Raw genomic sequence first — 56,449 nt, 5'->3', positions numbered from 1 at the left:
TTATCACGGCACCCGTTACGTAGTTTACGTCCCATTCAGCGTAGTATGGTACTTGTGTAGTTTCACGGCGGCACTGAGATCGCATCGCATGCAATTTGCATGCGATGGTACTTGTGCAGTTTCACGGCACCCCTGCCTGCAAATCGCATTGCACGCAAATCGCATTCGATGCAATGCGATTTAGCACACCCCCACTATCCACGTCATCCCGAAGCGTGGCAAGTGTACGCATCCTGCCAACCTGTTCATACCCCTACTATCCACGTCAGTGTGGAGTTGATTTTATAAAGTGTGGCGAGGACAGTGGGTGTATGAACCTGTCAGGAGGACGTGTAATGCTTCAACTCGCGGGGCTTGCCGCACTTTGGATTGACGTGGATAGTGGGGGTGTCCTAAATGTGGATAGTGGGGGTGTGCTAATTCTCATTGCATCGCATTGCACACAATCAAATCACATGTGATGTGATCTGCAGGCAGGGGTGCCGTGAAACTGCACAAGTACCATCGCATCGCGCGCAAATCGCATACGATGCAATCCCAGTGCCGCCATGAAACTGCACAAGTACCATACTACACTGAATAGGACAAGTACCAAATATTTAATAGTCCAAGTGGGGTAAGACATTGGGCAATGATGTCCCTCAGTTTCTCTAAAAGTTTCTCAGCTTTCTTATCTTACTGAAACCGGTCATACCCAGCATAGCGTGCCTAGGAATGAGTTGTTGTTTGTGAGAAGCTGCTGCTGTTGGTGGTGAGCCATCACAGTGATTTAGTTCTTACTTTGTCCTGTTCCACTTGTCCACATGTCGTTGATTAAGTGGACAGTGGGTACAACGGCATTTCTGAGTGAGGACACTAATGACACTTTTTTTTTTTAAATGTCCCTTGTACAGTCTGGGTATTGCTTGTCTAGTGAAGTGCAATCTAGAGCAGGGACACAGTACGTCAATCAACTGTGTAAATCTTACTGCACTGATGGTGGATATTGGATGCATGTCTAACACCAGCATAGTTGCTGTGGCCTCAGTAATCTGCTTTGACTGCTGTCATACTTCCTCTTCCTTGTTCCTTGTAAATAGTACAATTGTAAAGATAGGTTGAATTCGATGGACTGACGTCTTTTTCAACCTCACAAATAATGTCAGTATGAGTCTTTCATACCTACAGCACTACTTCCGCTCCTGATTGAGGAGGCAATGAACGATAAGTGTTCGTGGTGTGGATTGCCGACGCTTGGATATCTAACAACAGAAAAAAGGGAGCTAGGTGTTGCTGGACTGATTGCACACTAAGCCAAAGTTTCTGAATTTAGCAATAACTTTTTAGTTTTGATGAATGTGGTGCAAGTGAGGTATAAGGGAGAATGTTACTTTTTAGGTTTTTAATGTCCTTACCCCTTCTTACGATGGCTTTACAAAGGCTACATATGGCTTGACAGTTGTAGTCTGGATTTGGGTAGAAATTAAATAATTAATTCCAGACAGAATAGGTGGATTTTTGGGCTTTTTGATCCCATGGGCAACAACTGTCTCCAATGTTGCCTTATTTAAACATACCTCATCCTCTCTACTTTACTCTACACTGCAATCATCCCATGCTGTGTCATTTCTTCTAGGGTTAGCCTATTCTACCCAAAGTAATTCTAAACAGTGCGCCAAGATGACTACCTCACCTGGGGCCTTATTTTGGTTCATTCTTTCTGACAAAATCCTTCTTAGATGGACAAAACCATGGTGGCATATGTAAAATGTGCAGAGAGAATTAGATTTGGGTGAGTTATTTTGTTTCTGTGCAGGGTAAATACATACTGCTTTATTTTTACACTGCAATATAGATCTCACTTTGAAGGAAAAACCCCACCCAAATCTAATTCTCTCTGCACAAGTAACATCTGCCCCGCCTGCAGTGCACATGGTTTTGTCCATCTAAGAAGGATTTTGTCAGAAAGAGTGAACCAAAATAAGGCCCCAGGTGAGGTAGTCATCTTGGCGCACTGTTTAGAATTACTTTGGGTAGACACCTTGAAAAAGGACCTGTTTGGTCCAAAACGCGTCGGTGCTGTGGAGGAGTCCTTGTGTTCCAGTGCCTGATACACCTCTTCACCTATATCCCTTTTTTACCAACTTTTGGGAAACCTTCATCCGCATTTGTACCCGGGCAAGTGGGTGCAGGTTTAGGTCTGGAGGTAGATCGGCACACAGAACCATCTGCTATCTTTTTTATCTTTTTGTGTTTTTACTGCCTTGGATGTACACTGGAATAAAAAACTGTTATTACTTGTGGAAACGGTTTGGAGTGGATTCTTCAGACGACCAAGGAGGAAAAGAAACCTTTGTATGCACATAGGGCATTGCCAGAAGGTGAGCATACATCTCATGGGAAAGGTGTTGTCGGGTGCATAACAAAGATACCTTTATGGGCACATAGGGCCTGTTATACAGGTCAGTAAAAGCTGAAGATCAATAATATTGAGAGTCTATGATGGATTGGATGTTCTAACACCTTCATCTTTTCTACATTTTATGGTGTGAGCCCATATCCTTGGAATAACGCCGGTCCAAGAAAGGAGAACTTTCCATCCTTGTGTACTGACAGCGCATCATTGTGCACCCCCGCTTTTTGTTCTTTTACAAGTAACATCTGCCCCGCCTGCAGTGCACATGGTTTTGTCCATCTAAGAAGGATTTTGTCAGAAAGAGTGAACCAAAATAAGGCCCCTGGTACCTTGTTAGTGTGGAATACACAACTGGTGGAAGTTAATAAAAATGCCTGCACCAACACCAATCCTACAGTTATCTTATTCTCAAGGTTTTCGAATGTATTTGTGTGCATTGTTTTCTATGTCTGTAAAGTGCCTTGAGTCCTGTTGGAGAAAATGCGCTATATAAATAATCTTACATCTCCATTATCAGAATCCTCATTGTCAACATTTGCTTAGTGCCATCTGCACCCATATCCTCCTCATCTTGGTGTACTTCTACAGCAACATCCTCAATCTCAATGTTAGCATGGGGACTGGCGCTACTCCTCACAACAATCGCAGAGGATGTGCAAAATCTACCAGTATTGCTCTGTGTAGCTTAATGCCTTTCTGCCATTTAATCTTGAATGTGATCTACCACCTCAAACTCAAGATTGCCAAAACAGAATTATTTTCCTACCAGCCAAGTGTAGTTACTGTACAGTATTGGTAGGGTCAGGCCTAGACATCGCAAACTGTGGGCACATTTGAACTCTGCTTTGGGATTTGCGATATCTGAATGTACAGTTAGTTCCTTTGCTTTAACAAGCTTTATTTTTGTAATTTATAGAGAGGGAGGAGCAGGCAATATACCTGTAGAGCAGTAGCGCACGCAGGGGGGGTTTCTGAGTACCCAGAAACCCCCTCAGGAGTCTAAGGGACCTAGACTGAAAGCTGAGGGTCCCCTCTTTCCATGGGTACAATAATTAAAAAAATCGGCCCTTGGGAACCGGAGATATCTGACTTCAAAGCAGTGGTCCCCATCCAAGCCTGTTAATTGCTCTTCCCAGTCAGATATTTCAGGTTCTGTCTTTTTTTTTGTGGGGCCCCAAACTAATTATTTTAATCACAGTTGTGGCAGTCCCTGCTGAAATGGTTTGTTAAACTGTGCATGTCCTGTTTATATAGGACAATTACATTTTGCACCTCTTTTTTTTGGTGGAGGTTCAAACAAACCAATCATTTCAGCTACAGTTGTGGCAGATTATGTCGCTGAAATTATTGGTTTTTTAAACTGTGCATGTCCTGTCAATACAACATAAGGGTGGGAGGACCCAAGGACAATTCCATCTTGCACCTCTTCATCCTGTCTGCCACTGCAGTGCCACTCCTAGATGGGCCACGTGTTTGTGCCGCCCACTTGTGTCACCTTGCATAGTCATTCAGCTACCTCGGTGCAACCTATTGGCCTAAGAACAATATTGTGAGGTGTTCAGGATAGACTGGAAATTAGTGGAAATTAAAGTTATTGAGGTAAATAATAGCGTCAGAAATAAAACAAAAAAACACACAAGTTCTGCTTTTAGCTGTTTTTATGTTTAAAAAAAAAAAAAAAACACAGATCCAAAACTAAAACATGAATGGGTGGTTTTGCCATAACTGATGCGTTTCACTTCCAATGGAGCTTTATTTAAGAATCTGTCACAATCTGAGTATTAAAGCAGACTCTCTTACCGGCTAAGTGTCTGCGCAGGCTGAGCTTGCGATTCAAGTTCGGATGCAGCCGGCGTCCTGTGTGCTGTGTGGCTGTTCTGCGGTCATCTCCCAGTGCAGCAAGCCGCTCCCCCCACGCTGAGTGACAGTTCCCAGTGTCCGGCATTCTCCCAGTCCACCGCCATTGCTCCTGGCCACAAGCATGGTGGATACAAACAGACTTTCCCGCCTTGGCCTGACATGGGAGCTGCCATGCTCCTTTCAGTCACATGTCAGGCTGAACAATCATGTGCAGTCTAAGCTCCCTGTCATACCTGCCTGGCCAGTCATGGCTTCCCAGTGGGTATAAGTATGCTGGGAGATCACAGACTGATGCTAGTGCTTCAATTGTCTCCTGTTGGTGCAGTTGTCTCTCTCTCTCTCTCTCTCTCTCTCTCTCTCTCTCTCTCTCTCTCTCTCTCTCTCTCTCTCTCTCTCTCTCTCCCCCTGCTGCAGTGTGCTTCATACCAGGTATTCCAGCTCCTGTGATGTGGTGTCCAGTATAGGATACTTTCCTCAGCAGTTCCCAGCCTAGCTCCATTGATGTTCTAACCATCGTCCAGCATTTGATGTTCCAGCCTTCATTCAGTCAGCATTCGATGTTCCAGCCATCGTTCGATGTTCCAGCCATCGTTCAGCATTCCTTCAATGTTCTAACCATCGTTCAGTCAGCATTCGATGTTCCAGCCATCGTGCAGCATTCCTTCGATGTTCTAATCATCGTTCAGTCAGCATTCAATGTTCCAGCCATCGTTCTGTCAGCATTCGATGTTCCAGCCATCATTCTGCATTCCGTCGATGTTCTAATCATCGTTTAGTATTCAATGTTCCAGTCATCGTTCCACAGCTCATTCTAAGGCAACACAAAGTAAAGTATTGCTTCTGCATTGGTGTTGGCTGTTTGACACTTAAATGACTTCACCGGTGCTCTGTTCTGCACCTATACTAACTGTCCTCCATTGTCATATTTGCCATTCTGCTTACTGCTTACTTACTTACTGGAAAGTATTGCATGTATTAAGTTTTAAAAGTATAACTGCATGAGAGAGAGGTGGATCCATAAGAGGGTCCAAATGGTGGAAACAAGCATTCTGTCACGCCAGCGGTCTGAGTCACTGTGACGAAGTCTTACTTACTTCTTGCTTATTGCCAAGTACAACCTTCCTGTTACCATCTACCTCAATACATCTGGTTGTACTTTTACTCCGTCTTCTTCAAATCGGTGCAAGTAAATGCACAAGGGTCTTCTGAAGCCTCCCCGATTTGTGTATCGGTCCGAGTTCCCACCAGAGGTCTTCGTCACAGTGACTCAGACCCCTGGCGTGACAGAATGCTTGTTTCCACCATTTGGACCCTCTTATGGATCCACCTCTCTCTCATGCAGTTATACTTTTAAAACTTAATACATGCAATACTTTCCAGAAACTTCCAAAATAAGTTAAAAAACTAATCTAATTCTATACCTCAATGTCGGTCATTATTTAATACCTAAATCAGTTAGCTTTCCAAATGTTTTTTTTTAATAAAGCTGTGTGTTTAAAATATTTTTGTGATATGTGATCAGGCATTTGAAATGTTCATTATTTCTCAACAATACAAAACTCATTCATCTTTTTAAAAAAAATGTTTAAAAAGCTAATATAAAAACAAAAATAATATAAAAAGCACAATTTTCTGGATTGGAATCCATGACGTAATATATCATAGGGAATGAATCTACACCATCAACTGGTTAGTCCAGTCAAATTAGCATAAAAAAGGGCTGTGCCTTCCAAAAATTGGGGGAAAGCTGGAAGTTTTTTTAATTCACTTGGGTCATCCCACATAAAAGTAAACTGAGTTTGCACCATTTTCTGAGTGGAGATTCAGACGCTAGGGACAAAAAACTGCAACATTTTGGCTGTTTTTTTTTTCAGTTTTTCGAAAATAACTCGAAAACAAAGCATTTTTGGGCAGAAGCCTACAAGTTTCTGGAGGCCCCAGGCAGTTGCCTAATGGTAAAGCTGGCCACTGAGGCCCACGGGTGGGACAGTGTCCAAAAAGCGCGACTGTCCTGGCGTAATCTCATATGTATGAAGGTTTTTCCTGAATGTCCATCTCTTTCCAGCATTAGCTGAATTCTTTCCCCCGTTTCCCTCATCTTACTAGTTGAATATTGTGAGATGTGAGTAACATTCATCCTATCTGACCCCAGGAAGAGGGAGGGCTCGATATTTGTTAAAACAAAGGAAACTGGATTGCAGACAGACCGCTTTTCCAGGATTCGAACAGTAGGGAAGAGAAATTCTTATTTGAAGGTCTTGGGAACCAGAAGCGCTTTCACTGCGACTACAAATAAATGCGATCTATAGCTAACTGCAGGCTGAGATTCCTTCTGTTTCACGTCCAGCAACAATTTGTTTTCCCTGCAGCTTATCTTTATTACGTTACCTGGACACTTTATTTTTATCTGTTAACTGTCAAAATGCACACCTGACCAGCATCGTACCTGCGGCTTGTCTTAGTCTGGTACATGAGGATGGTTGTACTGAGTCTGACCCTTGCATTCTGGATCCAGGAATAAGATGAGAAACTGCTGCTGAGGTGACATTCTGAACGGAAGAGGGAAATCGCTGCAACAGCGCAGTCCGACAGCGCCTTCCCCTGCACCCACACCAGGTAACTATAGTGTTGCTGATTATACATTAGCTTCATTTTTATTTATTTATTTTGGTTCCAATCATTTTGTGCGATTTCTATACAAGTCTAAATGTAGTTTGGTGTTTTGGTTCTCAGCTCTGCCAGTTTGCTATGCAATTTACTGTGGATGGATTCTGGAACTGATTACTATTCACGTGTGTATCTTTGGTCGACATGCATTGGGTTGACCACTGAAAGTCTACATGGCTTAAGTGACACATAAAATAGGTCAACATGGCTAAGTTCGACAGAGTTTGAAGGTCGACACAAGCATTAGGGTTCACAATGGAAGGTCGACAGTCAAAAGGGTTTTTCACATTTTTTACCCAAATGTCGACACAGTCGACATGGTTACATCTGTGTACCATGTCCCCTCGAATGGCTCACTGTGCTGGCCTTCTTCAGGCACACTATTTTATTCTTCCACCATGCCCTAGTGGATGGTAGGGCATAAAATACCTCCTGTCGGCACATGTCGGCTTAAAAAAAAACGTGAAAAACTTACTTTGACCTTATAAATGCTTGTGTTGACCTTTCGACTCTGTGGACCTTAGCCATGTCAACCTATTTCATGTGTCAACCTAAGCCATGTCAACATAATGACCGTATCCCCTTGGGTCTCCTACGAGAGAGTAGTGCACCGCTTAGCGTAAATTGCTCTGAGCGCATCTGGATAAATACCTACGCCATATTGTATGATCATTATCCCGTCATTAGGTCAACTACTGGTGGACGAAAGGCAAAAGGTCGAGATGGATAAAGATCGACAAGTGTTTTTCACAATTAAACTTTAAAATTTGTTTTGAACCGACTTGTTCATACTTTGCAATCCCAGTGGGCATTGAAGAAGAACATAGTAGTGTGCCAAGTGTTCATGTTGATCTATGTCGACATTATGGATGCCAATCCCGGGGCATTTTTTCAATCCCAGAATTCGGGATTGAAAAATGCCCAATCCCGTGATTACTAGGATGAGACTTTATTTCTTGCATTCAAAGTCATATTCTCAAATCAAAGTGTAAAAATGCCAATATAAAGTCCTATGCATCCTAGACGATATATTGTTAATGCTGTGAATGATATCGTTAACGATATATCGTTCACGGAGCCCTTTGGCTTTTGTGTACGGGGCTTAAGTATCTATCTGCTTATTCTGCATTGTCATATTGTACTTAAATGTTTTATTCTTAGATTTCATATAAGTGGAAGGGGCGGGAAACTTAATTCCGTAAGTGGAAGGGGCGAGGAAAACCGATTGGCGTCCATGATTTTTTGGCTACATGCATCCTCGAGAATCATAGTGCCCAAACATTTCTAACTTTCCTATACAGCTCTATGGAGTGCAAGGAGATGTTGGTGATGTTGGTGTTCATGGGAGTGCCGTGATTGCAAACGTCCTCATGGCATTGAATTCCTATTTTAAAACACTGAAATGTTTAACTAGGAAGCAGTATATAATCAGTACATTTTGACTGCATGGTTTTTATTCACATCCATTGGAAATGTTATTGTTTCTTCTCTCCAGTTCTGAAACGGTTATACAATGTTCCACGAAGAGAAAAAGGAAGGAAGTCCCAGATTCGGGAAGCTGCACTTTCCTGTGGGCCTCTGGATTAATTCTCCAAAGAAGCACTTTGCCAAGCTAGGCAGACGGTGGCCTAGTGTGGGCTCCATCAAGTAAGATGCCACCTCTCTTCCTCGTCAGTCTGTGTTATACGTGTTACGTTGTATGACATCCGTGCAGACCTACAGTTCCTGTCAGTTACAAAGTGTGGTCAAGGTTTATGCAAATCTCTTAGTAAATTCAAAGATCCCCATATTTTATGTTTACATTAGTTTTACATCAGCAAGCATGCAAATAATTATATTTTAAGTTTTTTCAAAGACACGTAATTTGTTAAGGCTCGCTTTGCCGAAATGATGAAACAGCCTTAAATTCACCTATGAATCATCAAGTTTCCATCGCTGTGAAAAGTTGATACAAATCCCTTAAAAAAACGAAAAAAAAATCACTGATGGTATTGATTTAAAGGTTCAAAAATGTAGAATCAGTTCAAAATTCGATTCGATTTTACTGATTCAATGACGTTGGCTATTTAGGTTTGCGTTTTGAAATATACCAAGCATGTTAAAATTAGTATTTTAAAAAATTTTCATTTTAAACTTTAATGAAATATATTTCTACCGATTAGATAAACTGGTTAGAGAAATGATACACCACAGGTTCAAGCAGCTCTTTTGATAACTAGAAGAGTTGAATTTGCCAAATATTAGTTTACTAGATTGATCTAGAAAATTGCCAAGACATGTTTAACTGGTTTCTGAAATTCAAGCTATGTTGACTTTAGTGGTGTTTCCATAAGTAAACTTGGAAACCCCACTGAAATGAATGTGTGTGTTCAAATGAATGTTAATGACAACAGTGATATTTGAAAAATCATGTTGTAGGAATCAGATCTATTGACAAAAATAAAACGCAAAGTAATTTCATATATACCAAACACCTTGAGCTTTATTTTCTTAAATAGATCATATGGCTCATAACGGAAAGTTTCGTAGATGGTGCTTTTACCTTTCTTTTCAACCTGTCCATTCATTTCAGTGGGGTTTATACATGTAACAAATGCTAATGATTTCACTGACATGAATAGGAATGTTGAAATTAATCAGACAAGCTCTAAGGCCAGTATTCAATGAGAAAAATTTGCCTTGTTTTATGGCGAGTTTGTGCTGTTTTCGCGTTGGAAGGAGCATTTTGCTCTCCAAAAGTGAACCACCCTATTCAATGTGATATTTTTGCAGTCTTTTTAAGTGATTTTCGCCGTGTCTCTCCATGTAGCAATTCTCCATCTTTTCATGGAGAACTGGAATGTGAACTTTTAAACTAAAAGGTTTTTTTTTTTTTATTTCAGTGTAAAAAAATCAGGATTTTTTTTCTGTGTAGGGGCATGTTATTTTTATTCATGTGCTTATAGCACATGAATATATATTTAATTAAAAAAAAATATATTTTTTTTATTTTTTTACACAGAGCAGCCAGCAGGGGGCCGGAGCTCTCAAGCCGCTCATTAGATATTCATATATTCACTGCATCCGATCATTACATATGCACGATCGGGTGCAGTGAATACTGGGTCCCCCGCTGGCTATAGGGGGGGGAGGGCAGCTTGTGCTGCCTGGGTCCCGGGGAGCCCACCTCCCCTCCACATATGTTCTGGGGCAGCCAGGGAGACTTTAATCTCCCTGGCTGCCACCGTCCCCCGGCTCCCTGCCAGCTCCCTGCCGCGGACGCTCGTCCGCTGCAGAGGTAAAGACTCGCCGCGAGTGGCGGCGAGTCTTAACCACATTGAATAGTGGGAGCAGGAGTGGCAGCAAACCCTCCGGAACAGGGCGAGTGCATGGCGAGAGAAAAAATCTCTCGCCATGCACGGAGAATATTTCACATTGAATACTGCCCTAAGATATTTGCTGGTGAATGAAATCTTTTAATATCAACAGAAATCATTGAAATTTGATGCTTTATATCAGGCATGTCAAAACTGTGGCCACCCAGCTGTTGTGAAACTACACATCCTAGCATGCCTTACCATAGTTTAAGCCTTCTCTAATAGCAAAACTGTGGCAAGGCATGATGGGGCTTGTAGTTTCACAACAGCTGGAGGGCCATAGTTTGGAGATGCCTGCTATATATATTATTAGATGTACAAAGAAATCCTATTTCTGCCCACGTCTATCAATTAATGATAAAAATTGCAATTTAGTTGGTCCCTTATTAGCCTGCTAATTGTTACCAGGCCAATCTGATTCCAATAAATAGCTCGATCTAGAATGTGATATAGGATTATACAAAAGTAGTCCAGTGTACCTATAAATGTATACACCCATGCTTCACCCTTACTCAATGTCTGTCATTAATTTTTTTATTCTGTCATGAAACACATATCAAACTGTTAGGTCCATAGTACAGTAAAATGTTCCTTTAACAAAATGACTCTAATGACTTATGTTAACCGTCTCTCTGATTCTCTATGCTCGGCATAATCATAACTTTGTGGGCCAATAGCAACATTTTTAAGGACGTTTCTGTCCCAATGATTCTACAGCGACACCTCTGTGCAGCAGTTGTTAATTTTATGCCCCATAAAAAATATTGCCCCATTACACATTATGCCACACTATAAGGAATCCACTTCATATTGTGCCACATTACCGTGCTCCAGCTCATATGATGTAACATTATAATGGCCTTCAGTTCTTTTTATACATTGAGCAGGTCCAGTGTGTAACTAAATATATTGTAGACTCCAAGGCAAATGTTTGTAAGGGCCTCAATGTATCGCCCAATAGTGAAAAATGTATATACAGTAATACATGTCATTATGCTGGAAGGTGTACTCTCTGGGCCCCATTTCAGCTGTACTTCCTGCATCTATGGTAGCTATGCCCCTGTACATGTATTTTTGGGAGGGAAGGTGGTCCCGCTCCGCTCTGGGCCCCAAAGCAGATGCTCTCTCTGCACCGATGGTAGCTACACCTTTGTCTGTACTACATACCTGTTACAACTCTGAAAGGACCACAATAATCTACTTTAGGCAGCATACCTCCTGGTCTTTTTTACTGCTAATAACCCGCTAATAAAAACAAATATCGGTACTTGTGAGTTATCTGGGCTGCCGATTTATTGATTGTATGCCTTAAGTTAAGGCATACAATCAGATGCGATGCGATGCGATATCGCATCGCATCGCATCGCATCGCATCGCATGCGACCATCGGATGCGATGACCCGATTTTTCCATAGGAATCAATGTTAAAATGGACTGAGTCCATTTTAACATGGAATTCAATGGGAAAAAGGGGTCCTTTTCATACCCCTACTATCCAAGTGGGCATGGAGTTGGATATAAACCTGTGGCGAGCGTAGCGAGCCACCGAGCCCGAAGCGTGGCGAGCGAAGCGAGCCCCGCGAGGGGACGGTATTCTGTGTCCCCTCGCGGGGCTCGCTACGCTCGCCACGCTTCGGGCTCGGTGGCTCGCTACGCTCGCCACAGGTTTATATCCAACTCCATGCCCACTTGGATAGTAGGGGTATGAAAAGGACCCCTTTTTCCCATTGAATTCCATGTTAAAATGGACTCAGTCCATTTTAACATTGATTCCTATGGAAAAATCGGGTCATCGCATCGCATCGCATCCGATGGTCGCATGCAACGCGATGCGATGCGATGTACCCGATCCGACCCGATTTAGAAATCGGCAGCCTGGATAACTCACAAGTACCCAAATATCACATGCATTTATGTTTCACGTACAGTCTCTAATGGTTGGCCAAACCTCTGTGGCGACTGGCCACACCCCATCTGGAGACTGACCACACCTCTACACATGGGCCCTCCCAATACATTTCCCAGGTGGGCAGGGCAGCCGAGAGGGGGGGGAGCGGGAACGAATTACCTGGGCCCGGGCTTGCTGGAGGGGCCTGGCAGGGCCCTGGTCCAACCCCATCCCCCACTGTTCCTCACGGGCAGCAGCAGCATGTGCTGTGCTGACAACAGGCTCAGCATGAGCGTCTCACTGACAATGTCTGCACAGCACATGGTGTAGGTGTGTGCTGCTGCTGTTGAGGGGCAATTACATCCCCCTCGACTTTAGAGTTTTTTCACCCCTCAAAACATTTTGGGGGCTTGGCCTAAGCGTGGAAGGTGGCCACACCTCCCGTGCTTAGGCCGCGCCTCAAAATTTTTACCGGGGCCCGGCATACCTCTCGGCTGCCCTGCAGGTGGGCCCTTAATGTCACAGTCCAATACTCCACACAGTTATACTGTACTGCCCTTTTTTGTTGTTGCTATAGTTAAAAGCTCACTGTGGGCATTCTCCAAAGGTAACAGTCTTTCTGAAAAAATATTTTAAAGACAATACACATAAAAAACATATTAAGAGCAATCATTTCTAGTGTCATTAACTGTACAAATATAAAATGCAAATGCATGGCTACAGTAGTATAAACCTTTTGCTCCGTAGTGTCAGTAAATACAGGGCCTGATTCAGTAACGATCCATCTCCGATGTTTTTGTTCCATGCATGCGTATATGCTAATATACACATGTGCAGGGCCGCCGTTCGGACTTCTTCGGCAACTTGCACAGTCGCTGAGGTGTTTGCATAGTGGGGCGGGATGGAGGCAGTCAGGGGAATGGTGCATGGGAAAGTCCAATGTTTTATGGGCGACCGCATGAAAGCACTGGGAATGAGGGGGCGGGGTGGGCGGCTGACGTTCTCATAGCCGGACGCTGCAAATATAGGTCAGTTATACTTGCGGAAAGGGAAAAAAATTATTTAATGGTCGCGACCATCAAATGATTTCACCCCCATACGCTCCGGTGCAAATGGATGTTTATGCTAAACATTCATTCACAGTGCGGCAGGGATGTTCACCCGGCGGCAGCGGCAGCCATTCCCTCGCTCGCCCGGCGGGCAGCGTTAGATGACTCGCTAATCAGTGAATTTACGCTGCTTAAGCGAGTCAACTTGAATCAGTCCCATGTGTAGTAATGATTAGAAGCAATTCCTTCAGCGAGCATTCATGTGTGTAATACCTTTCCTTAGATAGTGGCTGGGATTTGGAATCCCCCCCCTCCCCCTGCTTCCTTCCTGTAGCCAGTCATATGACAGATAATGAAATGAAAGAATGGAGTGACAGGAAGTGAAAGGGTGGAGTATGGTGGAGTTTGCGCTGTATCATTTCCGTAAGGCCTTGAAGTTGGGAACACAGCAGAAGGCTGTAGAGGGCTTCTGGCTGACACTGTGGTGAAATCACTATTCTAGAGCACCACCCTCAAAAAGTGCAAAGGTCCAATATAAATAGAGAAGTCAGCTGTAGCTTCTGAGTGGATTTGGCTTCGCCCTCGCATACTTCCTATCCCGAAAGATTCATTAAAGTTAGGCCTAATAAGCTGGGGGTTAAATTCCTGACTCGGAAAGTACAATATAGGATATTTGCGGAATTAGTCAGTTCTGTGATTTGGCCAAGCCTAGTCTTTATGTGCAGCTTCAGGGTCAGAGTGTGTCCAAGCTGATAGTCGGGTGTCCTTGTTTCCCTGGCTATGAAATAACGTTTCAGCTGAAATATCTTTTGTCAGCTGGTCAGCTATAAACACTGCTATGTGCACTTCGGCTGCGAGGGGACAGTTACCACCAGCGTGCAAGACTACACCAGGTGTAGCAACAGGAGCATTCCAAAGGACAAACAATCTTCTCCCACAGAATCTCCTCAGACAAATGGCTGGGTGCGAACCAGCCACGTTATCCCGGAGGTCTGCGTAATTCACAATGCAAGAAATGCAGACTATGCAGGGTATTATTTGGAAGGTGGAATTGTGTGTCCTTTGGTATTTGTGATAAGTGTTTGTCTAGCTGTCATATGAGTGACATAATAATAATAATAATAATAATAATAATTGTACTACAACACATAATACTAATAAGAAATAGGTTAAAGTTGAGGTGCTAAAGTTTGAACCATTTTACATGACAGAAATGTAGCGCAGTAGTGTACGGGCTGTCCAACCCACTTGAGCCGCCCAGGACCTTGTATCACATGCTGTCCTTTCCTGCCAGGAGGGGGGCCAAGTTAGAGGTCGGACGGGCATCAGGTCCGACTTCCGGTTCAGGAGAACATCAAACACATCCGATTTGGGCCGGTTTCTCGGCCCGGCCCGTCAGGATCAGGTGAAATCGGCCCAAAATGTAAATTTAGTAAAGCTTCTAAAAATTAATTAGGCGATGTTGCCCGTAGCAACCAGATTGTGTCTATCATTTTCCAGGATGCAATAGAGTAATTATGGACAGAATCTGATTTGATCTGTTCAGTCCAAATGTGCAGGCTCTGTGCAGGCACTTGCGAACGGATGTTTACTGTACACATCCGTTTGCAGCCAAGCAAAGGGCTTTGGCCGGCTGGGGTGGCGTGTGCGTTCACCAGGGCAGTGTTAACCTGCTCCCTAGGCTCCGAACACACGCAGCCTAGTGAGCTGGTGTGAATTGGGCCCAATGTCCTCCCCTAATAGATTGTAGACACCCTGCGCACACACACTACCTATGGCTGATCATGGTCTGATGTTCCTGCTATTTGCTGCCCCCACAGCAACAGCAGCAGGTCCTGCATGAATGAGGGGGAGGGGCCATGCACCCCAACACATGAGGGAGGGGCCATGCACTCCAGGTTGGCACAGAGCCTCACTGCACTCGCCATGCTACGGGCACTATTATAATCTAACTCTTTGCCCACTTGGATTATGAAGAAAGACAAGTAAAACAAGACGGTTTAAAAAAAATCACTAAAAACATATTTGTGTCGACCATTTCCACGATGATATTTTGCTTGTGTCATAATTTAATGTTGACCTAAACCATGTTGACCTTTTCCATGCGTCAACCTTTTTTCTGTCGACCAATGGTGGTTTACCTAATTACTGTTGACCTATTAAACGGATACCCTTACAGATATGTCCTAATACAACATTGCTGCAGTTGCAACAGCCCCTCTTTGTGCACCAGGTCCCATTATAATCTGCTGGCATTGGGCATCGTTTTTTGTGGCTTTGTTTTTTTTTACCAAAATGCATCAGTCATGACTAAGATGCGTCAGGAGACATTGCTGATTAATTTAATAAAGTCGGCAACACTTATATATTTTTGTGTGACTGAGTCTTTGAATCTGTGTACAAGGTCTTATGATGTAGTATCCGCGTTGTGCATAGTACTGTATACAGACTCAGTCACACACAAATATACAAGGGTTACATATCAGAGTACAGTAATCAGCACATTGCTCTGGTGCGTCCTAGTAGCAATGATTTATAACTAAGATGCACTTTCGACAAAACAGGACCTGGCAGCTGACTCGCACAACGCTTCGCCCGTTTCATGGTGTCTTTAGGCCGGATGTTGGAGAACACATCTGTATAGTGTCTTCTTTAAACATGTTTATCGTGGCTTAACTATTTTATCTTCTAACACTCTTCGTCTAATTTTCAGGTCCACCTCTTCAGACACAACCAGTCGCAACAATGAACCGGTGGAGCTTCGTCAACCAACGAAGAATAAAAACAATCGTCACAAACGTCTATCGAATATCTTCCACCGTAGTACTATTCTTATGACTGGTAGCATCAGTGCTGGCAGTGCCGCGGGTCGCTGGGCTAGTGAGAAGAAGTTGTCCGAAATCATTGATTCCTTGCCTGAGGACTTGGTGGAGCTGTCCAGCCAGAAGAATTTGCCCGGTATTCTCAAAATATTTGGAGATGACATTTCTACTGGCACCAACTACAAGAGTGTTCTAGCTACACCGCGGTCCACAGCGCGGGAGCTGGTGAAAGAGGCACTGGAAAGGTATGCTGTGGCGGATCCGGACACAGAAGCCTTTGTCCTTTGCGATGTGGTGGGGCATTTTGTTGGGCATGAGGGAGAATGGAAGATGGAGTATCTGCGCATAGTAGGGGACCATGAACGTCCCCTTGTCTTACAGGAAATGTGGAAGCCTAAAGCTGGATTCTCTCGACGGTTTGAAATCAGGAGAAAGCTAGAGGTGGAGAAAATGACTACGGCGGAAGATAGCGAGACTGCAGGTGGGCATGGTGTGTACACAGATCTTATTCAGACTTTTATTGCAATAGTATTTATCTTTTATTAGATTGTTTTACGTTATCAAGATTTAGTGTAAGATGATATTATTATAGCGCAGGATAATATTTTATTCTGGAAATTAAAGAGCCCAGTTCTCTCTGTAAATGTTGCTCCAGATTTATTTGTAGTAATATCTCAGAAGAAACACCTTGTAGCTTCCTGAAAAACTATATTTTTAACTACAGTTTGCTTACACCCAAAAAGACACAGGGGGAGATTCTCTAAGCTAAAAATGCGGTAAAAACCCCGTTATCTGGGTTTTTCCCGCATTTTTGGGATGCACTAAGCATCCCTCGCCGGGTTACCGCGGTGGGTTGGCATCGCCAGAAAAATCTCAGCCGCCCCGCACCGACCCACCGCCGCCCCGCACCGACCCACCGCAGTGCTGTGCTGCCCGTACCTGTGACCTCCTCCCTGCACTGATCCTCTTCAGGGTGCAGGGAGGAGGAGAGCCCGGCGCAGCAGCAGCAGCAGCGTCGGGTAAGGGAGGGGGGGGAGAGCAGCCGGGTCCCCATGGGACCCGCTGACTCTCATCGCAAAGGACAGCTCTTATGCAAGAGCTGTCCTTTGCCATAAATATTGCATATGTTAGTGCATATGCGATAATTATGAATGCGATGTGCGGCGATAGGGGGTGGAGCTGGGGTGCGGATGTTAGAACCTTAACCCTCCCCCCCAAATCAATTAAAGCATTAATTTTTTAAACCGTAAAAGCTTTTACCACAGAAGGTAAACAGGCCCATCAGGAACTAATATAGAAGGGGTACAGCTGGCAAGGGGGAATACACGTGAGCGTATTCGGGTAAGTAAGGTGTACTGTCCCACTGGGAGCTGTTTAACTGTTTGAGTGCGAATATCTCTGTGATATATGTGCAAAATATCCATTCAGTGTCGCTCACATTTGTTGTATAAATTCAAATAAAAAATATTGCATAAAAAAAGATTATATTTCCTATATAAGGTAAATATTACAGGTCATTATGAGGACTACAAATGTTTTTGTGTCAATGTTCACACCTATTTTGACAAATTCACTCTCACGTAACTATCGTCCCGCAGCCCCCGCCGTGGCGGGGAGGCGCTGAGGGTATGTGGGCGCCGGGGGGGCTGCGGGACGACAGTCACTGTCTGGCTGCCTGTGTGCACCGTCCGGGTCCCAGCTCTCCCGGCTATTGCCGCAGCGCTGCTCTCACTGATACAAAAAGTGACACTTGGAAAATGGCTGCCCCCATACCGCAGACAGTTTTTCGTCTGCTGTATGGGGCCACCATTTTCCAAGTGTCACTTTCGTTAGCAGCAGTAGCTGGGAGAGCCGGGACCCGGCGCGGACGGATGCGGCCCCAAGGTACAGTAAAATACACACGCACACAAACAAACACATACACACACACACGCTCTCTCCCCTCAATCCCCCCCGCGCGCGCGCCACGGCTCCCCGCTGCTTGTTGTTTTTTTTTTAGGGGGGGGGGGGGCGCCCCCCTGCATTTTCGGCAGGGGGGCGCACAATTATTAGTTACGCCTCTGATTCACTTATCCCCTTATCATATGTGTGAGAATACTGGAAAATCAGTGTCCCTGGCAGCAGTTAAAGCAAAGTAAAGATAAATACATTAAAAAAGGTGAAACCAGTGGTTGGTAGGGTACAAAGTGCCCAAAAACTCACCTGAAGTCCTTTATACGTTTTGATGTGAAGCCACCTTGTCATTCTGTGTGCCACTGCCTCATTTAACAAAGTAACTTGTTTCGGTTGGATAGATGTAATTCAATTACAAGGATATCAAATTTATTCCTGGCTGCTTTAGTATATTATGATGTTACAGTAAAGGTGCGCACACGCTGGGCGATATATTGAACAATATCTCCCATTTTGTACCTTCTGAGGGATATCGTTGAGCATATCGTCCAGTGTGTACGCAATGAACAACGAACGATTCGCACTCCCGCTGGGTCTGTACATACAAGGTAAATTTTACCTATATCATCAATGCCTGCATGTACAGAGTGAGGACCCGGTGACCTCGCTGAACGATATAGTTAATTATATCATTCAGGGAGTACGCTCGCTACATACCTCCCAACTGTCTTTTCATGGGACCATCCCGTTTTTATTGGGACAGTCCCGCGTACCACCCAGGGCCGGCGCAGCATCTATTCCCAGAGACAGAGGGCTCCACACACTGGACGATGTGATCAACGATATCCATCAGAAGGTACAAAATGGGCATGGCCAGCAGCTCACACAGCGCTGGCCATGCCCCCAGAGTGGCAGGAAAGGGGCATGGCCTCAAATTCCGGTCCCTCCTGCAGCTATCACAATGTTGGGAGGTATGCTAACTGTCGTTGGTGATGGTGACTTGGTGATGTCACTCATGGAGCAAATGATCAAGTGCGTGTGGTGCTTTATTCTGATGCTACTACATGTGCAGATGATGTGTGGGAGTGTTAATCATATGATTGACATTTATTTACAGTGTATATTTACTCAGTATATGTTGGCTTTTATCCTAATTACAGCATTGTGCTGGATTAATGTCTGACAACTGAATAATGAGAACAAAAACAGAAGTTAGGCATTATGGATGGTATAATACAGGGGCAGCCAACTCCAGTCCACGAGAGCTACCAACAGGTCACGTTTTCCAGCTCACCCGGCAGGTGCACAGCTGCACTCGTTACTGACTGACACATTATAAAAGATCCACAGGTGGAGCTAATTACTTCACTTGTGATTCTGTGAGGAGACCTGGAAAACGTGAACTGTTGGTAGCTCTCGGGGACTGGAGTCGATAATGGCTTAGGACGAAATAGGCCGACAGGGTTGGAAGGTCGACACAAGCATTAGGTTGCCAATGGGAAGGTAGACAATCAAACGGTCAACACGAGTTTTTTGAGCCGACTTGTGCTGACAGGTGGTAATTCATACCCTACTATCCACAAGGGTATGAATGGAGAATATAATAGTGCCCGACGCATGGCGAGGGGACTCAGTATACTAATTCGGTGCCCATTTTCGACTTACGTCAAAATTCTGGACAAAAAAAAAGTGAAAAACTCTTGACCTTTCCATTGTCAACCTAATGCTAGCCATGTCGACCTATTTTATGTGTCAATCTAAGCCCTCTCGACCTAATGTATGTTGTCCTTCATGGTGTCGACCCTATGACCATAAACCACAGTCCTGGTCCTCATTTATCGCTAAGAGACAATCCAGTTCAAGGGGCAGCAGTGGCAAACGCAGGATTTTCAGAAGGGGGTTTCCAGAGGGGCGGAGCAAAGCACGGAGATGGACACTTAGGTGACCCAGTATATGCCGGGTCAGTTAAAGTATTATAGATAGACCAAATGTATAGAAATAATAATAATAATATACACACACACACACACACACACACACACACACACACACACACACATATATATACACATACATACATACATACATACATACATACATACATAACAGCAGTGTAGACCCCTGGGCATAGCAATGTATTGGGGCCCCTACCGATCCTCCAGCAGTAGGGGTGGGGGAAGTTTTGATGTCCCGCGACTGGTAGGGGGTATTATATCAACCGCTCAGCATGTAGGGCCTGGATCAGTAATTTCCACTAATTGCCCCTTTACTGCACAGATGGTGAGAGATGGGGTGGGAGAAGGGGGCATTGGGCTGAATGAAGGGGCCCTAATACATTACTTCCAGGGTGGTAGAGAATGTTTAATACGCAGAGGAGGAATGTATAGTGGAGTGGGCTTATTTTTCATAATTTTCTGGTGGGAGGACAGCTTGCTTGACTGCAGATATCTCCAGTTTCCAGAAATAGATATCTAAAGGTGCGTACACACGGGGGCGATTTTGTCCAAAATCGCGGGAAATATGGTCGCTAAGCGACCATATTGCCCACAATGGGAGTGTGCACTGGCGATATATCGCCGGGTGCGCGCTCCCGTTTTTGCCCCTGTGGTGATCGCTGGTCGCAGGAACATGCTCCTGCGTCCAGCTGATTACCACTGCCGGGCTCCCCCCGGCAGTTTCTTTTTCATCAGCGACCATCTCTGGTCGCTGATGAACAGGAGAAACTGAGCAATATATTGCTCAGCCATATATTGCTCAGCCATATATGGCTGAGCAATATATCTCCCCCGTGTGTACACAGCATTAGATTTTAATGGAATTAAAAACTAGAGAATCCCACCTACCAAATGGTGTTGGGGACTAGGGGATCAGAGTTCAGGAGGCAAAACAATCTGCCAACAAGAATATAAAACTACATACCAGGTGTGTGGAGCTGGAGCAGTAACCAGCTGCTGGAAGGCTGATATCTCTGGTTCTGGGAAGAGTAGAGACAAGCTACTAGTGTCCATCAAAGGGGGAGAGTCTCAGCTTTTGGAATATATCCTCAGAAAAACTCTAAGTCAGACAAAATCTGAAATATCTGACTGGGAAGAGCAATTAACAGGCTTGGATGGGGACCACTGCTTTGAAGTCAGATATCTCCGGTTCCCAAGGGCCGATTTTTTAAATTCTTGTACCCATGGAAAGAGGAGACCCTCAGCTTTCAGACACCTGGGGGGTTTCTGGGTACTCAGAAACCCCCCCTGCGTGCGCTACTGGGCTGGCGCAGAATTGCTCACAGCGCCACAATGCATGGATTATCAGCACTGTGCACTGGGCATTGGGGGGGGGGGGTGGTTGTACATTCAGATGGAGCCTTCTTCAACTAGCCATGGTGAGCTTATTCAGGTCTGTTCGCAGTGGCGGCTCGTTCGCACGGAGACCAGTGTTTTCTTATTGCTCATGTGCATTTCTGCCAATTAGCATATGGGAACGCCCAGTGTTTCATGGGCGTTCTCATGAGTACGCTGGGCGTACCCATGCTAATAGCCGATGACGCGGGGGGGCAGGCAGCTGACATCGCTGGATGTCAGCTGCCCCGCCCACTTCCTCCCGAGCGTCCACACATATATTAAGTGACTTAAGAGTCACTTTTATATTGCGTGCGCCTTTGCCATCATTGGATGGTTGCCGACCATCCAATGAAGGGGTGCACACCACAAGGATGCAAATGGATGCCCTGCGTTCAAATCCACCATGCACAAGGTCGGCCACCATTCCCAAGGCAGGGTTTGGTTGACAAGGTGCAAATTCGCATCAAGTGCAACAGCTCTGGCTCACATAATCCTGTTAAAGAGCTAGATGAGGATGGCTCTATCTGTGGGTTAAGCTGAGTGAGGGTGTGTCCTAGGTGACTTGTAGGATATGTAGAGTTCTGCGGGCTATGAGATACCAATGATTTTGGATGGATCTCTTGCACCAGGTATAGGATTGGAGCTACTGTAGTATGTGCTGGTAGTGATGTTGTATATTTATAATGGGTTCAATGTGCATGATGCACTTGGGCCCCTAAGTCCCACAAGGGCCCACACCGCACAAACTGCACCTAATTTTTTAATACATATTGGAGTCCTATGATGGAGTTCTGTACGGAATTGCCAGAAAAATGTCAGCTGCAACATTTTTCCGGAGGTCTGCATGTGTGGTGTGTATGGGGCTATATATCAAACTGGGAACATTTTTTTTATACTGCAGTTAAAGCTGGGTACATACTGAGCGATAGGACGATCCGATCTGCTGGTTCGGACTACATATCGCTCAATATGACGCATATAGGGAAGGGTGTATGCCCAATATGCGCGTGCCAGTGGTCATTAACGATGTCGTCAGGTTAATGTGCTGCACATCAAACTTGACAATATCGCTAGAGTCCTAATTCATTCTAATGAATGATGGAACGCCAATCGTTCCTTCTTTCAGTAACATTCCTCAATGTGTACCCAGCCAATATGTCTGCCCGCACTGGGAGCAATGTTTTTCATTTGCACATGCGCACTTCTGCATCCCTTTGTATTGCACTCTGTTAAAGGGGTGGGGTCTCACAGACAGTGGTATAGTTGTGATCCACGCCTCGTTTTCATCATTATGGGGGCATGCAAAGTGATCTATGAGCTGCTGGCATGCTCCTTGTAAATCTCCTCCGTGAATAGACTCTGGGAACATTCACTGAGCTCCGGGCAGTGAGTGAAAGGGAGACTTCCAACTGCCCCCCCCCCTCCCCCTCTCCAACACACACACACACACACACTCACACACACTGCAGAATTCTGCTGCCCACAGCTGGGACTACAGGATAGTCCAAAAAAAACAGGATTCTCCCATGAAAATCAGGACAGTTGATAGGTATGGGTAGGGACACTCTCCCTCCCTCACCCCCTTACCTTGTATTATTACCACCCACATCCTCTCCTACATGCTGTTTTGCACTTCACTTCCTACTCAGAGAGAAAGGAAGCACCAAAGTCACAACTTTGGCATCCCAGAATTCTAGCTACACAAAGGGCCTTATTCTAGTTCACTCTTTCTGCCAAAATCCTTCTTAGATGGAAAAAAACATGTGCACTGCAGGGGGGCAGATGTAAAATGTGCAGAGAGAATTAGATTTGGGTGAGTTATTTTGTTTCTGTGCAGGGTAAATACTGGCTGCTTTATTTTTACACTGCAATATAGATCTCACTTTGAAGTAAAACTCCACACAAATCTAACTCTCTCTGCACAGGTAACATCTGCCCCACCTGCAGTGCACACAGTTTTGTCCATCTAAGAAGGATTTTGTCAGAAAGAGTGAACTAGAATAAGGCCCATAGTATTCAAACACCACTTTCAGACATGCCCCTTGGCCATTACCCGTCATTTTAAGTGGTGATTTAGATAGTCATAGATTTTATATTTTAGCAAATATGCTCCCAATATGTTAATGACATTTAAACATAAATGCATGTTTATTTCTGATAATTATTAGTGTTCTTTTAAATGTACTAGCAATCTGAATATTTTTTTTAATATCATCCATATGTAGGTATTAATGCACAAGCTCGTAGACTACAGAAGAGTCGCTCCCGTGCAGCATCTGGGGGAAATGCCCCATTAAGGGAGAGGGAGGACAGCACTTCTCTTCGTCGGAGTATAAGTGATATCAACCTAAACAGCAAGAAGCGTAGAGAAAGGAAAAGCATAAAGAGCATGGTGGCCAATGACACTGACCCGAGTCAAGATGGAGATCAAAGTAAAAAAGATGGCAGCATGCAGAACTCGGCAGAACGTAACACCGGTGTTGACTGTGCAGATGATGCTACTGATCAGGTTGACCTAGACTTTGAACGTCTCTCTCAATGCTTAATTCGGCCACCATCAGAGCACCCATACTTCCTTCTTCTACAAGGCTACAACAAAGATGTGGTAAGAACCCATTTTAGCTGAACAGACATGATGATTGTTCACCCAATTTCTAGATTATTGTATAATAGGTTATCTAATTATTTCCTGTTGGTATTTACGGGATGGAGATAAAGTGGTTGAAGATAAAAAAAACAGCCAATTAGCTCACAGCTGTCATTTTTCAAACCCAGCCTGTTACATGGCAGTTGGGAGCTGATTGGCTGGTAATTTCCCTCCATCCAAGGCTCAATAAATGAACCCGCTATATTTCTTATAATTATTTCACTATGATATGGGTTTTTAATTTTTTTTTTTTTTGTGCTTTGTGGAGCAGGATTTTGTAATATATGTGATGACTCACAAGAAGCATCTGTTTGGAAGAGCAGAGAAATCGTCAAGAGACAAGGGACCCTACGTTGACACTTTTCTATCAGCTCCAGACATTCTTCCCCGCCATTGTTGTGTATGGCGCTTGGATTCTTCTACTCAAAAGAATATCATCCGTGTAAGACCTTATCGGGGGGCTCTTGTTACCCACAATGGAGGAGTGCTCCAAAGAGAGGCTGAACTCCACACTGGGGATTTGTTGGGGCTTGGAGATCACTTTCTCTTCATGTTCAAAGACCCTAGAGTAGCCCAGTCACGACCTGCTTGGCTTCCACAGTCTTGGTCTTCACCTGGGTTGAGCGGGGCTTTTTCATGTCAAATGTGTGGGAGGTCTCTTCAGGAGCGACAAGAGGCTGTCCAGGCCTACATAGAAAGCAAAGATTTAATACTGCAATACCGCTCTCAAGAAGAGGATGCTGTGTTGAAAGAGATTATCGAGAAAAACGGTAACCCGGACACTGAATTTAAGCTGGCCCCCGCTTACCTTTTTAGTCTCTGCATTGAACATTCAACTCGAGCTCTTGATCCTGGACACTTTCCTAAGCTGGTCATGAAGATTGCCACCATGATAAAGGAAGTCGTTTGGGTAATGCTTTACATTTTCTTATTTTTTATTTTATTGTTCTTATTATTTTCTAATTATATTATTTGTGTAATGGTTGTATTACTGTTTCTCATATGTATTTTACAAATATATGTTTTCTATATTTTCCATACCTTATTATATAAGGCTTAAGTAGATAATAGGTACAGTAAACTCATTATTAAAAAAAAAACATTAATAACCCAATTGAAAAATGTGAAAAATACTTTTATCTCAAGATAAAGTGCATGAAAGGTGTGAAATATATATTTGTTTTAATATTTTATCTTCAATAATAACCCTTACAATAATTACTCCTTTCACTCACTGTTTTTCCCTGTCATACTCCACCTCCCCATCCCTCTCCCTGTCACCCTCTTCCTCTCCCTGTCATACTCCTCCTCCCCATGCCTCTCCCTGTCATACTCCTTCTCCCCATGCCCATCCCTGTCATACTCCTCCTCTCCATGCCACTCCTTGTCACCCTCTTCCTCTCCCTGTCACCCTCTGCTTTTTTGCATATTGTGAACTTGGGTTGAGGTGGAGGAGGGGGGCCAAATTATATTTTTGCACCAGGGCTCAATACCCAAAAGTTCCACCACTGCCTCTCTCCCAGGGCCTACTCACCGCTAAGCAGAGCAGCGAGGGACAGTGGGTCTCCCAAATGCCATTGGGGTTATTCTGGTTCATTCTGTGGACCAATGTTGTGCATCTGCGCGTGCGCAGGCACATTTCTGCGCATGTGCAGATGCAGGGTGCGTGCACCCACGGCAAACAATCTGTTCGCACCCTACACGGAGAACACCAAGCGTTTCATGTTTGTGACGTGGGGGCAGGCAGCTGGCATCCCCGGATGACAGCTGACCGCCCATTTCCGTCCCAGCGTGTACACTTATGTAAGTGACTTGAAAATGACTTTTATATGCGTGCACCTTCCACATTTTTCGATGGTCGGTGACCATTAAAAGATGTGAGTGTTCCCCGCAGCATATGAATGGATGTTTATGTTAGCCATCCATTCGAAGCCTGTGCGTGGGGACACACGCACGATGGGGGGCAGCCGGCCGGGCATTCGCTGGGTGGGGTTTGGTGGACTTGCAAGGCTGCGAATTCTCAGCCTTGCGAGTCAACCAGAATAAGGGCCATAGTGTATTAATTACTTTTGAGCAAATTGGTGGGAGTGAATCCGCTAGGGTGATGGGTGCACATCAGGCTGGTCCTTGCTGACAACTCGCACCTTGCTGGCACAATTACACATGATATATATTCAATTTTTGCATACATGTAGATATTTAACCAAAACATGTTAGGGATACAGATGTCATGTGACAGTGTAACATGTCACCGCAGCACTACTGCTCAGCACTGTAATATGCCGCATCAGCCCAATTCTCTGCAAATCATTGAGAGTGCATTAGAGCTTAGAGTCATTATAGAGAATATTTTCGCAACGGTTCTAGATCTGTCTGTATTCACATACTGGCAGTATATGATTAGTTAAATGTCAGTTCTAATAACCAAGAGACCTGATATTGTAGCTGCTATGTGTCCTGGTTTCCCTGGGACGGTTCTGATTTTTGTAGCTATAATCTCCAGATTTCAGAGACTTGCTATAAAGTACCTTAATAAACACAATTCCTAATAATAAGACTTTTCATACTATATTCCTGCATTATGTAACCTGACCTACATACATCTCACTTTCATGTCATAAGATTGTGAAGTCAAATACGCTCATTGTATAAGTAACGGACAGCAAATGTTTTAACTTACTTGCTCTAATTAATATCTTTTTTTTTTAATTGTAAGATAAATGCCAGTATCTTTACAGTAGGGATCGCCATTGTTGCCATTGCCATCGATGGTTGCCATCGATGCCAATAGTGTAACTGGCTATCGATGGTGGTATACTATACAATAGAGGACCATTGATGGTTTTACCTATCATCCATTTTCTTTGACTGAGTGGCCTGTGGGCCAATTAGAACCTGGTGGCGGGGCTCCATGAGTGCCAGGGGCGGAGCTATACTCCGTGTCCCAGCCCCTTGGGAGAGAAAAAAAGAACTATTAGTGTATGCTTGCCATCGATAGAGGGAAACCACCTGGTTCTCCCCCATCAATGTCAAAACCATTCTACATTGGCCATAAAACATCGATGATTTAGAATCGTCGATGGCCATCCCTACTTTTAATAAGTGTCTCTCACATAATAAATAAAATAATGATTCTCTCCTTTGTCTATACAGGAGAAGATTAAAGACATCGGAGACAAACAACCAGAAAAGTGAGTGGCGACCATTTCTTGACGTGTATTATTATTATTATTCTTATTATAATTATTATTAGTAGTTAAAAGCCTATCAAAATTATGGCTTCTGCAATGTACTTTAGCTTTAAACTGTCGGAATCGGCTGCAAATTTGACACTTAGCGTCCATTTACGACAGTTCACAGTCGGAAACGGCAGCATTAAATAGGTGAGTGCTGCTGTTCCACCGGCAGAAATAGTGACACAGATTGAATACAACCCAAATTACTACTTTGTGTGCTAAAACAGTCATAACAGAAAATGAAAGCAATTTTTGCAGGGAAACTGGTCTGTTTCAAACTTGGATAAGGAGAGAGGGATCTGTGAAGACAGAGATTGGAGGTATTAACAGATAGGGACTGGGGGTGGGGTGGAGAGTTTGTGGACTAAAAACTGTAAAAGTAAAAACTGTCACAGCTCAAAGTGAAAGTACTGTACATGGCAGAAGCCGTCATTTAATTAGTCATTGTATAAATGCGCCATTTGACTTGGCAATAGAGTGATCATTGCCTCCAGTGGCGTAACTATATAATTTGCGCCCCCCCGCCAAAAAATTTCGGCGCCCCCCCCCCTCCCCATAAACATACCTGACAGAGCCGCATCCAGTCTCCCTCAGCTCCGCTGCGCTGCTCCAGTCTCCGCTGCGCTGATGCCCGGCCGCATCTGTGATCACTGTCCCGTCACTCGCTCCCGGCGCCGGCTCCTGCTGATAATGAAAAGTGACTCTTAGAAAATGGCTGCCAAAACTATCTGCAATACGGGGGCAGCCATTTTCTAAGTGTCACTTTTCATTATCAGCAGGAGCCGGCGCCGGGAGCGAGTGACGGGACAGTGACCGAAGATGCGGCCGGGCAGCAACGCAGCGGGTAACTATAGCACCGCAGCCCCCTCGGCGCCCATAGTTACTCTGCGCCTCCCCGCCATGGCGGGGGCTGCGGAGGCCTAGTTACGCCACTGATTGCCTCGTATGTTTTAAGCCCCATACACACGGGGCGATTTCAACTGAAATCGACTGGGATATCGACTGAGTGACCATATCCCCGTGCGTACAGGGTGACGGTCACTGGGAGCGCGCTCCCGCACCCAGCCCTGCAGCGGCTTCCCTAGCAGAGTATCTCATTTTCATCAGTGACCATCGCAGGTCGCTGATGAAAATCGGACACTCAGCAATTTGGTTGCTGAGCGATATATATTGCTGAGTGACCAATTGCTCTGTGTGTACGGAGCTTCACAGTGTTTTTGAGCATAGACAGAATACAGCTCCTAAATAAAACATGTTACATCTATACTCGTTAGTTCTATAGTATAGGGAATCCCACTGTGATCTGATACATTTACAGAAGTATGATCTAACTAAAAGACATATTGTGCATTTCACAATGCAATGTGATACAGTAACCTATATGCCTATGCCTACAATGAGTGCAGGAATTCTTAGCAGGAACCTAGACCACAAAATAGGATGTTGGTACTTGGTTTATATACAGCCTGGTGTTTTCCCTTGATATTCAATGTGACTATGTATTATGTTTCAATGTTTTATTCATTGTACTTTAAACAAATTTTTAGCTGCTTAGCCCATCCTGTTTATCATTCCCCCAGTGTGCGCCAAGTTCACACCATTTTTGATCCCAAACTGTATTTATTTTTGGTTGCATTGACCTTACTCATATTTCATTTGATCATCCATTCTGTAAAACGTTTAGTACAAGTTGAAACGTTTGATTTTTTTTAGATGTACTGTTCTGTCCATAAAATATGCTGATTTGTTCTCAACTAGCTCCATATCCGGGTGGATGGTAAAATGACTCCCATTCCCTGCATTCTCATCGGATTTATTGCTAGACTTAAAGTCGCAACACATTGTTGGCATGAAATCAGCAATGACTATCCATACAGTATTTATATGTTACATATACATTATATTCACAGTTCTCGCTTTCAAATGGGACCACCATACAGTGTCATCGGAAGGTTCAACTATACAGCATTAAGGGATGCAGTTACCATCCCGGCGGTCGGGATCCCGGCGTTCAGAATCCCGACGCCGGAATCCCGACCGCCGAAATGCCGACACTTTCTCCCTCCGTGGGTGTCCACGACACCCCTGGAGGGAGAATAAATTAGTGTGCCGAGCGTAGCGAGGCACCGGGCCCGCTGCGTGGCGAGCGCAGCGAGCCCGCAAGGGGGGGGGCAATCCACGTCCATCCCTTGTCGGCATTTCGGCTGTCGGGATTCCGGCGTCGGGATTCTGAACGCCGGGATCCTGACCGCCGGGATTCAATACTGAATCCAGCATTAATTAGCATTTCATGAGGTTTTTCCATTGCAATTCTTCTTGTACTCTTATACTTTTACTTCGACACTTCTTACAAACTTCTTCTTTCTCTTCTTCTTTCTCTTCTTCTCCTCCTCCTCTTCTTCTTCTTCTCTTCTTCTCCTCGTCTTCTTCTCCTTCTACAACACCTCTTCTTCTTCCTCTACACTTCTTCTGCTACACTTCTTGTACATCTTATTCTATCTTTCTCCCCTTCCCCTCTCTTTCCTCTTCGAACTGTGTGCAAATCTTGGCATCAGGTCCCCGTTGGACCAATTATCGTAGTGCCCCCCACATACAACATCAGTTTTACAGCTTGTGCTCTTAAGTGGGTGGTTGATAAGGTGTGTGGGGGAAACTTTTACCAGCTTTCTGGGGACAGGAGGGCCGCCCAATTTTCAGGAGAGTCTCGGTCATTGCTGGAGAGCAGGAGAGTCTCGGTCATTGCTGGAGAGTAGGCAATTACAGTGGCGTCGAAAGGGTGGGGGGGTACATTTTACTCCCCCTCAGCCATGTGCCATGTCCCCCCTGGGCAACTATGGCATATTTACATGTGCACCCACACTCCAACAAAGGTGAGCGCTTGTCGGATGGAGCAAGTAATTCTAAAGCGGAATATGAAAGTAAAACTGATAAAGTGCTTGCCGTGTTAATAGGCACATTTGTGCAAAACACATAGGCCCTTATTCTGGTTCACTCGCAAAGGCAAAATCCTTCTAAAATGGACAGATGACAGATGTGCAGAGAGTGTTAGATTTGGGTGGGTTATTTTGTTTCTGTGCAGGGTAAATACGGGCTGCTTTATTTTTACACTGCAATATACAGTAGATCTCACTTTAAAGTAAACCCCCACCCAAATCTAATTCTCTCTGCACAATGTACATCTGCCCCACCTGCAGTGCACATGGTTTTGTCCATTTGAGAAGGAATTTGCCTTTGCGAATGAACCAGAATAAGGGACATAGTGCATTGGAATCTTTTGGCATGAGTAACCTATTTTCTTTATGCAGATAAGAATTCCAAAACACACGTTTGGAGAATAAGCATCAACAAAGTTTATGATGATCAGCTTTTACCTGTTAAATGTATATGTTTAAACGAAATGAATCATATTTTAAAACTTGCTTCAGTGACCCGAGCAAAAGGGTCGACGTTTTAAATAATCTCAGGTTGTTGTTAATGATGTTTTAAATATAAAGGTACTTACAAACTTACAGCATGCTGATGGAAAACATCTCCTGTCCTGAAATTGTGTTCTTGCTGTTATATTTTGTATTTGTTATTAATAGTTGCTAAATAGTCAAAATTCTTTCTAAAAACATCTGTCTCTTTTAGTCAGCAGGACAAAAATTTTCCGAGCACACTAGGGATAGAAGAGGTGGCCTCTGACCTCCGACCCTTAATGTTGTGGATGGCAAACTCTATGGAGCTTCTCAACTTTGTCCAGCAAAAAATCCTAGACATGGAAAAGGAATGGGAGTCAGAAGGTAAGGCCAAAATAATTACTATTACATCATCATCTTATCATCATCATCATCATCATAATAATAATTTTATTTATGTTGCGTTCTTTCTCCAGTAGGACTCAAGACACTTAACAGATAGAATGAATATAACACAGTACAGGAACAATTGAGTACAGAAAAGCTTTTCATAAACAATACTTAAGGGAATTACGGAAATGCTTGAGTAAACAGGAAAGTCTTGATTCTGTTTCTGAAGGATTCTAGAGTGCAATGTATGAATACATGCAGTGGCGCACGCATGTATTCATACATTAACCTATTGGTGTCAGGCACTGAAAAGCATGCAAGATACAGATGGGGCTGGTGTCATCTTTGCAAGACTGGCATTTCTAACGCCAGCCCCACCATCACGCCAGCCCCACTAGGGGGCGCGCGTGCGCATGAGACGCTCGCTCGCCCCCTGGCAACGGATCCTGCCTCCGGTCCCCGCCACCTCCCCCGCCGTCGCCGCCCATCGATACAGGTAACCTTCGCCGCCCCAAGCGCCCCCTAACCCTGCCCGTCTCCCTGAAGCAGAGATGGGCAGGGACACGCAGCGTCCCCGCCGAGAGACTGGGACGCACGTACGTGTGAGACGCACGTGCGTCCCAGTTCAGTTTAGCCCCTGTCTGCCGGCGCTCGCCAACGGGAAGGGTCTGGTGAGCCCCGGCCAAGGATGGCCGGGGCTCCATCTGTATGCTCTGCAAATTGGTGGACATTTATCTTTGCTAAACCACCATGTCACCATTGTTGTCCAGAAACTCCAAGCCTGGTGCACACAGGCAAGCCACCGTTAGCTCCTTGATACCATTCTTTACCCATTGACTAAGTCCTAATAATTATTACCCCTTTAAGTGCCAATTGAATTTGTATGAAAAAATTGGTGTGAAAATTGTCAAGCAAACCTTTTTATTCATCATAATGTCCTGTAATGTTTACTTTATATTGGAAATATAATCTTTTTTTGGTACTTGTGAGTTATCTGGGCGTCCGATTTTTTGATTGTATGCCTTAAGTTAAGGCATACAATCAGATGCGATGCGATGCGATATCGCATCGCATCGCATCGCATGCGACCATCGGATGCGATGACCCGATTTTTCCATAGGAATCAATGTTAAAATGGACTGAGTCCATTTTAACATGGAATTCAATGGGAAAAAGGGGTCCTTTTCATACCCCTACTATCCAAGTGGGCATGGAGTTGGATATAAACCTGTGGCGAGCGTAGCGAGCCACCGAGCCCGAAGCGTGGCGAGCGAAGCGAGCCCCGCGAGGGGACGGTATTCCGTGTCCCCTCGCGGGGCTCGCCACGCTTCGGGCTCGGTGGCTCGCTACGCTCGCCACAGGTTTATATCCAACTCCATGCCCACTTGGATAGTAGGGGTATGAAAAGGACCCCTTTTTCCCATTGAATTCCATGTTAAAATGGACTCAGTCCATTTTAACATTGATTCCTATGGAAAAATCGGGTCATCGCATCGCATCGCATCGCATCCGATGGTCGCATGCGATGCGATGCGATGTCCCGATCCGACCCGATTTAAAAATCGGACGCCCGGATAACTCACAAGTACCCTTTTTTTTTACCCAACATTATTTTATTTGAATTTATATAACAAATGTGAGCGATGCTGGTGATGTTGGCATTTTTACTGGTTATTCTGAACATCTATCATGGTAATGTTAAGGGTTAATTCCATCATAGACATTACACATAGGTCAGTACGTCCATCATAAGCTACTGTACCAGTAGGAGAGTGTATGGTCAGTCTTTGCATACTCATCTGACTGCCACCGCATATCCAGCCAATGCCAACTGTCTTCCTTCTCCAAGGGGAGAAGTCGCATACGATCCCCCTTGAACCACCCGGCAGCTTTCCGGAGAGCAGGATTGCGTATGATACATGGTACAGATGGGGCAGGTCCCATCCTTGCTGGCGGGTCGCCAGAACGTACGCGCTGGCGACCCGCCAGCAGCCACGCCAGCGAGGAGACTGAGACGCGCGTGCGTCTCACGCGCACGCGCGTGCGTCTCACGCGCACGTGCGTCTCAGTCTCCGTCGCTAGCGCGACGGAAACCCTGTCCGTCTCCGCCTCAGGGAGACGGACAGGGTTAGGGGGGGGGGGTGCGGGCAGGCGGCGGGGACCCCGGGTTACCGCCGGCAAGCCGGCGGGGACCCGGGGGAACAGATGGAAGCGCCGTCGGAAGGGGACGCGCGCGCCGCTCGTGCGCGCGCGTCCCCTTCTCACCATCGCCATGGCGCTGGCGGGGGATGGCGGCTGGCGACGCCAGCGCCATCCCCTGCCAAGATGGGAGAAGACCCATCTGTATGTGATCCTTTTGCATGCGATGCATCAAATGTGATCCCAGCAAGGGCTGTGCAACCCAATAAATCTATAGTGCAGTCCTTGTGATCTCCGGCTTTGATCCGATGCGCATGAGACCACCAATTGGATCGGAAGGGAATCGAAGCTGAAACACATACGATTTGACACACTTCATCCGAATTCTTGGCCCGATCCGTCAGAATCGGAGGAACAGGGCCCAAATGACACTACTGTATGGCCAGCTTTAGACACATCCCCTAGTTTAGTCAAGGGGTCAGTGCAGCCTCTCCAGACAGCTCACTGCAATCACTGCCTGGCTCCAGTGGCCGTCAGATCTACTTTAAGTCTAACAGCAATGATTCCCTCCTGGATTGTCTTGTGCTCTCAGCCTTGGCAGGTTCCTCTAAAGCAGTGGTTTTCGACCCCAGTCCTCAGGACCCCCAGACAGTTCATGTTTTCCAGGTCACCTGTGCATTTTTAAAATGTGACGGTTAGTGATACAGAGGGCAGCTGATGGTGACCTGGAAAACGTGCACTGTGTGGGGGTACTGAGGACCGAGGTTGAGAACCACTGCTCTAAAGGGTCTTCACAAGCGGGTGAGGGACTAAAATGTCTTGACTGTCCTGTAGTCTTCTCCTCTCAGCGCCATCACTTTGTGGTTTGGACCTCTGATCAGTTTCCTTCCACCCTCCTTAACGTCAGACAGGTTATTTTTTTCAAATCTCTAGTGCCATAGCTTGTGTTGATGACCTTGGCACTTGCAAAATGCCATCTAAAAATACTCCAGTCCAACTCACTTCCTACTAGTACTTTCATATTGTTATATATATTTAACCTCAAATTTCCAATTGTAAAAAAGTTCTCATATAAATAACTTCTTTTAAACCAACTGCTCTTTTCTTTTGCACCCGGTCACCTCAGTTTTGTATATAACTTGAACAAACTATGGCCCTTATTCTGATTGAGTCGGATGGCTCCGAATGCGGACGGACAGCCGATGGTTGGTGTTTGCACATGTGTAGAGGCGTATCTGCGCCTGTGCGAACGCCTCACACGTACGAACGCAGCGTGAGATCCGTACAGAAAATGATCGTATGGAACCATCCGAGCAGGGGGGGGAGAGGGGCGTCAAGGGCTGTTTGGGCTCTCTATTATATGTGCACGTCCCGCGTTTCATTGGTGTTCCCATGAAAACGCTGGGCGCACGTATGATAATCCGGCCATGACGCACGTATGGGGGGGGCGGACATATGACATAGCTGGATGCCAGCTGCCCGTCCATATCCCTGCTTTTGCACGGAGAAATGCCCGAGTGGTCTGGAGCACTCGGTGCTGCCTGACCACTCGGTCCATCGAATGATGGGGGAGGTTCCCACAGATGGAGGAGGTGTTCACATGAAAAATCCACTCGCGGTCCGTTCAGTCGGCGTCTTACCACATTCGGATGTTGTGAGCGATCCGTATGGAAGGCTGGGCTAAGAACACTTGGTTCCTGTCCGAAAATACGCATCCGTCCGATTCAACTAGAATAAGGGCCTACTGTATATGTTGATTATTTACCCATAGATATTTCATGGCAATCTACATACCCTCCAACATGACCCATTCCATTAGGTACAAAATGCTCTGTTCCTGGACTTCCCTGCCAGTGGCAGTTACAGAGGTGGGACTGAACCACTGTCCAATATTCAAAGAGGGGGGGTCACATCAACTGTGAGTGAGTCTAGGACAGTGATGTTTGGGGTGGCAGCTGGTGTGGCTCCCCTTTTTGAATATTGGACTGTGCTGCAGGCTCACATCTGTAACTGCCACTGGCAGGGAAGTCCAGGAATGGAATGAATCTAATATAAGAGAATGGCATGCTGGGTGTTGTGGTGTGACTACAGGATTATTTAGCTGTCAGTCCTGGATAACAGTGTGTCAGTTGGAAATGGCACCTATAATGCCAATGTGTCTTGTGTGGTATGTTGAAAAAGCTACAGTCCAAGTGGGCAATGGGCACGGGGGCATTAAACCACAATGGGGTGCCAGGAACAATACCAGCCCAGCCTGAGAATGGTACAAAGAGGCTATTAGAGAACATATCCAAACAGAGGGCAAAACAAGTTTCTAATAAACGATGGAGGGGATTCAGTTGCGGGATGAAATAAAAGTAAAAATTTCACTCGTCATCTGCGATTAAAACAGGGATATCCGGCCTGGAGCAGATATGATACAGATTCCCATGTCATCTTCAAAGCAGTTTAGATTTTATACTTTATGTCGATTTTGTCAAAGGTACTCTTTCCACGTATCCTCCTCATGTGTATATTCCGAGATAAAAGGGTATTTGGAAGTATTAATGGTCTCTGAGGACATGAAAGAGCTGTTCGGCCAATCAGGAGCTGTAAAATCAGACACATTGAAACGTAATCCTCTTCATTGTCCCTTTCCCTATACAAGCTAAAGGGGGATGTGTAGAGGAAGGACGTCTTAGAAGACAAAAGGTTTTACCAATCATGTATAATCAGGGCCAATCCATTTATTATCAGTTATTTGTATAGCGCACACATATTCCGCAGCGCTTTGCGGGGAATATTTGAACATTCACATCAGTCCCTGCCCCAGTGGAGCTTGCAATCTATATTCCCTACCACACATACACGCACACACAGACATTCTAGGGTTAATTTAGTTTGGTTTAACCTACCAGTATATTTTTTGGGATTGTGGGAGGAAACCCAGAGTACCCGGAGGAAAGGCACGCAAGAACGGGGAGAATATACAAACTCCACACAGTTACGGCCATGGTGGGAATGGAACCCATGACCTCAGCGCTGTGAGGCAGTAATGCTAACCATTACACCGTTCTATATGTGCTAAACCGAGCGCACAGGGATCACCAGCACTGAAAGCATCATCAGAGAATCAGCATCAGACATTTGGGGTTATTCAAGTTCTGCGCAGGCGCGTTTCTGCGCATGTGCAGATGTAGGGTTTGCCCCATGATGGCGTGCGTGGGGGGTAGGGGAGGGCAGGGGCCGCCAGGCTGCCCCATTACCATATGGTCGTTCCCATGAGAACGCTGGGTGTTCTCATGGTAATGAGGGGATGATGAGGGAGTGGGGGGCTGGCAGCTGACATAACCGGATGTCAGCTGCCCGCCCATATCCGTGCCAGTGTGCACGCATATGTAAGTGATTTAAAAGTCACTTTTATATGCGTGCACCTTCCACATCTTTCAATGGTTCAATGGTCGCCATGTGGGCGGTTACCCGAGGCATAAGAATGGATGTTTATGCTAAACATCCATTTGCAGCCTGTGCGGGCGAACCCGCGCTGTGAGGGGGTGGGGGGTGGGTGGTCATTCAATCGCCGGGAGTGGTTTGGTGGACTCGCAAGGCTGTGAATATGCAGCCTTGCGAATCAACCAGAATAACCCCCATTATACACTGTTAATCCCGGACTCCTGTGAAATTCGGCAGTTGGAATGTAGTGGGCTTAACAGTGTGTAACATCTTATGCTGATTCCCTGATGATGCTCTCAGCACTGGGGATTCCTGAGGGCAGGGACATTGGAAGCCCGTCATCAAGTGATGGTTGGGATTCCGCCATCTAATTTTTGGGCGCCCTGGTTTTCTACGTACGGCACCGTAATGAAATCGGATCGCATCGCATCGGATTCGGTACTCGATGATGTACGATGGCATACGATGCTATCCGATCCGATTTAAAATCGGATCGCATCGCATGCGGTGACGCGATCAACCCGATTTTTACATTGGAATCAATGTTAAATGGTCCCTGAGACCCGATTTTACATTGATTTCAATGTAATAACCCCGCAAACCCACGATTTGTATAGGAAACCCCCCCTGATGGTTTAAAATGCGCCTCCATTGTTAACGCCACCCCAGTATTGACGTCAACCCGAAGCGTGGCGAGGGGCGGCGTTACGCGTCCTCCGACTTTTTCATACCCCCACTATCCACGTCGGCGTGGAGTTGAGAATAGAATAGTGTGGCGAGCGCAGCGAGCCACCGAGCCCGAAGCGTGGCGAGCGCAGCGGATACCTGTGAAGCCCGCGAGGGGACACGGATACCTGTGAAGCCCGCGAGGGGACACGGATACCTGTGAAGCCCGCGAGGGGACACGGATACCTGTGAAGCCCGCGAGGGGACGCGGATACCTGTGAAGCCCGCGAGGGGACACGGATACCTGTGAAGTATCCACGTCCCCTCGCGGGGCTCGCTGCGCTCGCCATGCTTCGGGCTCGGTGGCTTGCTGCGCTCGCCACACTTTCTATTCTCAACTCCACGCCGACGTGGATAGTGGGGGTATGAAAAAGTCGGAGGACGCGGGGCTCGCTACGCTCGCCACGCTTCGGGTTGACGTCAATACTGTGTTTCTGTGCAGATGTGACAAGGGGAGGGCTTTGAAGGGTAAATAAATACAGTAGTGTTACAGATGGGCCATCCTATGGGCCAACCATAAAAGCGGGAACGAAATCGGATCGCATCGCATCGTTCAATATCGTGTATGTGCATTTGTGGTATCCGATGCGATGCGATCCGATTTTGATACGGAGAATAGCATGGTGCGCAATTAACGTAGCGGGCGCCCAGATAGGAAACAAGTACCAATTTTTCAATGCAATGGTAAATAACCATCACATCAAAAAAATGTGATAGAAAAAAACTATTCATTAGATTTGCACATGTGCAAAATCTCTGCAGCATGGTCACTTGCAGATCGTACTGGGGACGGGGCCAGTGCAAGTAACGGAACACCATTAAATGTTTACCATTCAATGGCAGCAAACATTGGAATGCCACCATCAAATGGTAAAACCATTACCATTGTATTAAAAACACTGATTGTTATTTATTTATTGTTAACCGTTTCTTATATAGCGCACACAGATTCCGCAGCGCTTTACAGAGAATATTTGAACACTCACATCAGTCCCTGCCCCAGTGGAGCTTACAATCTATATTCCCTACCACATGTACACACACACACACACACAGATATTCTAGGGTTAATTTTGGAGTAAACCCACGCAAGCACAGGGAGAATATACAAACTCCACACAATTAAGGCCATGGTTGGAATGGAACCCATGACCTCAGTGCTGTGAGGCAGTAATGCTAACCATTACACCACCCCATTCAATGTTGCCGTTAATGACAGCGCTGAAGGGCATTAGATCCGACTTTTTTTTAGTTGGACCTGTTTTGTCAGAAACGGCCATTTTCTTGGACAGCAATAAAATTCCTGACAGCAATAAAGAGACAGATCCTCATAGCAAACACGACTTTAAAAGCTGCCGTGTCCGTTTTTCCGAGAACAGCTGTGGATTGTTGATCCCGACAATCCACGTCCGTTTATGTGGCCACACCCCCTTTTCAACAATAGGCAATCAGGACATTATTTATTTATTTAGTTTCATATTTAGCGCAGAATATTCCGTTGCACTTTACATTAGATCCAACCTGCCGATAAACAGGCGAGCGGGCCGAGAACGGGCCAGGGTCACGCCTGCCGGGACATCCCGACAAAGGCCCTTATTCTGATCGGTGCGGCCGGATCCGAATATGCGGCCAGGACCGTGCGTGCGAAACCCCGCCTTCCATACGGATACCGTACGCGGTAAGAAGCTGGCCGAACGGACCGCACGTGTATTTTTCACAGAATACGACTCCTCCATCTCAGGGAACCTCCCCCATCATTCGAGTGGTCCACCAGCTCCCGCAACCTCAGACTACACGGACATTTTTCCGTGCAAAAGCAGGGATTTGGGCAGGCAGCTGACATCCGGCGATGTCATATGTCCGCCCCCTACACGTGCGTCACGGCCGCATTACCATACGTACGCCCAGCGTTTGCATAGGAACGCCCATGAAACGCGGGGCGTATGCATATGGTAATGAGCCCAAATAGCCCTTCACGCCCCTCTCCACCCCCTGTTCGGAGTGTTCACATTTCATGCGGGATTTGGCCGTACGCCCCGCTCGCACATGCGCAGAGACGCCTCTGCACATGCGCAGACACAAAACATCGGCGGCACGAACGCACGCGGATATTACCGCACCGATCAGAATAAGGGCCAGAGACATGACCCGGGATTGAATACCCCCCTATATTTGAAATGAAATACCAATTTAATTAATTAATTAGTAATTGCTCGGGATTATGTTTTTATCTGTTGTTTGTTTTACTATGAGACTTTTTAGCACTATTAAATTGTTTCTCTTTTAATGATTTAACATTGTTTCAATATGACTGAGCACTGGTTTTATTATTGCATCAGCTACTCGCAGCTTCATTTATTGCCCATACCTCATGTCATCTTCCAGACTGGAGTTTTAGGGTTGAAACTAAGGCAAGCTGTATTTTAATCTGTTTTCTTATTTTTAAGAATCCAAATGGTTCTGAAGGATCTGTTCAGTGCTTTACATGGACCCAAACATAAAATAAGTTCTTTAAAAAAAATGATACTACTACTGCAAAAAGTTTGGTGCTTCTCATCGGGTATGGATCATTGGGTAGACAGCAACTAGGTCGACATGCATTAAGGTCGACATGACTGAAGGTCGACATGGGTTAGGTCGACAGCTCATTAGGTTGACACAAGCATTAGGTCGACATGGGGAAGCTCGACAGTCAAACATATGGTTTTCCACTTTTTTTCGTCCAGAATTTCGACACAGTCGACATGGACACTGAAACGTAGCACCACGTCCCACACTATTTTATTCTCCCACCACACCCTAGTGGATGGTAGGGCTTGAAATGCCACCTGTTGGCTCATGTCGGCTAAAAAAAAAAAAAGTGAAAAAACCCCCCATGTCGACCTTCCCCATGTCAACCTAATGCTTGTGTTGACCTAATGACCTGTCGACCTAACCCATGTCGACCATCAGTCATGTCAACCTTCCTGCATGTTGACCTTCAGTCATGTCGACATTCAGTCATTTCAACCATAATGCATGTCGACCTAGTGGTGTCGACCTGATGCTTGTAGACCTAGGGTCTGTATCCCATCTCATGCCATCTCCTGCTTGCTGCCTACTCTGCATTCTTGGAAACGTGTGTTTGTTATTCAGTTCTTTTGTCACGGGTATGGGTCATTGGGTTGACCCAATTTAGGCTGACATGCATTGGGTTGACCACTAAAATATGACGACATGGCTAAGGCTGACGGGGTTTGAAGGTTGACACAAGCATTAGGTCGACATTCGAAAGGTCGACATGAGTTTTTCACATGTTTTTGTCCCGAATGTCGACGGGTACCACATCTCCTCGCATGGCTCTCTACAGCCACCATGCTTTAGGCACATTTTATTTTTATTTTATTCTCCCACCAAGCTGGATGGTAGGGCATAAGAGCGCCCGTCGGCACATGCTGGCTGAAAAAAAAAAGTGAAAAACCCATGTCGGCCTTTTGACTGTCGACCTTCCTATTGCCTACCTAATGATTGTGTCGACATTCTAACCCTGTCGATCTTAACCATGTCGACCTATTTCAGGTGTCGACCCAAGGCCCGTCGACCTTCAGTGGTTGACACAATGTATGTCAATCTAATGACCGTTTCCCATTTTAATATTTGTGTAGCTCTGAATGATGCCTTTTACATTTCGGAATGAAATGTTTTATAACCCTAAAGGCCCGCACACACTTGGCATTTTGAGCTCAAAGTAGTTTTTTGTTTTTTGAGCTACTTTAAACCTAAAATCTCCTACTGTGTATGGGTGGGTTATGAGTGGTGATGGGTGATGCCCGGTCCCGCGTCATCGCTAGCCGCTGCCGGCCATTGCCTTGTATTATAGGACAAGCGAACCCCTTTATATAGTCTACTACTCTGGAAAGTGGTTCACCCCCCATGAAAATCGCTGGGCTGGGTGAAAACGTGAGTGATTTATCGCCCAGCAATTTTCATAACATCGCTCGTGGGCAACGGTGAAGGTGATAGTGGCAGGGTGACAGGCTGTTGTTCCAGCTGCTACTGTATATAACTACATCACCCAGCAGTTACATGCAGAATACACTGACCCTTTGTGCTTACTCTACTGTAATTGGGGGAATTGTGTTTCACAAATCCACAAATAGCTCAATTATTTAGATCCCAAACATGCTTCTGGATACATTTGTAGAGTTGATAGGAAGTGTATATTAATACAATTTGCGGAAATTATAAAATGCATTCTTATTTTGCAGGGACCTCACAAGATGCTTTGCTCTCCAGTGACCTGGAGGCGTGTGAGGAGTCCATGGCTTTGCTGGATGAGGTCATTATGTACACCTTCCAGCAGTGTGTCTATTACCTGACCAAGGTAAGGCGGCTGCTTTCCTACATACACTACATCAGCTGTCTGTGTTCTAGAACTCCCACCTGCTGTCACATAGATGTGAGCTAGGTTTGATTCTAAGGGGAACTACCAAGCAAGCCTGTAAGATGTGTCTCTATTGAAACACACAGACGCAAAAACCCGGACAGATGCTGACACACAGACAGACGCTGACAAAGACAGAAGCTGACACACACACACTCATTGACATGACACCTGTGTTGACACACTGACAAACGCTGACACAATGATACAATGAGGCTGGACCCAGACAGACCCAGACAGCCACTAACACACGTACACACAGACTCTGCCACAGAGATCTGACACAGACAAACACTGGCACACAGACACTGACACACACTGTAGTTTGAGACACAGCCACTGGGTGGGAAGAAAGTGGGGCCCCGGGAGACATACAGCCATACGTTGGGTGTGGCTCAGAAGTTGGGAAACAATGCAGCCACAGTGGGTATTAGTAGTCAGGACACAAAAAAAAGAATTAGTGCTTGATGGAAGTGACAGTCTATAGATACACAGTATTTTAACATGGTGTGTTAGAAATGTGTGTGGTGTGTACAGTAGGTATGTACAGAATATCCTTTTTTTTTTTTTTTATAAACTTCAACTCTCCCGTTTGACCATTTCAATGCAATCCCTGTATGAGCATCACACACTGAGCCCATGACAAAATAAAATGAAAGTAACTTTGGAGCTTGAAATACTCAGAACACAAAAGTAAAATCTTTATAGTGGGGTAAAAAAAAAAAAAAATATATATATATATATATATATATATATATATATATATATATATATATATATAGACTAGGTTATACTCCTCCAGCCAATCAGCTCCTTACTGTCAATTTACATAATAAAGCTGATTGGCTGGGGCATTATTACATAACCTTCTTTATGGGGATTGATATCACTTCTCCAAGCTTCATACATTTACCCCTCATTTACCTGTTACACGTAACTTACTATACAGAACGTGTGTTATTGTGCTTAGAAATAAAGCAATGTCATGTTTATGCTATACTAGTATAAAATGGATTTTTGCTCCTTTCTTCCATAGACATTATATGCAGCTTTGCCATCTCTGCTAGAGAGTAACCCATTCACGGATCCTACCAATCTGTCCGATGTAGGAGACCTTAGCAACATGCCAGAGGGCACCCGGGGCACACTCTCCATTTACCAGGCCACGCTGGATCTGACCCGGGAATGTGAGCTGCACCCAGACCTCGTCTCTCAGACATTTGGCTATCTCTTTTTCTTCTCCAACGCTTCACTCTTCAACACACTTATGGAAAAAGGTACGGTCATGTGACTGGTGATCCTGTGAAACGCATGTCAGCTCTAAGGGCCGATTCAGACCTGCTTGCTGGGCTGTGAGTGTTCAGAGCACAGTGACTGGGTAAACACCGCCCCACATGAGAGAAATCCTGCCCATGTACATACAGATGGAGCGCCTCTAGTTCTTTCCCGGGGATTGCCAGCATGCCTGCGCTGGCGCAGAAGAGCTCCATCTGACTGGGGCGCGCGTGAGTCTCACACGCACGCGTGTCCCAGTTTACGGACGGCTCTGCTGCGGGTCCCTGCCCGTCTCCACTTCAGGGAGAGGGGTAGATATAGGGGGGACAGCGGGGTGGCAAAGGGCACCGGGGGAGGAGGCTCCGTAGCCAGGGGGCGGGCCCGAGCGTCTCGTGCGCGCGTGCCCCTGGTGAGAGCCGGCTGCTGGGGGTTATTCAGATTCATGCGCATGCGCATAGGTTTTTTACCGCACACAGAAGTCCGGGCGGGGAACGTGGGGCAGCGTGCCGGGCAATTTGCATATGGGAATGCCCAGCGTTTCATTTGTGTTCCCATGAGAACGCTGGGTGTTCCCGCCGTGCGCGCGGCAGGTGGCCATTGGTGGACTCGCAAGACTGTGAAATTTGCAGCCTTTTGAGTCAACCAGAATAAGGGCCCATGTGCATGCATGGTCATCCAATAATTGCTCTTGCTGAAAATTCGCAGCACAGTGAGCAGGTCTGAATCGGGCACTTTGTGCAGTATGTTGCATGGAGCGCTAATTCTCTCATTTACTAGAGAAATGGGGAAAAAAAAAAAAAAGAAAAACCCATTGCCGTTCCCAAACCTCTACTATATCGAACTGAGTTTCATGATTTTTGTTTGCATTTGGTTGTGTGCAAATTCTGTACATGATCTAGAAATGGGTCAGACAAGCACTGATACATCATTCTTCTTATACAGTAAGCATCACTGACTAATTCTCTCACTCATCTTTTCTGATGGAGGAGGGGCTGGTCCTGTGCTGTATCCATGGGCCAGCAGTTCCTCTCATTGTCCCGGCAGGTTATCTGCAGGAAGTGGTGTGCTTCCTCCTTGCCTCGCTCTCAGGGCTGTTGGGAGCACTTTTTTCCTTCACAGCAGGAAGCAAAAGGTCACCTGGCCTGAACAGAGAGGATGACGTGCCTTTCTTTTTCCATAACACCACCAGCCCTTAACCCCTTTCTTGGTCCAGGAAGACATCACTACCATAGAATGAACACATTTAGTGAACTCGGTTATAAATTCTAAAGGGTAAATTTACTAAGGTCGACCGTAAATGGCCGATCACTGTACGAAGGGGATCGGACCGTGAACGGCCCAACAATACACATGGAGAATACGGTAAATTTACAAACCTGCCATATTCTCATCTTCTGCCAGGGCTGAAGCATGATGGCATGTAAAGTGTTAAGAATAGATTTTTTTGTTGTGGAACTACAAGTCCCAGCAAGCTTCCCTCGCATGCAATGAACCACAAGTCCCAGCAGGTGGGCCATTAATGGGCCCACTGGGTAGTTCTACAACAAAACGAATGCCCCCCAATCACACACACACCGGAAAAATAACACTTTAATACATACTACGATCACCCATCCATACTTAACTATATGGTCACCCGGAAGCCTGTCCTCTTCTCCAGTAGAAATCCTTAGGGTACCTGTGAAAATAAATTATACTCACCTGCTCCTCCAGCATAGATCGGTCCTCTTCCTTTTCTATGCACTGTAGGCAAACCACGGGTGTAAAAAAAATAAATAAAAAAGGAGTAGCCCGACACCATACGAAGCCGCAATTTTGTTTAGCTCCTCCCTAATTATTACTATTATTAGTAGTATTAGTATTAGCATCTGTTAAAACGTAATCGAATTATTGATCTTTTGCGTTTATGTGGGAGGGAGGTAACAGCGCTACAATGAAATAAATAAATAAATAAATAAAACAATTGGATGATCATTACAACAAATATTTTACTGAAATAGATATATAAAAATGAGAACATATAAACATATAAATTAAAATAGTCGACATAAATAGCACAATAAATGAAGGCCCATTGCCACACAAATATATAGCAGTAGGAGAGTCCGTTCCTATTTTGCCCGGATAGAGAGGGGGGGGGGGGGGGGGGGGAATTGGGGGATGGTTTGATGGGTATAGTTACCGCTCCACACTTAGTTGGTATATTGTCCTGAGGTCCACGTGGTTGGCCCAAGATGGCAAAAATCAATGAAATCCACTGGAGTTTGGGTCTTGGACAGTTTTGTAGATAACCTCAGGTACCTGGGTATTGTGTGCGGTAATCTTCCAGATGGTGATGTCCCCAGTAGTTTGAGAGGGGCAAAGAGGTTTTCTCCTGGGCTGGTCCGGACTGCGATCCAATAAGATGATGGTGGCAAAGGGGCAACAGCACTACTGACGCGTTTCGCTGCCACAGCAGCTTTATCAAAGGTCTATTATTTCATTGTAGCGCTGCTACCTCCCCCCCACTTTCTCGTTTGTATATACAGGACTAACTATCCTGTTTTTTAGCAGCTGCTGGGAAGCTACTCTTGCTAAGCGCCCCCCTAGATCCCTCCCCTGTTTTGGGTGGGCTCACCAATTTTTTCTCTTTTGCGTTTATGTGTATAGTGGATGTTCCCCTAAGTAGTACATTTTTTGTTGAGTCTTATATAATATGTCTTTCAGGTAATGGAGAGATATTTTACCAGTGGTCAAAGGCTGTTCAGATCCGTACGAACCTTGACCTTGTTCTGGATTGGCTGCAAGGTATAGGTCTTGGTGATATTGCAGCTGAATTCTTCCGGAAATTATCAACAACAGTAAACCTGTTGTGCATTCCTAAAACCAGTCTTTTAAAGGTAAGCTGAGTTTAAACCAGTGCTTAAACCAGGCATGTCCAAACTGTGGCCCTCCAGCTGTTCTGAAACTACAAGTCCCATCATGCCTTGCCACAGTTTTGCTATAAGGGAATGCTAGAACTATGGCAAGGCATGCTGGGATGTGTAATTTTACAACAGCAGGAGGGCCAGAGTTTTGACATGCCTGGCTTAAACAACTGTATTCAGATGGGACCCTGTCACATTCTTGACGTAATATACCACACCCCGTGCGTCACTATCGCCTGGCGATTAATATCCATCACGCTGCAATGACCGGCAATGACCACATCGCTCTGTGTGTGGGGAACATAGCAATAGCAATGTGTGGCCCGGCACTCCGCTATCACTCGGCGATCCAGATTCAGCATGCTGGATAAATCTATAATGGCCGGTGTTAGGGCCAATGTTCTCACCGGAGAACACAGGCCCTGACAGATCAGGCGCTGACACATTGCTGTGTGAGAAGAGATCTTGCTGAGTGCTGTGAGCGGTCTTGTATCACACAGAATGCTAAACGCATCACCCCATGTGTAGGCCCTTTTAGTCTTAGAGGCTACAGTATGTAACAAACCTTACTGGCAATGCATCACGTTGAATGGTTTGATAGGAAATGAATATTACAGTAATGTTTTAAGTTCTTTTGGGGATATTCACTTATATCAGATGGGGCGGAACTGCCGGAGACAATGGAGTCCGCTACCGCCGGGCTCCTGCCATGAAGGCGGGCACCTCTCCTTTCATTGTCTCCAGCTCTGTATATTGGCATAGTCGCTGATGCGAGGTATCATCCACCCGCGACCGGAATCAGGAGCCAATCATATTGCAGAGGGGAGCAGGTGTTGTGGCAGGGTGTTTGAAGGGGACACAGTCATTGGGTCTACAGCAAGTTGGTGGACAGTCATTAGGTTGAGACCGTTAGGTCGACATGGGGATAGGTTAACATGGGTCATGGTCGACAGGTCATTAGGTCTACACAAGCATTAGGTCAACAATGTCTAGGCTGACAGTCAAAAGGTCGACATGGGTTTTTTCACTGTTTTTTGACCCATGTGCCGACCGGCGGTATTTCATGCCCTACCATCCACTAGGGTGTGGTGGGAGAATAAAATATTTTGTGCCCGAAACATAGCAAGCGAATGCGGTGCACTGTAAACGGTGTCCATGTTGACTGTCGACATTCGGGTCAAAAATATGTGAAATACCTCATGTCGACCTTTTGACTGTCGACCTAGACACTGTCTGCCCAATGCTTGTGTTGACCTATCGACCTAAACCCATGTCGACCATAAACTGCATGTGGTCGACGCTGTTATCTAAACGATAGCTTGCCAATAGTGCAGGGCAATGTATGAGCAGTCAGCAGCGGTGATAATGATTTTGACAGGGACACAATGCTCTGTTCCTGGACTTCCCTCTTCATGTATGATTGCCATCACCTGTTTTAAACAGGATAATTGATAAGAAAGGTGGTTTAGCAGAGGTGATGGTAATCATAAATTAAGAGGGAAGTCCAGAAACAGAGCATTGTGTCCCTCCTGGAGAGGGTCATGTTGGGAGGTATGCTACTGCATGTGCTGTGCTGATAGCAGGCTCAGCATGAGCATCTCACTGACAGCGTGTGAGCTCATGCTGAGCCTACTGTCACCACAGCACATGCTGTAGGTGTGTGCTGCTGCTGCTTAGTTTACAGTTTTCTTTCACCCTCCTCTAAACATTTTGGGGGCGTGGCCTAAGTGAGGGAGGTGGTCACACCTCCTACACAGGCCACGCCCCAAAATTTTACCAGGGCCCGGCATTCCTCTCAGCTGCCCTGAGGATGACTAACATGAACTTATACCATTGATGTGAGACATGTACAGTATGGGTAATATAATGTCTTGTTGCTTGTCAGAAACCTGTTTGCTATAGTAACAGTAACCTAAATCGCTAATACACTGGCACCTAAATGACTGTTTCTCTCTCGCCCAGCTTTCTTGGAGCAGTCTTCGGAGTGACTACTCTGCGATCAGCAGTGCACAGCTCAACCACTTGCTAAGAAACTATCATCTTGGAGTGGGACGATCACACCCTTCTGCTTGGGACCCCCCTGAGGAGGAAAAGGATGAGATCACAAGCAGTGAGTTCGCTGAGCGCAGTCTGCCCTGTTCTCTTTCACTTTCCTTCTAACTCCTTTAGGGCCAGATGCACTAAGCTTCAAAAATTATAAAATGGAGAGTGATAAACCACCAGCCAATCAGCTCCTTCCTGACATGTCTCAGACTGTGTTTAAAAAATGTCAGGCAGGAGCTGATTGGCTGGTGGTTTATCATTCTCCAATGTATCACTTTTGAAGCCTAGTGCATCTGGCCCTTAGACATTGATGCTCGTTGAACAATTTCTCACAAAGCTCGTCTTGCAGATGCAATGACGGAAACAGACAATTTACGTAATTTTTTTTGACCGAAACATGTCATCTTTGTGTCCAACAAAAAATAAATAAATAGAACAGTATAGTTGCAAGACCAGGTGAACTGCTGGTGGATTCGCAGTTCCAGGCCTCTACATGGAAAATAGGCCCATCCACATTATAATGGCAGTATGAAGACGACCTGGCTGGTATATATCTCTCATAAATCCATACTCTTCAACTATTGATAACTAAAAAAGGTATACTTGACTGATCACCAGAGGAGGTGTGTCTTTGCCAACCAGGGGCGTGTCAGCTAGAGGAGGTGTGTCTTGCCCCACCAATTGGGTGTGGTTTTCCTACTTTATCATTTTCTACATTATCATAAAGCCATTACCCATTACTGGTCAGCCAGCCTCTTGCCAATATTGGTGAACAACATATGCAGCAAAACAGATAGAATGCAGCTAAAACTAAAGTAAACTCAATTCAATTCTATGTATTAGGTGTGGAATTCCAGTGTGGGTACCCAACAAAAATAAAACTGGTACTTGTGTAATATCTGGGCGCCCGATTGATTGGGTCGGAAAAATCGCATCGCATCGCATGCAACCAAATCGCATGCGATGCGATCGACGCGATTTTCCTGTGGATTCAATGTTAAATGGTCCCTGTTCATACCCCCACTATCCAAGTGGGCATGGAGTTGATTTTATATAGTGTGGCGAGCGCAGCGAGCCACCGAGCCCGAAGCGTGGTGAGCGGACGCGGAATACATGTTAGGTAATCCGCGTCCCCTCGCGGGGCTCGCTGCGCTCACCACGCTTCGGGCTCGGTGGCTCGCTGCTCTCGCCACGCTATATAAAATCAACTCCATGCCCACTTGGATAGTGGGGGTATGAACAGGGACCATTTAACATTGAATCCAATGGAAAATCGCGTCGATCGCATCGTATGCGATTTGGTTGCATGCGATGCAATGCGATTATCATGAAAAATCGCGTTGCATCGCATCTGATTGTATGCCTTAAGTTAAGGCGTACAATCAAAAAATCGGGCGCCCAAATATTACACAAGTATCATAAAACTAATTAGAACCTTGCCCCGTCGTGCTAATATGCATTATATAGCATGTGGGGACTAGATTGCCACTGACTGCAGTCAGAATATCCTCTCTGATGTATAACAGCGGGGGTGAGCAGTCATGTCATCAGGCCCCACTGCCCATGATTTTTGGGTAGTTTGGCACTCCAGCTATAGTTGAACTCCACATCCCAGCATGCCCTGCAACAGTTTTGCTATTTAGCCATGCTAAAACTGTTGCAGGGCATGCTGGGATGTGTAGTTCAACCACAGCTGGAGTGCCAAGGTTCTCCATCACAGGTGTAGGGGATGCACCCACCTACATGGCGCTGGCCACACTCATGCCACACTGATCACACCCACACAAAACTGGTCAAACCCAAACAACACTGATCACACCCACACAAAACTGGTCAAACCCAAACAACACTGGTCACACTCACACAACAATGGTCACACCCTAACAACATTGGCCACATGCACATAACACTGGTCACACCCAAACAACATTGGCCACACTCACACAACAATGGTCACACCCAAACAACATTGGCCACACTCACACAACAATGGTCACACCCAAACAACATTGGCCACATGCACATAACACTGGTCACACCCAAACAACATTGGCCACACTCACACAACAATGGTCACACCCAATCGACATTGGCCACATGCACACAATACTGGTTAACGTTCCTCCATTTCTCAGTATAGACCTTTGAACATGTTCATCTCTAGGCACATGTGGCCCTTAATCCAGCCATGTATAGGTGGTTAGACAAATGTATCTGTTATACTTAAAGCTGGGTACACATTACACGACACCACAAACGCATTGTTGTCTCCGATTTCCCTTGAACGGCCTGTAACTCTCTGACAAACACTATACTACATACACACTACATGATATTGTGCAGTGGCTACATTCAGGAGTACAGTATAGCTGCCGTTGGTGATATAGGACGGGATGCTCTAAAGCAAAAATGTGGTAAAAAACCTGTTAGCAGGGTTTTTACCACATCTTCTTACGAACTAAAACCCACACACCGGGTTACAGCTATGGGGGTATCGTTAGCAAAAGCTGGCGATACCCCATAGAAGCCTATGGTCTTCTTGTTGCGACCCCAGCCACCCCGCACCAACCCCCGCCACCTCGCACTGGCAACGCCACTCGACCTTCACCTGTGTCCGGGCTGTGCTGTCTGGACCAGTGACCTCCTCCTCCCTAGCACCGTACTTCCTCTTCCTGGTGCAGGGAGGAGGAGCCAGCAGCAAGCAGCCGGGCATAACGGCCACTGGAGGAGGGGGAGAGTAGCCAGGGACCCGCTGTCACGTCACCGGCTGCTTCACAAAGGGCAGGTCTTAACGTAAGAGCTGTCCTTTGTGATTATAATCACATATTTTAGTGCATATGCGATTATTATCGACGTGGTGGCCGGCGATGTGTGGCGAAGTAGGGCCGGTTGATGTTAGTGCATCCTCCCCATAGTCAGGATTGAGCTGCATGTACAGATGACAAGATGGGGGTTACTAACAACCCGCAGGAACGAGCATTATTAGCAATATAGTGCATGCACACTAGACAATATGCACAAAAATATCGTAAGCGATGGCCGTTATTGTGCATATTGTTTAAAAAAATCGTTTAGTGTGTACCCACCTTAAGATCAATTGCACTGGTCAGAACCATTTCTAGGAATGCCAGTTCCAGTTCTTAACTAACTAAAACATAGCTGTGTCTTAAAGTCATAGGGCCAGATACAGTATCAAGCTTCAAAAACTGATCAAATGGAGTGCGATAAAGAGACAATCAGCTCCTAACTGGCATATTACAGGCTGGGTTTGAAAAATAACAGGTAGTAAATGATTGGATGGTGGTTTATCACTCTCCACTTTATCACATTTTGAAGCTTGATACATCTGGCCCATATTAGCTCAGAAACAGGAGGTCAGACCAAAATGCTAAATTGGGGTAATTTATGAAGTGCATTGGGTAATAATTGGGGTTGCTGACAAACCTATGCCTCTGCCTTGACTAACACCCCTGGCGAGTGCCATCTTGGCCAACTGGCTGACTGGTTAAGGCCCTGGGTCCAGCAGCCACTCAGTAATGGCAAGTTATTATTGTACACAACACATTTTAGAGATGTAAGTTGCTAGTACAATAACTGAAATTACCTTTGATTAACCCTTCCTGTGCTTGCCTAAATGGCTTCAGTTCAGTTCTGTTGTCCACAGTCCGGAGTGTGACAGACCGTACACCTGCATAAATATAGCTCTAATGTTTAGGTCCTCACCATGCATGCTGTCATTGTGTGGGACACAGGGAAATGCAGCAGCAGCCTTGACTGTGGCTACTTCATGTTTCCAACAGGAAGTAAGAGAACATCTTGTACAAAGGTCACAAACCATCTGTCCTCCAATTAGGAAATACCCCAGGTGGTCATCTGAAAACAAATAGTAAATTAAAATTAAAATTACTTAACTTTTCCTTATTCTGTATAATATAAGGATTACATTAAGTAATGCTCCTATTGCATTTTTAAAAGGAGATATTTTCTAAGGTGCAGTTTGGCACTTGCTACTTACAAAAGGGGAAAACATTATAATGTAACTGTGCATATAACATGGGGCCTAATTCAGAGCTGAGTGGATACAGTATGCAGGAGCAGCTGAGGCCTTTGCAATTGAAGGCCAGCAATGATAGTGATATGCCACCTGGGTGTATCAATGTGCTGATCCAGTGGAGTCGCCTCCAGGTGGACAGACACTGCTGGTAGTGAGCTAGCCCCCTTGCTGGGGCTACTGCGGCATGTCACTGTTCAAACAGATAATCAAAATGCATAGATAAAGAAAATAACAAAGACTGCAATCATCTGCAGGACCCTGAGGAAGCTAATCTGCGAAGCGCATGCCGGCTAGAGGTGCGCAAGCAGATGATTGCAGTTATTATTATTTTCTTTATCTATGCATTTTGATTATCTGTTTGAACAGTGACATGCTGCAGTAGCCCCAGCACTACCAGCAGTGTCTGTCCACCTGGAGGCGACTCCACTGGATCAGCACATTGATACACCCAGGTGGCATATCACTATCATTGCTGGCCTTCAATTGTGCAGAAAATTTATGTTGAGATCCACAGTATAATTAGAAAGCGTGACTCTATGCAGGGTACTGTGTTTATACACACAGGTGAACCTGCGTCCTTGTCATACGCTAGCACATACATGGTCATCTCATTAGAGGGATCCTCCAAGGAGTTATTAGTGAAATTATCACTACATGCACTAGAAATTAATGCAGTGTGTGTCGATCCCTACTAATGTTATAATGACCTCAAATGTGTGTTGACCCTAACATCTGCACCTGTGAGCCTGCAACATTCAGAGCATAGTACAAAGAGGTTTGTCAAACCCGCTCTCACACCTCACTAATTGGCCTGTCAGATTATATATTTTTCTGTACAGACCAAGTGTACACTGTTCAAAATTGAATCGCTACTGATCACCGGTATGCAACATCTGCTTGCCACCATAGTTTTAATTGTGTGCATCCCACCCATGTTTGTTATTATATGTATTTTTGGTACTTGTGAGTTATCTGGACGCCCGATTTTTTGATTGTATGCCTTAAGTTAAGGCATACAATCAGATGCGATGCGATGCGATATCGCATCGCATCGCATCGCATGCGACCATCGGATGCGATGACCCGATTTTTCCATAGGAATCAATGTTAAAATGATTCCTATGGAAAAAGGGGTCCTTTTCATACCCCTACTATCCAAGTGGGCATGGAGTTGGATATAAACCTGTGGCGAGCGTAGCGAGCCACCGAGCCCGAAGCGTGGCGAGCGAAGCGAGCCCCGCGAGGGGACGGTATTCCGTGTCCCCTCGCGGGGCTCGCTACGCTCGCCACGCTTCGGGCTCGGTGGCTCGCTACGCTCGCCACAGGTTTATATCCAACTCCATGCCCACTTGGATAGTAGGGGTATGAAAAGGACCCCTTTTTCCCATTGAATTCCATGTTAAAATGGACTCAGTCCATTTTAACATTGATTCCTATGGAAAAATCGGGTCATCGCATCGCATCGCATCCGATGGTCGCATGCGATGCGATGCGATGTGCCCGATCCGACCCGATTTTGAAATCGGACGTCCGGATAACTCACAAGTACCGTATTTTTATCTCGCAGTTCTTAAAGGAAACTAATAAAGGTTAAATTTAATTTATGTTTGGTGCACCAACATAGGACATCTCCTCTCTTTTTCTCAATTCTTTCAAATTTTTCATGTCCGATGGTAGCACACCCCCGTACCTGCTAAATCAATTATATACATAATAAGCTACTTAAGGGGGTCCACCCTTACTTATCTTTGTCTTTTGCGACTGACTGAATCCCCTTGTGTTCTATCCTGATTCTGAGATGTAGAATATTGCACTGCTGCAGGGAAGTGTCTGTGCATTAAAGTATAACTAAGGGGTAGATTTATTAAGCTCGGTGAAGTGATAAAGTGTCTGGTTTGTATCACTGGCCAATCAGCTCCTACCTGTCATTTTTCAAACCAAGCCTGTAACTTCACAGTTAGGAGCTGATTGGCCACTGATAAATACCAGACACTATCACTTCACCAAGCTTAATAAATCTGCCTCTAAGAAGTTAATGCTTCAGGTGGCACCTGTAGGAAACAGATTCCACCACCATACACCTCAGGACTGGGTGGCGTAAGCCCGAAGAGAAGACTCTTATAGTTTTTTCCTGGGGGGGCGGTACTTGCTGTCATTAAGCCCCGCCCCATTCCTGTAAATGCAGTGATTCGCGGCTCTTTATTGCATAGTGTGTACGGTGCTTTTCTGTGCATATGTAGACCCACAAATACATTATCAGAGATGTCTACATACCTACATTTCTACATCAGCCTGTAAAACAATAATAAAAACTGGCGGTCTTCTAATAGCATTGTTTATCCCGTTTGATACCAGAACTGTACGTAAACTTTTAAAATGTCATTTAATCTCCCCACTCTTTGTTCACAGCAGATATGTTCGAGAGCTTCACCGATCACCCTCCGCTGATTCTGCCTTGCGACAACTTCCGTTTGCAGCTGTCCCAGCCCATGGCTAATGACGCCTTCCACAGGCAGCTATGCCAGCTCCGACGTTTCGTATGGGACCTCGAGCAGAAATCCCTGCCTGCTAACCAGAGAGCTTTGTACAGGGTCGAGAACAGCCAATAAGAGCACAGGGACTATAATGCCACCTGTAAACAAGACCAGAATTATGTTTAGCTCCCTCTATGACTCCACTTTACTTAAGTGTGTCAATAAAAGGACATTAGTTAATCCGTAATGGATGAGAATAAGCAGGTATACAACCCCCTTATTTTCAGCATTAGCGCTGCGGGTTATGTAATGGACTTGAATGGACACTGGGTTCAGGAGCCATTTTGACGTTAGATAATACACAGCACATCCTGTTGTGAATATCTTACAGGATCTCGGATCAGAGAAACACAACACCGCCTCCATTTATATATTTAATGCTAGAAGCATTCACTTTTAATTTATAGCTTTATTATTGGAGGTTTGTGTCGATACTGTAGGCAACACTGCTGACTATATTATGTACTGTAGCGCTTATTCTAAATATACGTTGGATCAGCATTGTAGGCAAGTGAGTTATGTATGGGGTAGGATCCAGTTAATAACAACACATCTGATGGAAAATCAAGAGAAGATATGTGTATGTACAGTATATATTATCTACGTTACTAAGCAAACTGCATCATTTATTATTCAGCCGATACTGTACTGTAAGTTTGTAGCATCATCTTTGTTTGTGCATATACTTTAGCTAGTTATCTGGTAAATAGTCGAATTCCGTTACATTTGGAGAACATGTCATCGTGACAAGTGTTTTATTGGACGATTGTCTTGCACAATAGAAGATCATATAAGGGTGACCCATTCATAGTATATATATGTATATGTGAAGACGTGGCTCGTGGGAAAAACTTTCAGCTCAAACAAGGAGGTCACCGTTGAGACAGAAGCCTACGTGAGTTTGACAAATCGTAATTTTTAGAGGGTTTAAAGAAATGGCAGGGACATTGAGAAACGTGTATTGCTGTGAAAGGAGATTATGTTGAAAAATAAAAAATTGTGAAAAATCTTCGTCTTCGTTCTTAACTCTTAACACAGGTACTTATTGGTCTACCCTCATGTATATATATATAAAGTATATAAACCCTATTGAAGACAAAGTATAAGTGGTCCCTATTTTCCAATAAACATTAGCACTGTTACTGTACATCGAATTATATAATTTATGCACATAAAATTGCATACATCTGAATGTAATAGGGAGGTGAGATCATTGAAACACATCTGGGTCTTTAGCGAGCACAATTCCGTAGATACAATTTTCATCGGGTGAGCAGGACAGAATCAGGTATGAAGAGAAAATACATGGAGCTCACCAAGTCACACGCCTATCTGGAGATACAATACCACAATAGATTCTGAGTTAATCCAGATCGCTTTAGGTCAAGATGAAATGTGTATTTCTCCTTTTTTCTCTTAGGATTTAACCCAAAAAAGACACAGAGAAAAAAACATAGTGTAATACTGTTGATGCCTTGAAAAAGATACAGTTGCCTTGAAAAATATACAACTGTATCTTTTTCAAGATGCCTTGAAAAAGATACAGTTGTATCGAAACCGGTCAGTGGCTTGTGGACACAGAGGTGGCTGAAGGGACTCCCATCATCCAGAAACATCGCATCCAGGGACGCCTGTTGAGCATACCAACACATGCCTTGTCTGTCTACAATTTTCTTTGTGGACATATACAGATGGTGAGAGTTCTATGAACCTATCTCTGCTTTTTGTGATTGTATTTTATTGCACATTAAAACGTTATTGCACCAAGAGGATTCTCTTCTCTTTATCTCTCTGAGTGTTTACCACATTCCGGGGAACAGGGAGGAAAGAAGGAAAAGAGAAGGATCCACTCTGGGTTTTCATCCCACTCAATTTAAACGCTGAAGTCTACGGTAACAGTAGACCTATCATTCTGGTACGGGTCAAACCGTCTATTCTATTCATAAAGAGTTTTATTGTATCAACAGTATTACACTATGTTTTT

The 56,449-nt window shown here is 45.2% G+C and overlaps 1 protein-coding gene across 3 annotated transcripts; it reads left to right on the top strand.

The window, feature by feature from the left end:
* The first annotated feature begins 6,294 nt into the window (after positions 1-6,294).
* On the top strand, positions 6,295-55,459 carry RASIP1 (Ras interacting protein 1). Of its 3 annotated transcripts, none has more exons than XM_083162460.1 (12): positions 6,295-6,871; positions 8,418-8,569; positions 15,929-16,518; positions 23,488-23,867; positions 24,181-24,819; positions 27,063-27,100; positions 30,776-30,927; positions 41,478-41,593; positions 42,690-42,930; positions 45,635-45,807; positions 47,797-47,944; positions 54,341-55,459. In XM_083162460.1, exons 2-12 carry the CDS (start codon positions 8,436-8,438, stop codon positions 54,538-54,540), a joined length of 2,811 nt encoding a protein of 936 aa, XP_083018586.1. In that variant the 5' UTR covers positions 6,295-6,871; positions 8,418-8,435; the 3' UTR covers positions 54,541-55,459. The 3 variants fall into 3 exon arrangements, with proteins under 3 accessions (XP_083018586.1, XP_083018585.1, XP_083018584.1); XM_083162459.1 differs by having other exon boundaries at positions 6,296-6,871; positions 15,929-16,527; positions 54,344-55,459; XM_083162458.1 differs by having other exon boundaries at positions 6,296-6,871; positions 15,929-16,527.
* Positions 55,460-56,449: the final 990 nt, after the last annotated feature.

This window comes from Crinia signifera, chromosome 19 (genome assembly GCF_055691185.1).
Source record: "Crinia signifera chromosome 19, ASM5569118v1, whole genome shotgun sequence".
NCBI classification, from domain to species: Eukaryota; Metazoa; Chordata; class Amphibia; order Anura; family Myobatrachidae; genus Crinia; species Crinia signifera.
The sequence above is the reverse complement of the archived record's forward strand: the minus strand, read 5'-3'. Positions and strand labels throughout refer to the sequence as shown.

Excerpts from the sequence above, each read along its gene's own strand:
- RASIP1 (XM_083162458.1), top strand. The coding sequence starts at position 8,436 with ATGTTCCACGAAGAGAAAAAGGAAGGAAGTCCCAGATTCGGGAAGCTG. Across the intron at positions 23,868-24,180 it reads AAGGCTACAACAAAGATGTG|GATTTTGTAATATATGTGAT; the intron begins GTAAGAACCCAT and ends TTTGTGGAGCAG. Across the intron at positions 45,808-47,796 it reads CTAAAACCAGTCTTTTAAAG|CTTTCTTGGAGCAGTCTTCG; the intron begins GTAAGCTGAGTT and ends TCTCTCGCCCAG.